Source organism: Coenobita brevimanus, chromosome 84, assembly GCF_032717465.1.
Source record: "Coenobita brevimanus isolate Jiangsu-jjx chromosome 84, ASM3271746v2, whole genome shotgun sequence".
Lineage (NCBI taxonomy): Eukaryota > Metazoa > Arthropoda > Malacostraca > Decapoda > Coenobitidae > Coenobita > Coenobita brevimanus.
In genome coordinates, this window is record NC_137037.1 from 49,930,454 (window position 1) to 50,002,542 (window position 72,089).

The 72,089-nt window shown below is 42.6% G+C and overlaps 2 protein-coding genes across 2 annotated transcripts; one reads left to right on the forward strand and one right to left on the reverse strand.

The window, feature by feature from the left end:
- Window positions 1–29,455: 29,455 nt before the first annotated feature.
- On the forward strand, window positions 29,456–39,747 carry LOC145410207 (coiled-coil domain-containing protein 25). The gene is made up of 7 exons (XM_080280419.1): window positions 29,456–29,546; window positions 30,928–30,975; window positions 31,327–31,418; window positions 32,044–32,118; window positions 32,990–33,094; window positions 33,849–34,051; window positions 34,586–39,747. Exons 1-7 carry the CDS (start codon window positions 29,522–29,524, stop codon window positions 34,665–34,667), a joined length of 630 nt encoding a protein of 209 aa, XP_080136545.1. The 5' UTR covers window positions 29,456–29,521; the 3' UTR covers window positions 34,668–39,747.
- A 1,616-nt stretch (window positions 39,748–41,363) lies between these two features.
- LOC145410006 (death-associated protein 1) lies at window positions 41,364–44,769 on the reverse strand. Its single transcript, XM_080280215.1, has 3 exons — window positions 44,647–44,769; window positions 43,345–43,459; window positions 41,364–41,957 (listed from the first exon to the last, which is right to left on the reverse strand). The coding sequence occupies exons 1-3, from the start codon at window positions 44,693–44,695 to the stop codon at window positions 41,795–41,797; spliced, it is 327 nt and encodes a 108-aa protein (XP_080136341.1). The 5' UTR covers window positions 44,696–44,769; the 3' UTR covers window positions 41,364–41,794.
- Between the last annotated feature and the right edge of the window lie 27,320 nt (window positions 44,770–72,089).

Below are 72,089 nucleotides of genomic sequence, written 5' to 3' on the forward strand. Positions count from 1 at the left end.
TAGGAGGAAGGAGGGAAGGTGGAGCGTAAATGAAGAACTGAAAGGTATGAGGAGAGGGGATTGGAAACGTAAGGAGGGGGAAGGGGAACGTGAGGGAGGAAGGAAGGAAGGTGGAACATGAAGGATGAGGTGAAGATAGAACGAGAAAAGAACAAACGAATGATCAACTGAGAGAAAGTAGAGCAAATCACCAGCCTTGTCACTCAGTGTAAAGCCACCTGAAATTATCACTGCATCTATTAAACTATCCCTAAAGTATCAAAAGATCAAAAGTAGCTACAGTTTAATTTATCTTTAGCAACATAACAACGATTTTCTTTACTTATATATTATTGTAAGTATACGAAACATCTCCTCCCTAATGTATCTCAAAGCTTTTTTCGATCTGTTAAGCAGTAGTTCACTTAATCTCACTTTACTACTCTTTACTACAACTTTCCTAAGCCTTCTTCAAGCTCAGATGTTTTCCTCTTCTCAGATGATCTTGGTTTAAAATTCTCAAGCTTCTCCCGACCTCCTTCCGGGTCTCAAAAGATGCAATCCACTCCTCTTCACCCCAACCCAACCTTATCTTGCTTTAACTCTACCCACCTCGCTAACCTTAGAGCATTTCCGCCTCTCTCTCTCTCTCTCTCTCTCTCTCTCTCTCTCTCTCTCTCTCTCTCTCTCTCTCTCTCTCTCTCTCTCTCTCCGAATGTGTGTGTGTGTGTGTGTGTGTGTGTGTGTGTGTGTGTGTGTGTGTGTGTGTGTGTGTGTGTGTGTGTGCGTGCTTGTGTATACCGATATATATAATGTTGTATGCATAAACATATAACATTATAATCAAACCTGCATTTTGTTATCCCAATTTTTCACCAACATTCTCAGACCACTGTTAAGTTTTCCCACCCTTTCCAACTCTCTTCCGCCTCCCTAATCTTGTGCATCTTTCGCCTCCCTAATCTCTTCCGCCTCCCTAATCTTGTGCATCTTCCTAGAGCATCACACCCTCCTCCCAGTCCTTAGTACTCTTCCCTACTTCCCCAGAGTTGTGGTAGGTAGTGGCGACCGTCATCCACTCACCTGGTGTAGTGTTGTATGTCTGCTTTTTCTTAAGTGACTCTACACTGAGTGACAAAACTAATTGTTTCTGTAACCCAGGAAACCATTTACAACCCTGGGTGGTAACCATATAACCAGAGAACGGGGTGGTGTAGAGCCTAATATGGTGCCTCCGTGACCTAGGTGGAGAGACGTAATTGCGGCGTCCATCCAGGAACCAAACCTCCACACTCTTCCCCATTCCTCGCCTTCATCCCCAAGTTTCCCCCAAATCTTCCCCACCTTCTCCACTTTTCCTCAGCCAACTCTCAAGGCCTCAGAGCTGCCTTGTCGCCTCGCTTTCGTCAGAGAAATGGATAAAGTCGGAGTGGGTCCCGTGGAGGCTGTGTAAGGAGATTAGGTGTGTGTGTGTGTGTGTGTGTGTGTGTGTGTGTGTGTGTGTGTGTGTGTGAGAGAGAGAGAGAGAGAGAGAGAGAGAGAGAGAGAGAGAGAGAGATGAGTAAGGGACAAAACACATTCAAACAAGAGAGGAGGCAGAGAAACAGACAGGCAAAAAAAAAAAAAAGAGACAGGAGGGGGCAAAAATATGACAAAAAAAGACAAGAGTAGGGGAGAGGGGAAGGAACAGAAAAAATGATATGGAGGGGAAGATATGAAAAAGGAAATATAATGAGGGTGGGGTTTGGAGAGAGAGAGAGAGAGAGAGAGAGAGAGAGAGAGAGAACAAAGAAGGAGGAGGGGCAATATGAACGGTGTTGAGGGAAGGAAAAAACTGGAGAGAAAGGAAGAAGGAAACATTGAGGTGGAGAGAATGGAGGGAAGACCTAGACGTGGAGAGAGGAAAAAGGCAGAGGTCTGTAGGGAAGAGACAAAGGCGAGACGTAGAGAGAGAGAGAGAGAGAGAGAGGGGGGGGGGCAGCTGGGACGGTAGGCAAATGGATGTGTTGTGTCCAATCTGTCTACCTTGTTATGCCCCCCCTATCTATCTATTAATCTATCTGTCTATCTGTCTGTCTATCTTTCTATCTATCTATGTCAATCAATCTGTCAGTATCTGTTCCTGTCCGTCTATCTATCTATCTATCTATCTATCTATTTGTGCCTGTCTATCTATCTATCTATCTATCTGGTTATCTATCTATCTGTCTATTTGTGCTCCTATCTTTCTCATTTAGCAGTGTTTACAAGCTTGTCTCTACCCAAATACATCCATCTGTCTGTCTGTGTCTGTCTGCATCTATCTATCTATGTATCTGTCTATCTGTTTATCTATTATATCTATCCCAATCGCCCCCTCTTTGTTTACACGCCCTTTGCTCCCCTTTCCCTCACCCTCTGTTAATTTTTTTTTACCTTAGTCTCCCCTTCGTCCTGTGTCTTCCATTTTCTATAAACCTTCATATTTTTCTTCTTTCACACGTTAAATGCTGAAACTCTCTCTCTCTCTCTCTCTCTCTCTCTCTCTCTCTCTCTCTCTCTCTCTCTCTCTCTCTCTCTCTCTCTCTCTCAATTATAGAATACGTCAGAGATAAACTGAGAGAGGCCCGGAGCTGTCACCACCAGCCCTATTGATATGCAGTACACACACACACACACACACACACACACACACACACACACACACACACACACACACACACACACACAGCAAGATACACGTACACAGAACTACACCTGCGCATCAGTACACCTACACAGGTATACAATCATTAGTCTCTCCACAACCGTACATTTTAGTCTAACCAGAATATATTTTAAACATTTACAATCAACCTTCGATACTGTTTGATTGTTTTCAGGGCAAACAAGAGGGACGTCAATTACGGTTGTCGGGAAAAAAAATCACTGGCGGAATATTTTAACGAGGTCAGTAAACAAATAAATAAATAAATGAATAAATAAATGAACTGGTACTTAAATGAATAAATAAGTTTCCATTATAGGCCTAATTATTTGAGTTGTTTTTTTTTTAATAAGTAAAGACTCGATTGAATGTTTTCGATCGTGTATCCGCCAAGCTGTCTGTCTGTCTGCATGTTTCTTTGCTCTCTCTCTCTCTCTCTCTCTCTCTCTCTCTCTCTCTCTCTCTCTCTCTCTCTCTCTCTCTCAAGGACACACATTCTCCCTGTAATTTAAGCTTTTACCTCTCTCCTCACGGTTTCCAGTGGTGGCCTCTTACCTGCCTATCTATCTATCACTCTCAGTCTATCCACCTATATATATCTACTTACCTACCTACCTGTCTATCTGTCTATCTATCTATCTATCAAACTAGCCATCTATCCTCACCTTCCCTCCTCCATCCTTCTCCCAATCTCGCTCATCCTTCCTCCCGTCTCAAGACCCCTTCAAGTCGTTCCACATATTGCCTCAAGTCCACTCACCATTTTCACAACTGTCCTGGGTGGGTGGTATGGCACGTGTGTGTGTGTGTGTGTGTGTGTGTGTGTGTGTGTGTGTGTGTGTGTGTGTGTGTGTGTGTGTATGTATGTATGTATGTGTGTGTGTGTGTGTGTGTGTGTGTGTGTGTGCTGCATCTGATATCTTCTCTCTCTCTCCCTACTGCCCTCAGAAGCATCGTATCCCATTCCCTCGTCCTATTAATCCTATTCCATAACCTTACATCTTTCTACGTGGGTCACCTTATCTCCCCTTCACGTTCTCTTCGTCTCCTTCTCCATCCCCTCCTCCAATTTCTTCTCTCTTAGCTACCATTTTATCATCATCATCATTTTCATTTAGGTCCTCCTCCTCCTCCTCTTCCTTATCTTCATTATCATCATCATCATAATCATCATCATCAACATCATTTCCATACTCCACCTTCTCCTCTTCCTCCTTCTTGGTCTGCTAATTTCCTCTCTCCTTTGTCCTCAACTTCCTGTGTCTTCTCTCTTTATGAACATTCTACCTTGTTCTTGGAGAGGCTTGGATTGTGAAACTACAGCCACGTTAAGTCCACAAGGCTGAAAATCAAGTCTTAATTATAGTCTTGGAGACGGACGCCTTCATGTGGTGGCACCGCTATAGCTGAGCCAGGTTAATGTCCCTCACCTCCCTCCCTATCCCCTGAAAGAGGGATGTTGGCTGAAAGATGAGGGCAACTTCAGCCTGCAGTCAACTGGGTTCACGTTTCAGATGAACTCGGGGTTACAACAAGAACAACTACTGCTACTGCTACTGCTGCTGCTACTACTACTACTACTACTACTACTACCACTACAACTAACCTTGGTGCTGCCAGACGATTTAATTTAGCCTCTATGGCGTCCCCTCTATCTTACGAGTTTCTTCCTACTTCGAAGAGTCTATATCTATCTGTCTATCTGTCTATCTATGTATCTGTCTATATATCTATCCATCTATATATATATTTATCTATCTCTCTGTCGCTATATACCTTAATCCTGACGGGGGTGGACGCGGATAAATCGCCCTCACATCGCCCTGTCCTCCGCCATATTGCTGCCCTCCCTCAAACTCACACTCCCCTCCCTCAACATACCTCTGCACTCCATCGCTCCATCTCATCCTTGGTCTCCCCCTCCTCCCCCACCTCACGCACATACACTCTTCTCATCAGTTCATCCGTAAAACCGCAAGAGATTTTTTCGTCACTAAAACTTCCAGGCAAGTGAAATTAATGTTATAACCAAACTTCGAAGAGATCCGCGGTGGGGCATTTTCCTGCCGCATCTGCCACTTCGCCTCTTTATTCCTCTTGCTTCTCCTCTTGCCATTTCCCCCCCCTCCTCTCTATCTCTTCCTCTTGTTCCTTCTCCTTCTTCCTTCTTCCCGTTACTATTCTCCTCCTCTCATTCTCATTCCTCTCCTTTCTCCCTTCTTATTCATATTTCTCTTCCTCTTCTCCCTCCTCTCTTTCACGTTTCTCTTCTTTCTCTCTTCTTCCTCTTGCTTCCCCCCCCCTCCTTCTCCTCCTGCTCCTCCTCCTCCTCTTTTCTTTCTCATGCCTCCCCTCCTCCTGTTTTTATCTGCCTACTTCTCCTAAACCTTGTGTATTTACAACTCCTATTCTCCCCCTCCTGCTGTTCGATGACATTAAGCGAGAGAGAGAGAGAGAGAGAGAGAGAACAGCAAGGTCACAGCCCTTACCTACTTCTCCCCTCTCCCTCACCCCCACCCTAGCCTGCACCCCCACCTCACCCCGTCACCCCCAGCCCATTAGCATCGTCTTGCACACCTGATCCTCCACAGTGCTGCGTAATGAAACACCAATCGCCTTTAGGTCCTCTTAGACCCCACATTAAGGGATTCAACTCTCTTCCTTTCTTGAGTCCTTCCGTTCTTGGCACTTATACTTTTCGTTCTTCTTTTTTTCTTTCGTTCCTTCCATCCTTCCTTCTATCCTTCCTTCCTTCCTTCTTTCCTTACTTTCTTCTTCGTTCCTTTGCTGCACTCATACCTTTTTCCTTCCTTCTTTCCCTCTCTTCTTCCCCCACTACCGTCCTCCTCCCTTATGTTTTCTCTCCCTTCCTTCCTTCCTTCCTTCATTCATTCATTCATGCATTTATTCATTTTTTCCTTCCTTCCTGCCTTTCCTTCCTTACACTCTTACTTAATTTGCCAGGATGTCTTAGCCTCCCAACACTATCTAAGATACTACAAGGAATCTATCTTATGTTTCAGTATACCACCCCATTTCTGCATTTTCTTCCCATTTTCTTCCCATTTCTTCCCATTTACTTCCCATTCTCTTCCCATTTACTTCCCATTTTCTTCCCATTTTCTTCCCATTTTCTTTCTATTTCTTCCCCATTGTCTTTCCATTTTCTTCCCAATTTCTTCCCATTTACTTCCCATTTCTTTCAATTTTCTTCCAGTTCTCTTCCAATTTTCTTCTCATTTTCTCTCCGTAATTGTCCTGTTATTCTCCTGCCCCTGAATCCGACCCACCTCGACCCTGAGAGAGAGAGAGAGAGAGAGCATTGAGGAGGAGTGGCGAAGGAGAAAGGGGATGAAGGTAGAGAAGAGAGAGGGACTGAGACGGAGAGGCTTGGGGGGTTGGAGAGGGAGGGGAGAAGAGGAGGGGGGAGAGGGGGAGGGGGGAATAGAGAGGGGGAGAGGGGAGGGTGGTGGTCCTTGCTCGTAAACACTTGAACACTTGTACGCCCTCCATCACATCTCCCAAGTACCCCTTCACCTCTCTCTCTCTCTCTCTCTCTCTCTCTCTCTCTCTCTCTCTCTCTCTCTCTCTCTCTCTCTCTCTCTCTCTCTCTCTCTCTCTCTCTCTCTCTCTCTCTCTCTCTCTCTCTCTCTCTCTCTCTCTCTCTCTCTCTCTCTCTCTCTCTCTCTCTCTCTCTCTCTCTCTCTCTCTCTCTCTCTCATTCCTCCATTGTAACCCTTCCTTTTAAAGACAGGCTTAAAAAATCCCTATCTCTTGTGTAGATGATGATGATGATGATGATGATAATGACGACGGTGACAATACTAATGAAAGCTAAGATAATGGTGATGTAATGATGATGATAATAATAATAATAATAATAATAATAATAATAATAATAATAATAATAATGATGATGACTATGATAACAAAGCAAGCCAACCACATTAATTCCCATCGTTACCTCTCCAACAGAACCACATTTTCCACCAGTCCACCTGCTGCTTCCACATAATCCACCAAACTTGTCGCTCTTCCCTCCCTCTACCCCCTCCACATCCCGTGTTATCTTGTCTCTCCACCCGGCAAATTAGTTCAGCATTTGTACCTTTTGTTCAGAGGCTAGAGAAGGGAAGGGAAATTCTGTGTTTGTGTGTGTGGAGTGGTGTGGGTGTGGGTGGGAGTGGGTGGGTGGGGGGAGTGTGTGTGTGTGTGTGTGTGTGTGTGTGTGTGTGTGTGTGTGTGTGTGTGTGTGTGTGAGAGAGAGGAGGGAAAGAGTGACAGAGAAAGGAGGTCTGTATCTGCGTGTGTCTTTATGATTGGGTAAGGGTGAGAGGGGTGAGCTAGCGAGATGGAACACGAGAAACTGTATCTTCGTTAAGGGGTTCCCATTAATCTGAAGTTCCCCCTCCCCATTTAGTACTCCCCCTCCCCCATTTAGGCCTCCCCCTCCCTCCTCCCCTCTCCCCCTCCCCCTCCCCCCTCCCCCTCCCCCATACCATAGAGGGATGCTAACTGAATCCCTTTTATCTGATGAGACTGAGAGGAGATTAAGTCCTTCACAAAATCGATTAGGCGATTTAGTTTCCAGCCTTGCCAGCAGTTTTGTGATCCGTGTGTGTGTGTGTGTGTGTGTGTGTGTGTGTGTGTGTGTGTGTGTGTGTGTGTGTGCTGAGATTATCAAACAACGTTACTACGTGTGTATTCAACGTAGGCGTGCCATAAAAATATTTGCAGCATAAATCGCTAAGAAGAAGTTGCTGAGCAGTGTTAGGCTTCGATTTAGCCGTCAGTAAGAACAGTACTAAGCAATTTTCAAACACTAGGAAAATATGGACGGTCCTCGGTAATGTACGTTATATGTTTTCGGCCCATTTCAAAAAACATTATCCAGTATGTTTTATGATATCATGTCAGGCCTGTTTTTTGCGCGATATTTTTCTATTTTAAACGCAATTTGTGTTACTACGAGAATGAAATTTATCGATATTTTCAACTCCCCCGTGGCCCAGAATTCGCAAGTGGCCAAAATATATATTAAAAATGACGCCCTCAGGTTGAAGAGGTTAAGAGGAAGCTTGGGTTTCTTCACTTCGACTTCCGGGAGGCTCCATCTCTTCAAGTGGGAACCGCCTGGGAGAAGTTGAGCGCTGATAAAGTCGAGGAAAAGGAAATCCCCAACATTCAGAGGCGGGAGAGCGAGATAGCCATGTTGGGGAGACTCGTTCCTCGCCCAGTGTTTATCTAGCGTCCCTGGCCAGCACTAGCGGGCCCTGGGAAGCGAGCCTCAGAAGATTTGGGCAGGAAAGGAGAAGGCTGGAGTGGCTATTGATGGGATTTTGAGAGGATGGGGGTGTGGGTTGATGTGTTTGGTGGTTGTGTGGTTGATTTGTGGTTAGAATGGGCTTGTGTGTGTGTGTGTGTGTGTGTGTGTGTGTGTGTGTACGGAAAGAAATGCATAAATAAACACAGTATGCCAAAAGAAGCTAGAGTCACGAAGCTGTGCCTTGGGAGTGAAATAAGGTTTTGAATGTACAGTGGGGACAAAAATGACTCCCTTTTTTTTTTATTCTTGCCTCCTCCACCCGTTTTGATTCAGCTCATGCAAACCTCTCGTAATGAAGGGGTTAATATGGATTATGTCTGAATCCAGCAACTCAAAAAATATATATATCTTCTGAATTAAAATCGTCTGAAGGTAGCAATAGTAAAAGTCTTGGTGGTAGTAGTGATAATAATAATAGTAGTAGTAGTAGTAGTAGTAGTAATAATAATAATAATAATAATAATAATAGTAGTAGTAATAGTAGTAGTAGTAGTAGTAGTAGTTGTAGTAGTATTAGTAGTAGTAATTTTAGTAGTAATAGTAGTAACAGTAGTACCATCCTCCTTTCGGGGCATAAAGAGGGGATATTGGACGTTTGTATAGCCTGGAAGTGAAGCCGCTCGGGCCTATCAGTGCCACCACACGAAGGCACCTCTCTTCACCGTCGTCGTAGTGAAAAGGTTAAATTAAGTCGGGTGGAAGACGAGGCGATACGTAAGGTACAGTGAAAGGTTGAGTGGAGAGCTTTGTAATGAGAGAAAGGAGCTTAGGGCAGAGGGAAATGTGAGAGAGAGAGAGAGAGAGAGAGAGAGGATAGGTGGCAAGGGGTAGCAGTGGAACAAACCAATAAGGAATAGGAAAGACTGGGAGATAGGGGGAGAGAGGATGCAGAGGAGAGGGAATAGAGGGAGGTGAGAGGGAAATGAACGAGGAGGAAGGTGAAGAGAGAGGGAGGAGAAAATTGAGGAGAGAGAGGAGGAGAGTTTGATGGTGAGGCTTGCAATAACAGACAGATGATTGACTGGAAGGAGAGTCTAGGGATTTTCTTCTCATCTTCCCTTCTCCTGTTTCTCCTTCCATTTCATCCTGTCTCTTTCTCCTTCCACCCTTCCTCCTTCAAACCTCCCCTCCGTCATTCTTCCCTTCCCTTCCTTCCTCCCTTCCTTCCGTTCTCCCTCTCTTCTCTTGCTTCTTCCTCCCCTCCTTCCTTCCTTTCTTTCTTTCCTTCCTTCCTTTCTTCTTTCCTTCCATCCATTCATCCTTCCTTCCTTTCTTCCTTCCTTCCTTCCTTTCTTTCTTCCTTCCTTCCTTCCTTTCTTTCTTCCTTCCTTTCTTTCTTTCCTTCCTTCCTTCGATCCATTCATCCTTCCTTCCTTCCTTCCATCCCTTATCAATTATGCTGGCCACAAGCGTCCTAACACACATGCTCTGTTAACACAAGAGATGCCAGTCTTTGATGTGTATTTGAGAGGCGGGCATTTGGAATAGGGGAGGAATACACACATTGAGAGAGAGAGAAATGTGTGTGTGTGTGTGTGTGTGTGTGTGTGTGTGTGTGTGTGTGTGTGTGTGTGTGTGTGTGTGTGTGTGTGTGTGTGTTCAGAATACTGTAAACATCAGCTTCCTCTTTGACTGATCTTACAGGCCACCCTTAATGTTATGTTTGATCTCTGTTTGTGCTGAGAGAGAGAGAGAGAGAGAGAGAGAGAGAGAGAGAGAGAGAGAGAGAGAATAACCAGCTGAGGGTCATTTACACAGTCCAGCTCTACTCTCCGACAGCCGGCACTAAGAGGACACAGCTGCTCCGTAACACCTCTTTCCTAGCGATTTATTCTTCACGGTACAGGGTGGTCATATCTAACACATCTCTTCCACCCTACCTTCCATGCGCAACACAATCTTCTCATCTACTTAACAACCATCCTCTTGCGGTTCCTTGTCGTCTTTACCTGTGCGCAGTTCGCAGACGTGTTCACCCATAACATCACTTCCGCCACCGTGTCAGCGCCAGGTAACGAGGTCATTGGCGCACCTGGGGAAGCAGTAACGAGCAGCATCATACCTGCGTTGGTGGAAGCGTTAGTGTTATGCTGCCTAACAACGAGCGGAAGGAAGGGGCTCTCACAGCATGCCCCAGTCTGCGATAGATAGATAGATAGATAGGTGGGTAGGTAGATAGGTAGGTAGGTAAGTAGGGAAGTAGGTAGGTAGGAAGGTAGGTAGGTAGGTAGGTAAGTAGGGAGGTAGGTTGGTAGGGAGGTAGGTAGGTAAGTAGGGAGGTAGGGAGGTAGGGAGGTAAGTAGGGAGGTAGGTAGGTAAGTAGGTAGGTAGGGAGGTAGGTAGGCATTGCGTGCGTGTCTGTCTGTATGCGTGAAATTTAATCTCATGCAACAACCCGCTTAAATTTGACCCAAAGCCCGAGAGCCGTTTCATGGTGGTGACTGTTCTTGCATCTGTCTTTGCGTGCGTTACCAATCCCATCACACACACACACACACACACACACACACACGTTCCCCGGTGTCTCCTGATGACGTAAACCTAGTGGAAGATTTTTTTTTTTCATTTTATTTTTGCTGCTGCCAGACGATTTTTCTCGATTAATGGAGGACCTGTAGCCGTGAAGGGGTAGATTAAGTCTTTATCTACCCCCTCCAGGTGGAGAAGCATCTGAAGCTGAAGAAAATCGTCTGAAGGAAGCAGGAATGAAGTGAAAAAATACTGATGAGCTTAATCGGATTGAAAGCGTTGAAAGATATAGATTTTTTTGTCATACAGATAGATAAATAGATAGATAGATATAAGGAAATTCTCAGGTCAAGAAAGAGTAGGCTTAAGGTACTGAGGGGCAGACCAGGCGGCTTAGTCTTATAGATTTTGAAAACTCAAAAAAAAAAAAAATCGGATATTTATTATGCACATTACACATTATTATTCTGTTTTGTTTTATCTATAACTTTTCTATTTAACTTTGGAGTACACATATAACAGGAGAAAATTTTAACCTGTAGGAATAAACACGTACGTAAAAAATTCTCGTGAGCTCCTTAGTCGTAGAGAAAGCGGACCCGGGTGATTTATGGGGCATGTTGATGAGGGCGAATTTGCATCTAAAATATTTTCTCATCTTTCTTGTTCATGGCTCTTTTTTGTTTTTCCCTGTGTTTTTTGTGGTTTGGATTGTTAATATTGTCGGGTGATTTACCAACTGATACAACTGAATTATTCCTGGCAGCCTAATGAAGTTCAGCTGTCAAATTTAAACCGAAACTCGAACGCCCTCTCAGGTTCGTTTGAAAATGTAAACAAACGTAGATTGTGTGTGTGTGTGTGTGTGTGTGTGTGTGTGTGTGTGTGTGTGTGTGTGTGTGTGTGTGTGTGTGTGTGTGGACTATTAATATTACCACCAGTTTTATTTGGCCTATCAAAAAAAATTATATTCCTGGTATTAAATGGAAACTCGAGAGCGCTCTCATTCCTAATTTGAAAATGTAAATATACGGGGATTTTGTTCGTTCTTTATTTATTTATTTATTTTTGTGTGTGGGCTGCTAATTTTAACATCTAACTCACTGACAGCTCAAACAAACTCATTTCGGATACCCTGATTCAGTTCACAGGCCAAATTAAATGGAAACTCGAATGCTCGCACAGGGCTCGTTTGAAAATGTAAACAAAGAGAGATGGAGTGGACTGACCCGCGCGGACGCAGCACATTTTAACAACCTGATTTTCTCTTTTCTTTCCGTCACTCCCGCTTACATGAGTACGCGGGAATTTGGGAGCGAGCGCGAAAATGATTTACAGCTGCTCTTTTGAAAGCCTGGGAGGGTACGACACATTTTCTCTCGTGTAGGTAAAATCTGAAGTGTCGTTTTTGCAGAGATCCATTTACGAGATTTTGCAGAGGCGATAGGTGCGAGTTGGTATTTCACTGAGTGGGTAATTAAATCGATGTTTGATGTTATTAAAGCCTGAGAGGCCGGTAATTACTAGTACTGTCGCCAAATACAACTAATGAACTGGAGTGAAGTAGAAAGTGCGAATCCTGATTTCAAAACGTGATTTAGCATGCTGGGTAAATACGCTTAGTGACGCTTCCCGCACAGTGACGTCTTTCATTCCCCTGCCTTCCTGCCTTAGCTTCTTCTTTCCTTCCTTCCTTCCTGAGAGTGACTGCCTGAGTGTCTTCCCTCCCTCCCATCCTTCCTTTCTCCATTCATTCATTAATGCGAGTGGCTGCCTACCTGCCTTCCTTGCCCTTCCCTTCCCTCCCCTTCCTTTCCCTCCCCTTCGTTTCCCTCTTTCCTCCCTTCCTTATTGCGAGTGACTTCTTGTTTGCCGCCTGCCTTCCTTACCTCCCTGTCCTTCCAGCCCAATTACCTATTCTCCCTCGAATCCCTTCCTACCATTCTGTTGGCCTTCCTGTATTGCTGCTTGCCTTTGTGCCTTCTATGTGGCTGTCTGCTTATGTGCTTGCCTGCCTGCTTACCTACCTGCTTTGTACTTAACCCCTCCAAACCATCCACGTCATTATTCCTGCTGCCAGACGATTTTATTCAGCTTAGGGGAGGCTTTCCGAATTAAAGCGATAAGATTTAGCCTTCAGTAACCCCTTCACAACGAGATCCTAAATGGCAGTTTGATTGAAATGGAGAACGCGTCATTGGAATGAATGGGTTAAATTTCTGCCTTTCTGTGTTTCTGTCTGTCTGTCTGCCTGTCTGCTTTCTTCCTTGGCTCTCATGTTCTTCCTTATGTTCCTCCTTGCTCTTGTGTCTGCTTTTTTTATCACTTTTTTTTCTGCCTCCCAGACTTCCTATTTTGCCTTGTTGTTCCTGCTTACATTACAGCCTTCCCCTCCTCCCTTCTTCTCCGCCTGCTGCCGTCTTTATCTCTCTGCTTTCCTGTCTCCCCCCTTCCCTTCGTCTTCGTCTGGTTTCCTTCCCTCTTTGATCCTCTGTCTGTCTGTCTCCCTCCCTTCGTCTTCTACTCCTTCCTTCCTTGTTAGCTTTCCTCCCTGCCTCCCTTCCCATCTGCCTATCACCCTGTCTGCTTCCCCGTCACCCTCCCTACCTCCCTGTCACCCTGCCTGCCTCCCTGTCACTCTGCCTACCTCCCTGTCACCCTGCCTGCCTCCCTGTCACCCTGTCTACCTCCCTGTCACCCTGTCTGCCTCCCTGCCACCCTGCCGACAAACCGGTCACCCTGCTTACCTCCTAGCCACCCTGCCTACCTCCCTGCCTACCCCTCACCGCCCTCATTACAGGCAGCCACGGTATTGCTCCTCACGTAATTGGTTTGTATTGAACATGACGCTGCTGTCTCGCCCTCGTTAACACTCTCTCGTTGAGCAGGCGAGTGTGTAAATTTAGAACCCTTGCGTGTCGTTAATTTTCCTGTCTCTTTTCAGCGTATCTCTCGTCAATCTTCCTTCATTGAACAGACGGGGATGTTAGTTCTGGCTCATGTGTCTCGTTATTTTATTTTTCTCTTTCCTTAACATCTTTCTCGTTAACACTCTCTCGTTGACCTTGACTGTGTATCGTTAATTTTCTTGTCCCTCTCGTCCTTCCATAGAGGCATAAGTTCTTGGTGTTCTTCCTCGTTAATCCTCTCGTTAACCCCTACACCCAAAGGACGTCATCTTTACTGTACTCTTGCTTCCTTCAGACGATTTTATTCAGCTGAGGAGACAATTTTACAAAGGGAGAGGTTTGATATAACCTTCATTATCGCTTTTGCTACTAGAAATCCTCAGTTCTGGCTGGTGTTCCTCGATTATCCTCGTTATACATTACGCTGTTTGGGTATGCGGCCGGAACACGTGTCCGGCTCAGGGAAGATGGACGCCCCTGCCCTGCATAGTCCTGGGTCACCCTTGGGCAAGGTGTAGCACCCGTTAGCCCATCAAAAAGGTAGTAGGTGTGTGGTTACCAACGTCCCGGGAGGTACTGTCATGGTAGTGACGTGGTAGCTGGCCTTGCACAACACTCCCAGGAGGGGAACTCAGCCACATTTACCAAGTGCCAGGGGAGGCGGTGGCCCAGTCGTAGAGAGGTGGCCTGCAGTCCTACCGGACCCAGGTTCAAATCCCTGCTGGGGCAGGGAACAGTTTGAGGATTTGAATGTCATGAAATCAGACTTTACTGATCTACCAGAAGACCCGCCGACATGTCGTAAAAATACCCCCGCTAATACCAATACACCAGTCCTGTATGAGACAGCCCTAGCATGTATTTAATATGGACGGCGGGTGTTAGCGCCGAAGTGGTGACATGTAGAGATGTGTATGGTATGAAGGAGAACTACTGGCCTTGACAGCAGGCTGAGAAGTCTATGCCCAGAGTCGAACACATAAAAAAAAAAAAAAATAGTCAAAGTCCGGGCTGAGACAACTACTCCAACATATCCCCTATACACAGCTCGCAGCAATGAGGATGCTTGCCTGTGGTCGATGGGTTTGTTCGGTCAGACACACACACTCTCTCTCTCTCTCTCTCTCTCTCTCTCTCTCTCTCTCTCTCTCTCTCTCTCTCTCTCGGTTTGCGCATTTGCTGTCAGAGGGAATTGCTCACTTTCTCGCACGCACACCCACACTTACACACGCACTTTCTCACTCAAGCACACACGTACATCCAGGAGCAATCAAATTAAGTCAGACACGCACACGCACACACATACACACACGTCCCGAAACACACACATCCACCTCTTCCCCCGCCTCTCTCTCTCTCTCTGAATTTGTGTGTGTATGTGTATGCATATGTTTGTGTATGTGCAATACTGTATATATAGATGAATGTATGTGTGTGTGTGTGTGCATGTGGCTTGGTGCGAGTGTGTGTGTGTGTGTGTGTGTGTGTGTGTGTGTGTGTGTGTGTGTGTGTGTGTGTGTGTGTGTGTGTGTGTTTGTATGATTGATTGTACGTGTATTTATTGTGCTGGTGGCTGGTGTGAGGTGTGGTGGTGTTATGATGAAGTTAGGATGATTGGATGACCACCATAACGACGCTGGATGCTGATGTCACTCCCACGACTATGCCAAAGGGAAAGGGAGACAGAAGCAGAGGAGGCGATAGAAAAGGGGGGGACAGAAAGCAAAGGGGTGACAGAAGGGAAAGAGAGAGAGAGAGAGAAAACGGAGGAAGAGACAAAGAGGGAAAGATAGACAGAAAGGGAAGGAGAGATAGAAAATGAAGGGAAGACAGAAAGGGAGAGATGGGTAAAAGGGGAAGGGGAATAGGAAGGGAGAGATAGGTAGCAATTCTAAAGGGAGTGAGGCCAGGAAAAGGGAGGCAGAAATTGAACAGGAAGGCCTGATATGGATGAACACACACACACACACACACACACACACACACACACACACACACACACACACACACACACACACACACACACACACACACACACACATTTAAATTAATCCTCCTTGTTTAGTATCTCAAGACAATGCAGGTGCGTTATGGTACTGCTCAGGTATCAGAGAAGATTTGAGGCGCTTTAACTTTTTCCCCGCCTCCCCCGCCTTAACTGGAGCTCTGCCTTAAGGTCATTACAACTCCGGTATTCCGCGCACGAAGCTGAGGCGGCGGTGGACGTGATTTACCGAGGAAGAACAGCTTGTGCAGAAAGTGAACCGGGGAAATGAAGGTGATGACCCAAGGAAATGAAAGTGAACGAGGAAAATGAAGGTGAACCAGGGAAATGAAAGTGAACCCCTGCAGAACGATGACCTACGATATCATTCTTCTTACCAGACGATTTTATTCAGACTGGGAGCGCCATGGAAGTGTGGAAATTAATGAAGTGTTTTTATCTCTCCCCTCCAGTTCGAGACGTCTCCCCTAAGCTGAGTAAAATTCCACGGTAGTAACACTCCACTCCTTTTCTGCCTCCCACCCCTTTTCTCTCACTCCTTTTCTGCCTAACTCCATTTCTGCCTCACCCTTCTTCTCTCTCGCCGCTTCTCTGTCTCTCACTCCCGTTCTGTCTTTCACTCCCTTTCTGTCTCTTACTCCCTTTCTGTCCAGCCGTCTAATGTAAGAGTTAAACGATATTCCGTCATTCATAAATCCATCAGGTCAACTCTGGAACTGTCTATTTAGTCTGTACTTCCCTCTGCCTATGACCTCCAAATTTTTCAATGCAGGGTATCCAGGTATCTCGAACGGGTTTTTATTTGGGCTTTTTCTTTTTTGGGGGGAGGGGGGAACTTTGCATACTTTAAGCCTTTGGTTCCTTTTTCATGACACAAAAAAAATAATACCATTTTCTCTGGTGTATTGGCCACTGATTATATTGAATTACCTGGCGCTATTTTGATCAGAGTGACGTAAAGATTTTCGATGGTAAAGGTAACACGAGAGACAGTGAGAATTCTGGAAGGCACTCAAACACAACACAGACGCGTAAACCACATCGTTCTCGGTCAGTCTCTGCTGCTGCCTCACATTCCTGCGTACCTGTGTGTGTGTGTGTGTGTGTGTGTGTGTGTGTGTGTGTGTGTGTGTGTGTGTGTGTGTGTGTGTGAAAAGTTTGGCTTTGCAACCTTGCCCTCTGGTGTCAACTCCCGGAACTATCACCGTTAAATCATTTCCTCTCGCACTGCAGAATGACCTCGATTGGCTTGAGACAGACAGACAGACAGACAGACAGACAGAGACAGAAACAGAGAAATGCAAAACTTCCCTCCGTCGCCCACTCACTACAACTCGACGTGAGGAATGATGTGGAATGAGCAGCTGTATTAGGCAATGGGATGACTTTGTTGAGCCACCGGACTAACAAGCTATCTATCTGTCCATCTATCTATCCATCAGTCAATCTATCTATCTATCTATCTATCTACCTGTCTATCTGTCCGTCTATGCATTTTTTATTATTAATTTTTCAACGATAATGGAAGTTCAGTGGTTTTCCAAAAGGCCGTTCACATGGCTTCTTACCCTCACTCAAACACCAATAATCGTGTGTGTGTGTGTGTGTGTGTGTGTGTGTGTGTGTGTGTGTGTGTGTGTGTGTGTGTGTGTGTGTGTGTGAGACTCCCCTTGAGCACTGAGCTTTGAAGGCTGTGTTGACAAGATTGCGTGAGCCTGATTGCGTGCTTTTGTTGCGTGTGGGGCCGGAGGTGATCGCGTGTGTGTGTGTGTGTGTGTGTGTGTGTGTGTGTGTGTGTGTGTGTGTGTGTGTGTGTGTGTGTGTGTGTGTGTGTGTGTGTGTGTGTGTGTGTGTGTGTGTGTGTGTGTGTGTGTGTAATAATAATAGTCCTGTTTATTTACTGATTTCAGCACACCTGCCCACACGTAACCTCAAATTACCCACCAGAGTCACACCAACGACTGACTTAAAAACGGGCGACCAAATCCTTCTCATACACTCCTCCTTGCAAAATATATCCAACCAGCTCGATCTCTAGCCTCACCAACCTCCACACCTCTCTTTCTCAGACATTCACCAGATCTATCCACTTTCTTGGCCTAGCACAATTCTACCCACCTTCGTACCCACTGACTTCCTTGCTCCACAATTTTCACGAATCGCGTTATCTCTTCTCCGCATGCCACACTCGTTCTTAAGAGTCCCATATCCTCTGCAGGGAATACGTGGCTCATATTTTTTCTTCTATTACAGGGATGCATCATATATATTTAAACTTTTCATATAAATTCCACAGCACGCTTCTGTCTGCATGTCTGGGTGGTTCAACGTGTGGGGGATTTGATGTTCTTTTAGGGGCATGAACCTTAGAGCGGTGCAGTAAACATCCATATAACCATGCGAGAGAGAGAGAGAGAGAGAGGGAGAGAGAGAGAGAGAGAGAGAGAGAGAGTTTTGAAAATAGCTACAGTAAGTGAAGTGAAAAATATAACTACTGAAATGTGTAGTCTTAGTGATGGAGGGAATGTCCTCAGTCACCTTTACCCTTACCCCTTTCTCCCCCTCCCTCTTTCCCCCTCCCCATCTCCCCCTCCTCCATCCATCTCCTCTCTCCCCCCTCCCCCTCCCCACTCTCGCCTTCTCCCCCCACCTCCTCCCTCTTCCGTCTCACCACTCCCCTTTCCCCTCTCCTCTTTTCTCCCCCTTCCCTCTTCCCCCTCCCACCACCCCTATGTTGACATCAGAGAGAGAGAGAGAGAGAGAGAGAGTGAGGGAGGGAGAGAGAGGGAGGGGTATTATTGGACAGGGGGAGTGACACCTGCTGCCGCCCACACACACACACACACACACACACACACACACACACACACACACACACACACACACACACACGCAACACATGCACGTATTCCCAAACTAGGTACACATGAGGCAGGGTACACGCACACACACACATCCAGTCACGTAGAAGCTCAGGTACACTCACATCAGGGTACACACACACACACACACACACACACACACACACACACACACACACACACACACACACACACACACACACACACACACGTCCTTCCATTTACTGAAGGATACGGCGAAATCACCTATTGTATTCTAGTGACCATTGAGATTCCCTTAACACTTCCCCCTAAGCGACTTATCCTACACATTTCACCTCAGTATCCGCTTATACATTATTGATCCAAACAAAACGTAATATAAGATGTAATGTGGAAAATAAATCACCACGGAAGAGGTGTTAGGGAGCTACCTGGGTCACCTAGGATACGGATGTTATAAGGTTGATTTTTTTTACTTTCGCCGTCTGTAGCGGTTGGGTAATTCTCTCTCTCTCTCTCTCTCTCTCTCTCTCTCTCTCTCTCTCTCTCTCTCTCTCTCTCTCTCTCTCTCTCTCTCTCTGTCTATCTATCTATCTATCTATCTATCTCTGTTAAATCTGATATGACTCAATTTCACGTCACAGTATTTCCACATATGAGTCAATTTTCTTTCTATTCCATTGACCTTTGACTCTGACTTTCACAATACAGCATGAACTAGATATTGCCAACAGATATAGATGAGAGAGAGAGAAAGAGAGAGAGAGCGAGAGAGAGAGAGAGAGAGGGAGAGAGAGAGAGAGAGGGGAGGAGTAAAGAAGGGAATGGAAGAGAAGGATGTAGAAGGGCAGAAGAGGGAGACCAAGGAGAAGGGAGAAGAGAGGGAATGAGAAGTGAGAGACAGACAGACAGACAGAGAGAAGACAAAACCAGAAAAATCCGCACCTACACCCCAAAGAAAATAACCCCTTCACCTCGATGACCTTTTTTTAAATCTTATAGCTTCCAGACGATTTTATTCATCTTAAGAAAACCACCGAATTTTTAAAGAGGGTTAATGAAGGCTTTGTCTAACTTCTCCTTTTCGAAAATTATCTCCAAAATCTGAATAAAAACAGAAAAAAAAAAAACGGAGCTCTGAGGTGTATGTGTGTGTGTCTGTTCCTCTCTCTCTCTCTCTCTCTCTCTCTCTCTCTCTCTCTCTTCGTCGTTCACAAATTTACTCCCTTATTTTAGCGTTTTTCTTTCTTTTTTTTTTTCTTTTTCCCTTCACATATTTTCATTATTGATATTTCATCGTTCCTTTGACGCTGACTCACTTCCTGGTTCAGAATATTGGCCACTTCGCAACAGTGGAGAGAGAGAGAGAGAGAGAGAGAGGATAGATAGCTAGATAAAGGAGGAGACGAAGAGAGAGAACTGGGGGGAGGGAAAGAGAGGAAAGAGAGCGAAAAGAGAGAGGGGGGAGAGAAAAAGATATGGGGATAGAAGAGGCACGAAGAGAGAAAGAACGAAGAGAGGAGAGAGAACGATGCGGGAGGGGGGGGGGGACAGAGTGAGGCGGGGAAGAGAAACAAAGAGAGAGAGAGAGAGAGAGAGAATAACTTACTTAAGCGACTACGTTAAGAATCTTAATTTCACTTCGAAGTTCAGGTAAAGATTTCTGAGTTGAAGGTGAGAATCCAAACTGAGAATGAGTCCAAAATCAGTGAATTCAAACAGAGTCCTAGCTAAGAATCCATGTTAAAAGTCCAGGTTTAGAGTCCAAGCTGAGAATGAGTCCAAATTGAGAGTCCAAGGGTCCAAGCTGAGAATGAGTTCAAATTGGGAGTCCAGATTGAGTCCAAACTGAGAATGAGTCCAAACTGAGAGTCCAAGTTATGAGTCCAAACTGAGAATGAGACCAAACTGAGAATCCAAGTTATGAGTCGAAACTGAGTCTAGATTCACAGTCCTACTTAAGACTCCAAACTGCGAATCCAAGTCCATAGATTTTATTAGGTAAGAATCCAAGCTGTGAATACAAAGTGAGAGTGAGTTCAATCTGTGTGAACCACTTAGGAATCCAAGTTAGTGGTCGTAGTTAGAGTTCAAACTAAGAATCCAAACTTAGAATCCAAGAAGAGACTGCGAGTAATTATTAAGTTTCTTAGGCCGATTCCAAGAACACTCTTAACGAGGTATTGTGTTTCCAAGTGGTAATTCTCTCTCTCTCTCTCTCTCTCTCTCTCTCTCTCTCTCTCTCTCTCTCTCTCTCTCTCACACACACACACACACACACACACACACACACACAGGCTATCCCGCAAAGCCTTCCATGTCCATACACACACATATTTGCAAACTTTCATTCCCTGTTACGTAGGATGGATGAGTGGCCGTGGTGTGGTGGAGAGAGAGAGAGAGAGAGAGAGAGAGAGAGAGAGAGAGAGAGAGAGTAAGAGAGAGATTCATTTATTTGTTTGTTTGTGTTTATGTTGTTCTCTTGAGCAATACATGTGTACCTTGTGTCTGTGTGTGTTGTGTATGTAAGGATGTGTATGAATGTTTTGTGTGTACGTCAGTGTATGTGATGGATGTGTATGTGTAGGGAGGTGTTGTGTGTAGGGGTGTATGTGGTGGAATGATCGTGTGTGTGGTGTGTGTTTTGTGTATGTGTGTACATGGTTGAATGGTTATGTATGGGTATGTTTCTGTACACACACTTGCGGGAATCTGTGTGTGTGTGTGTGTGTGTGTGTGTGTGTGTGTGTGTGTGTGTGTGTGTGTGTGTGTGTAGATTAATACGATGGTAGATGTGTCTATCGCCTTATCTAATGCATTGTACTAACTTTTTCATGTTTTCTTCCCCCTCATTGCCTTTCCTCCTCCTCCTCTTCCTCCTCCTCCTCCTCCTTCTCCTCCTCCTCCTCCTCCTCCTCCTCCTCCTCCTCCTCCTCTTCCTCCATCATCATCAATCTCATTCCTCACCAGCACTCGTCTCTTTTCCCTACCCCATCACTCTTCCTCCTGACTGTGATTCCTCATTTCCATTTCTTTGCATCATCTTCAATATTCCTCCACTCCTTTCTTATCTACATTCATTTCCTAACCCTCCTTCATCATCATTTCTTCTCTACATTCTCACTTCTTTTTCATCCTCTTCATTATTCCTTCACTGCTTTCTTATTCACCTTTCATTTCTTCATCATTCATCATCACCTTTTTTCTTTACATTTCTCAGTCCAATTTTATTTTTTTTTCAACATTCCTGTCTTCACCACCTCCCTCATCACCATCAGTGCCTGTTTTTGTCTTGCTCTCTTTTTCTTTTTTCTTTTTTTTTTTTTTTTGAAGACGTTGGTAGTGAGAATTAAGTTGGTTTCAAACATTTTTCGTACTGGTGACTTTTGGAAATTCTTATACATTCATTTTTTTTTGTTTTTTGATGGAGTGTCCTAGTTAGAAGTGAAAGATTTATTTGTGTGTGTGTGTGTGTGTGTGTTTGTGAAAAGGGAAATATTCAAGAAATGTTTAAGAAGCCTTGATGTTACTTCGTATCCCCTGAATTTCGAGTATTCTCCCCCCCCCCTCCACCTCCATCATTCTTCCATCATCATATCCCTGCCCATCATCACACTCCATCACCCTGTTATCATCATCATCACACTCATTCTTCCCCCTCGCTTCATTTCCCCCCCTCCTCATCACCTTCCCTCTCCCCTCACTCCCATTTTTCTCCCCATCCTGATATGTCACCGAATCATCTCTCCCCCTTAATCTCCCCCCTCCCCCTCCCCTTCCCTCCCCCTTGCTCTCTCTCCTCTCCCCTCTTCAGTTTCCCTTCCCCCATTCCTTCTCCCTTCCTCCCCTCCACCACCCATTCTTTCTCCCCTTCCCCCACCCCCTTCCTCCACTACCACCCACATTGTCTACCCTTCCCTCGCCCATTTTTCCCTTGTCTCCCCCTCCCACCCCCTCCCCTCCCCCTCTCCCTCCCCCTCCCCCCGAGGGAATAAGGGACACAGCCAGTAATAAAACCGTCACCTTCCCTGCCTCTTCATCCCTCATACCTCTCTCACAGGGGACTCTCTCTCTCTCTCTCTCTCTCTCTCTCACACACACACACACACACACACACACACACACACACACACACACACACACACACGAGTACATTTTTTTCACTTGTCACTCTAGATGTAATGAAGGGTACTGTATTACCTCCCCCTCCCCTCCCCTCCCCTCCTCTCTTCTCCCCTCCCCTCTCCCATTTCCTTCCTTCTCTCCTCATAATGAATCCAAAGGTCTACCCTCATTTCTCCTTCCCTCTCCCCTCTTCCCTCTCCCCTCCCTCTTCCCTTGTCCTCTCCCTCTCCCTCTCCCTCTATCCCGTTCTATCTCTTTCCTCCCTCTTCCTCCTTCCCTCCTTCTTTCCCCTTCCCCTTCCCCTCTTTCTCCCTCTTTCCTTCCCCTCCTGTTCTTCCTCTCCTCCCTCTTTCCCTCCCCTTCCTCTCATCTCCTCCCTCTTCCCCTCCCCTTCCTCTCATCTCCTCCCTCTTCCCCTCCCTTTTTCCCTCCTTCTCCCTCTTTCCCTCCCTTTTTCCTCCTTCCCTCCCTTTTTCCCCTCCTGCTCCATTTTTCCCTCCCTTTCTTCCCTCATTCTCCCTCTTTCCCTCCCTTTCCCTCTTTCCCTCCCTTTCCCTCTTTCCCTCCCTTTCCTTCCTTTTCCCACCCCCCTCCTTCCCTCCCTTTCCCTCTTTCCCTCTCTCTCCCGCTCCCCCTCCCTCTCATTGCAAAAAGTTTCCAGTCAACTGAAGCAGAGTATTTCCTCATCATTAAGACTGCAAGCATATGAGACAAAATCCCAGGTATGTGGTAAATTGCAACACAGAAAGAGCATAAAAAAATCCCTTCAATAAATCCTTTTGCTTTTAATCCCCATCTAGGCACATTCACGGCTGAAAAATGAATAATCCTGACTAATTGCTTTCCTCTCCTTCAAACCACTGAAAATACACCCACACCTACACCTCATTATCCAGTGAATGACGCCTTTCCTTCATAGATTGAGTGTAGAGTCATTTATCCATTCATTATTTTCTGTGTAATTTTGGGTGGAAGTTGGTATATACAGTATATTTTTTTTGGTGGTCCTTCTCACTTTTTCCTGCCGGTCTTAGTTGTAGGGATCGGTGGCTGTGGGTGATTTTATTATTTTTTCCTGTTTTTTTTTATTTTTTATTTTTTATTTTACTGCCGCTGTCTTGAGGTTTTAGAAAGTTACCGGAGAGAGAGAGAGAGGGAGAGAGAGAGAGAGAGAGAGAGAGAGAGAGAGAGAGAGAGAGGTTGACAGCTAACGACGAGGAAAGAGGGGAGATAATGCGAAGAGGAAGAAGAGGGGAAGAAGAAGAGAAGAACGAGCACGAGCAGGTGAGGGGGGGTGAAAGAGGGTGAGGGGAGACGAGGGGACAGTGGATGAAGGATGGGTGAGAGGGATATGGGGTGAGAGGGGTGAGGAATACAAAGGAGTACAAAGGAAAGCAAACAGCAGCAGACCCGTTTGTCCTTTCGTGGCTATTTGGTATAGGGAAGGTTGTAACTAGCAAGGTGAGGGGTTAGAGGGGTGAGGGGTGAGGGGGTGAGGGGTGACATACTTAGCAACCCTACCCACACCTTCCCCCTCATCATCAAGGGGTAAGGGAAATAAATTCTTGTGGGGCGTCTGGAATAGGTATATATAGGCTCTGGAAGATGGGGGAGAGGAGGGGCAGGGAAGAAGGGAGAGGGAGGGAGGAAGAGAGGAGAGGGGAGAGGGAATGAGAGCTGGGAAAGTAAGGGGAAGGAGGGAGGGGAGTAGGGTGACTTCTTGTGGGGATAGGACTGGTGCTGGGTGTGGGTGTAAGTGTGGGTGTGTAAGTGTGGTTGTAGGTCTGTAGGTGTGGGTACTTAAGTGTGGGTGTACGGGAAAATATAAAGTATGAACAATTACAGCATGGAGAAGGAAAGTGTTGGGGAGGTGGGGGATGGAGTTAGTTGTGGGTGATTGTCAGGGTGTGGGTGTGGGTGTAGGGGAAGAGTAGTAGTAGTAGTAGTAGTAGTAGCAGTAGTAGTAGTAGTAGCAGCAGCAGCAGTAGTAGTAACTGTTGTTATGTCCGATACTTTTTAATATAAAATAGGATTCCCTAATTTTTCTGACAGCTGGTAAAAGAAAATGTTGCAGGCATTGTAAATTGTTTTCAAATTCAGTGAGAAAGAGAGAGAGAGGGAGAGAGAGAGAGAGAGAGAGAGAGAGAGAGAGAGAGAGAGAGAGAGAGAGAGAGAGAGCGTTGGGGGGGAAGCAATAAAATGGGTGGGTATGAGGATATATGAGCTTTCGTATTGAGACCTGTGATGAAGGGTAAGTGGTTGTGGTGTGGTGTGGTGTGGTGTGGTGTGATGTGGCGTGATTATGTGGTGGTTGGGATGGTTGTGGTGTGTGGTTCTGTGTGGTTGTGGTAGTTGTGGTTATAAACTGGCACTAGAAGATCAGGGATTAGGGATTTGACACTGAGACTACCTCCCCCTAATCCACGCCCCCCAGCAGGAAGAAAGAAAGAAAGAAAGAGAGAGAGAGAGAGAGAGAGAGGGGGGGGAGAGAAATTGCGACAGTTTTTCCCTAAGGAGTACAAAGGGGAAGACAAGAGGGGATAGCAAATAAAAAATCAAGAGAGAAAAAGAGAGAAAAGAGAAAGAAAGGAAAGAAACCTCAGGGTGAAGCAGTCCAGTTGTGTAATAATAGCCAGACATAGAAATAAATAGCTAGACATACGAAAACTAGCCCAAGGAAGACTTACAGGAAAGACACAGACACAAATCAAACACAGCCTAACAATGGCCAGGCACAAAAAAGAAAAAGAAAAAAGAAAACGGAACTAGGGGTCACTGTCCTTACTATAAGCAGAGAGACTTTTTTTTTTAATTCATTTTTTCCCCTGCCTACCTGTTGCGTGCCCCTCCATATATAGGTGTAGCTAATGCCCCCCTTTCCCCTCACCCTCTCCACCTCTCTCTGTCTCTCTGTGTATATATATCTCACCTCCCATACGTATACCTTTCCTCTCTTCAGCACTGCTCCCTCTCTTCCGTCCGCCAACCCCTGTCTCTCTCTCACCCAGTCCTCTCATCCTCACCGCCCTTTGAGGCATCAGTGAAGCCGTGTGAATTCAGACCTCCACACTGTTCCCGCCAGAATTCGCAAATTGATCTCGCGTCCTTGTGTTCAGCCGCCCATTGTTCAACCACCACTGTACTGCTGTCTCTCCAATGTGCATGTACTGTATGTGCAGATGAAACAGTAAGCGATATGTGCGCGCATAGACCCATCACACACACACACACACACACACACACACACACACACACACACACACACACACACCTGACCTATGTGCGTGGGGGCGTGTGCGTCCCAATTAGTGACCTGAGAGGAGCCCTCCCTACTATTCCCCGGACGAGAAAGAGAGAGAGAGAGAGAGAGAGAGAGAGAGAGAGAGAGAGAGCGGGGAGGAAAATATCAACATAATTACCAATACACAAAAAAATGCACAGAAAAATGTTCACGAATTTTTGGCACCAAGTTGAAGAGCCAACGAATCATCAAAAGTACATAATGAAGCACAAATGTAATAAAAGTACAGTATCATTATTACAAAAAAGAAAGAAAAATATAGAACACTAATTTCACCAAAGCGCAGTTCCATTATTCAAAAAAGTTATAAAAAAAGAAGGTTAACGTTTAAAAATTCAAAAAATCAAAATATCAGCGAGTCAGGAAAACGTTAAGCAATTGAGCGTTAATTATACTCGCCGCTCTGTGTATTTTTCAAGTCATTAGTGTTTTTATGGGCACTAATGAGAGGGGAGGAGTCATTAGTAATCAGGGGGGTCATTGTCTTAACCCCTGGACACCAACAGAAACCGTAATCAAAGCAATTATAGGTCATTAAGTGAGAAGAGGTCAATTTGTCCCAGTTTACAATGTCGGCAGATCATATTGTGGATTTTGTCGAACGTAATTTCATCACCTATACTCCTTTCACGTTACCTGACACATTAATTATCGTATATTCATCTAGAGAACCAACACTGGACGTAATCATAGCAATTTTAGGTCATTAAGTGAGGAGAGGTCAGTAGGTCTCACTTTACGATGCCGGAAGTTCACGTCGAAGGTGTTATGACCGTCGTAAACTCATCACCCATACTCCTTTCACCTTAACTTGGCACACAAATTCCAGTTTCTTGACAATTGAGTTATAACAAAAGATTAATACTAATATATGCTGCTATTCTCTTTTTACGCGAACTAACCAAACCGGAACGAGGAAAAATTGGGGGGGAATATTTTTTACTTTTGTCCCCTTAAAAAAAAAAATAAATAAATAAAAAAAAAAAAAAAAAATCGCGAAAGTAGGACAGGAAATTTTCCAGCGGAAACCCTCCATTTTTTCCTTTCATGGTGATGTGGGGAAATGAAGCGTCTCTCTCTCTCTCTCTCTCTCTCTCTCTCTCTCTCTACTGTATGGTGGTCGTCTCACTTTTCCAGCCGGTTTTATCTAGAGGAATTGGTGAATTGAGGAAGCCATCTTGATTTGCTATCGTTGCCTACGATGATTTAAATTATAGCATTCCATATATATATATATATATATATATATATATATATATATATATATATATATATATATTTAACCCATTGGATCCCAGGGGTACTGGGTGAGGCACTGCACTGGGAGGGTACTTAGCGTACCGCCCTCCGCTTATCGGCTCATAGTCGCGAAGCTCATAGGTCCCTACCCGGGGGTTCCCTACTTTATAAAGACTTGAAAAATCCCAGTTGTGTCCAGTACTCGGGACACTGGACTCCAATGGGATATATATGATTTTTAATTTTGAAAAATGGCATGCCCGTTCCCTAGATCATTCATTGCGCAGACGTCTGATATGCAGTGACGATTCTTCGTTTTCTTCCTCTTCCTCTTACTCTTCTTACCGGTAACTTGGAAGCTCAAAAATTATCTGAGTTTGGACAGAGAAGATAAGAAAAAAAAAAAAATACCGGAGATAAGACTGCCATTGATGGACGACGTTATGACTACTGACGCGAAAAGCTAAATTAATTTTTTTCCTACCCATAAATTCAGTTAACATCGCAGACGAAATATGGACACCGCATTCCTGAAACCGATGGGACATATCTCGATTGCCGAAGTTACGTGCGGAGACGAAAGTTTGGAGGAAAAAAGAAAAAGTCCTTTGTGAGCTGCTTATCAGTTTCACGAGCAGACGAGATCAAACAAACCGCTTAAGCAAGACGTGGAAAATGGTTGATTGTGGGGAGACGGAGTGTAAGGACGAGGAGAGGAGAGGTGACGACGAGAGGAGTAAAAATACGGCAGAAAAAAAAGATCAGGAACCTTTGAGTTAGGAGATGGAGTTTGAGGGTGAGACGACGAAGAACAGGGTAAGTGAAGAGAAGAGTAAGTGGGATGAGTGAGAGGATGAGAGAAGAGATACGGGGGAGACAAGGAGAGAGATTAGGAGACAGAGTGAGAGAATGAGAAGGTGGAATACGAGAGGTGAACAGGTGTGAGGAAAATGAGGTGAGATGACGAGGTGTGAGGTGTATGAGAGAGAGAGAGAGAGAGAGAGAGAGAGAGAGAGAGATCCCAAAAGCCTTTACATTCATGATTTCCCAATTATACTTTGATCTACAAGTACTCTATATTTGAAAACAGACTTTACAGCCTATCGGTAATGCACAAACATTTCTCAGTATTTTTGGTACAAGATACCTGTTCCTTCATGTGTAGCTCATGTCATGTCTATTTACAGCCTTATTTTCGCCTCGTTTCCTCCATTCATCCCAATTGGCTTCGTTTCAGCGCCAATCAATCGCTTTTATTCAGTTCATTTCTTTCTTATTCGGGTCATCTCCATCCAGTTATCTCCTCCTGTACCTCTCTCTCTCTCTCTCCCTCTCTCTCTCTCTCTCTCTCTCTCTCTCTCTCTCTCTCTCTCTCTGTCTTAGTAGCACCGGAAGCATTCCAAGATTGGGGAGGGGAAGGGGGCAGTACAGGCAGTGTTGACTAAAGTACAGATCGTATAGATAGGCTACACACCATATATATATATATATATATATATATATATATATATATATATATATATATATATATATATATATATATATTCAGTATTCATGTATGATAATGAGTATTTAACTGACTTGAGTAGTCTTTGGTCTTGCCTAATCTCATATGTATACCCAGACATATCGGTAGATAATTTCCACGACAGTGGAAAAATAAGATAAATAACAAAAGTCACAACTGGAATTCAAGTTGTACGGTTATTCTGTCTCTGTCGCACTATTTGCTGACACTTTTCATCTGTGACACTACCGTCGCCGATGAACTCTTTACACCCCTTGATGTCATTAAACTCTCCCCTGGGGGTCATTAGTAACCCCAGGGGACATTGACGACAGAGGTGTCATAAGAGAAAATGTTAGCAATTGTTGATATGTAAATAGAATGCGCTTCAAAATGCTTGAATTCCAGTTGTGGGTTCTGCTAAGTATCTTCCAAGTAAAATGCAGAGAAAATACGCAGAAAATTGTTACCCTTTTACTCGAGGGTGAATCACCCAAGCTAGAACCACTGAACCATATAGCTCTGAAGGGCAAGGAGAGATGCATGGAGAAGCGGCTACATCTCTCACCAAAAATACGCCACCCTGGTGTGTGCTTGAACTGCCAAACCCTACGGTCGTGAAGTGCGAGCGCTACCTCTCAGCTATTTTGGCTCCGATTCTTCTTTACTCGAGTTATCCTTAAAGTCACAGTTTCTTTAAAACTATCCCGGACTATTGACGAAAACGGTACATTTTTTTTTTTTCTTTATCAATCCAAAGCGTTATAACTCGTTAAAGAATGGTAACCCAGAAATAAATAATATTATATATCATTATTTTACCCGTAAATGGTCGATTTACCTTTGACGGATTTTTGTGCTCACTGATGTCATTGGGGTCAGATGTCACTTCATGTTATACTCATTTATAATTCTCGTATAGAGTTGATGCTCATATTTTCGTTCACATTATCTTAATCTTTATTATCAATACCTACACATCATCAATGGGGTCTGCATAGAGATTATGAGAATGTAAATAATACACACTCATTTGTTTACATGCGTCAGCTGTGCGCTCGTCGCATGGTGGCTTGGATGTTCGTCTGGTCCGCCGTGCAGAAAATTGTTCAGTAATTGTCCAGTCAGTATGGTATTTTATTTTACTAGTAAAGGTAAGGCTTATTCGATTTTGTCAGCAGTTATATAATATTGTATGAGCTTAACTAGCAATTTTTTGTTGCAGAAATGGTTTTGGTCTTTCATCATTACAGATTGACACAAGGCTATGTTGCAATAAGTTAATAATGTGAATGAAACCAAGTGGTAATTCTTTAAAATTACTTTTGCATGCATTAGGCAGGCTCGTACATGTCATATACCTTGTTTCTTGTAAAAGAAACAATTATGTTGACATGGGAAACCTTTAATTTCCATCAAAATTGCCCCCTATAAAGTGGTAGGCCTTTAGCGATTTGAGGAAATGTGGGGTTAAAGGACCAATTATCACAGTGATAGACCATAAAAGTTGCAGAAATGCTTAATTTGAAGATATGAGGGTGTTTTCACTCGATCCAGGAAATCTGACTACCATATTGTAGACCACATTATTTTAAATCTTTTTCACCATAAACTTGTTTTTGGAAATGTATATTTAATGCGAAAATTCCGTATATAATTAACGCAGATCTCCGTTGACGTCTACCAGTACTCGGCCATATTTAATGTTCCTAATGCACACTTTTTGAATTTGAAAGCTGGCCGTCAAATGCAAGTGAGATTAGATTGGATTAAATTAGGTTAGGTTTGGTCAAATAATTAAGTTTTCCATTGCTTTAACACGAGATACATTGGCACATTCAGCCGGAGTGATGGTTGGTAAACAGTGTGGCCAGTTGGAGAGACTGTCAGTAAACATTGCCATGGATGACCTGGTCATTTCCTTAACAACCCAAAAATAGGTATATTTTGCCTTGGGTAGGCCTATTCTCCAAATGGAGTGATTTGCAAAAAAAAAAGAATCAAATTCGTTCAACTCATACTAAAATCGACCAAAAAATGTATTTTTTTTTGTTTCGAAATCAAGTTATTTGAACTACCAAAAATTGACCAATATCAGATGTACAGCTTTATCAGTTTCACATACAAACTGTGGCAAATGGCAGCCAGTGTGCCAAGCTTTCAGGTTGGTTTGGCTTTGTGGTCAGTCATTGTGTTGTTGATAGGAAATTATAGGTTGACGTAGCATGTATAATCCTTCCTTTGTAAATTGATGCAGCCCAGAGCAATTTGGTAGGATGAAGAATAAATCTATGAAAGTAAATAAAAAAAAATACCAGTACTGTACTATTTGTATGCCCCTGTGATGTCATGCAGGGGATTGTCAGTTTTGTTATAAAAAAAAAAAAAAAAAAGTAGAATAGTGATATATGCAGACTTTCAGTATCCAGTTCCCTATTTCTTTGTGTCAGATTAGGACATCAGGCAACTGGTTGGTAGATAAAGCTAAATATTAATTTATTTAATAATATATGCTGCTGTTTGTGCTTTTTGCAGTGGTAGAGCCACCAGTCACGCTGTTTATGGGCATCGATAAATATGAAAGTAAGTAAATGTAACAGTGTATTTTTTTACAGATTTGTCGTAATCTCTACCAGTCACACTGTTGCCAGTATATATTGCTGTATTTGTTATTGCAGCTCCAGGCTTGTATGGACATGAACTGTTACTGTAGTTGTTGCCTTTATTTGCAGCTGCTGTTATGATAGTATAATATATAAAATCTGAATGCTTCATACTCAGTCAGGATAGCACTGTAGAGTAGCTTTCTTGGATATTACCTGCATTAAAGTATCGTGGAAAATGGTTGCTTAATGTAATACATTCTTGCCACACAAAAATAAATTAAACCAGTGCATTTTGACTAACTACCAATAATGGTGTTTACCTTTTTAGATGAAGATTTGATAAAGTGGGGTTGGCCAGAGGATGTGTGGTTCCACGTGGACAAGGTCTCGTCGGCCCACGTGTATCTCAGACTAAACCCAGTAAGACTGTAATGTACTGTTATTCCCGGTAAAGTTAGCTGATTTCCATGGCTGGAGGGAAATTGTAGTGAGAGTTTCATACTGAATAAAAAACTACCATACAACTTTGCCTCAGCTAGGGGTACAGGGTCAGCTTAAAGTACAGTGTGGCTTACAACTGAACAATGCAAAGAAACAGGTGGGGTGGATGCAAGATAGGGAATGAGATAAATGAAAAAGAAAATGCTTTATAATGAACAACCTCTCTTCTCTGATTTATACTCCCAAGCAGCTTTACAGTGGACTTCCCACCTCATATGAATGGGAAACTGGATATTGATGATTGTATCTACTGTAGTTGTATAATAGTTTCCAGATTAGGCAAACCTATTTTGTGTTGGATTTAAGAAAATACCAGTTACGTATTTGCTGTCAGTATATTGACCCTTTCAGTCAAGTTGTTCATCTACTTTTCGTTTCATCCCTGCTGTTACAGATGGTTTAAGATACAGTCTCAGTAGTGGTTCCTGAGTTGATGAAAATTGAAAGAAGGTTGCAACAAGCCATAAGCTAAATAATACATCTTTTAAGTGCAAAGGTTAAAATGGTTTTTAAGCTATATTGTTGACAAGTTTCCTTTCTCCAGGGCCAGACCATTGATGACATACCCATGTCGGTGATAGAAGATGCTGCCCAGCTATGCAAGGCAAACAGTATCCAGGTATGTTGCACACCCTGTATCACCAGACCTCTGTGTTTTCTTTAATAATACAGCCATGATCCACAGTGTCTTTGAGTATCCAAGTATGTTGCTTCCCCTGATCATCAGCCAAATTTATTATCTTTGCTTAATAGCACACCCATGGCTGCACTGTCTTTTGCCCTCAGTTGTTCAGTGGGAGCAGTTAGAGTGGGTATCATAGTCAAATTGGAAAGCAGTATAGGCTAAGTTGGTAAGGATTGAGTTTCATATATGCCAACTCTACCAAGGATTTCATATGTAGCTGTTTGTTAGGATTAAGCTGTGAATGCTATGTTGATACCTGCCAGATTATCAATTGATTTTTTAGTGTGAGTACACATCATTTAACACTTAATTCCAGGTGATATCCCAATTTCTTTACTCTTACTGATTCAATACATATTACCAGTATTAAAATTAGAAAAGGCCTTTTCTGTTGTAGGGTAGGCTTGGTTCTGGAGAGGGATGCCTTTACATGGTGGCATCAGTATGACCAGGTGCTGAAGTTGCCTAATTACTGTATACAAAAATGTCCCTCAATCTCCTCCCTACTCCCCAAAAGACGTGGATGGTGGACTACATTTTGTCCTACAGTCTGCCTGGGATTGCAGCAGTGCCTCATCTAAATCTTGCAGCTTAAAAGTCTCTCCTTAGCTGTGTAAGTCATTGGAAGATGGCAAGAAAAAAGAGGTTGCCATGTAGGTTCAAGGGGTTTATCCATGGGGTTACCAGTCCAGTCTGCCTGTTTTCACAAGTAGACCAGTTTCAGTTAATTGTTGTCTCACTGTGTAATGGGTCATTCATTTTGATGTATCTGAATATGTTTATTATAAAGTGGCAATAATTCCAGGGCAACAAGATGAACAACGTTGATGTAGTGTACACATTGTGGTCAAACCTTCGCAAGACTCCGGGCATGGATGTCGGCCAAGTTGGATTCCACAGTGAAAAGGAGGCAAGTAATAAGTACTGAGGTTGTATACACTAGACCCTCAATATGTGCGACTGATATATTTGGGAATTTTACAGAACAAATCAAAGGGAGGAAAGTGATGGACATACTCTAAGTGTGAAGTTGACTTGATGGAATAGTAGGCAGACTTTTACCCCAGACTATAAGTTTCTCGTAACAGTTTTTCTTTCTTCCAGTTAATATTCCTTCATAAAATGGCATCCAATCTCAGTGGCAGAATATTTCACCTTTTATTCATTTACAGTGTGGGAGTTACCATGTTACTAGTACAGCACTGTATATAAAATTTGAAATTGCCAGTTAGGTCATGTATCACCACCGGATACTGATGATCACTAAAGAACTACGGTACAGAAATAGAGTGCTTCAGGATTTTTCTCTGGGTACCAGGAAGTTATTTTATTCAGCTGTGGGAAATACCCTGTGTTTAAATGGTGAATTATTTGCCGTTTACGGTATTCATAATTAATTGGAAGTACAGTATTGTGTAACAAATTACTCACTATATGGCAGTTTGAGGAAAGCAGTAACAAGAACAATTATACATACTTAATGTTACCTAGTGAGATATTTATGGTATTCAAGCCAAAATTTTTAAAACTGAAATTAGTATTGTGTCATAACCTGCTCCGGCTTTCTTGAAAATTGACTAAACAAGATCAAGATGGTACCACCTTTTTAGATGTCATATCCCATCTCATCACAGAATTTTGCTTACCTGAGTCATCTTCTGCAGGTGCGTAAAATCCGTCTGGAAAAGCGAATTAATGAGACTGTCAACAGATTAAACAAAACCAAGGTGGAGGCTCACCCAGATTTTAGACAAGAACGAGAAGAACGGGATAGGAAAGAGCGAAATCAAGCTAAGAAAGAACTGAAGGAAAAGCAGCAAAAAGAAAAAGAAGAGCTAGAGAGAAGAAAAAAGGAGCAAGAACTCAAGTAAGTTCATTATTATTATTATTATTATTATTATTACATTAGACCCATCAATCAGCGCAGATGATGTATCTGCGAATTTTACCGTGCGAATTAAAACTCTCAACTCATGCCCGGTGTTATATGGCTAATTGATATGGTGGAATCCCAAAATTTTCCAAAAATCCCCCCTGTGGCCCTCTTGAAAAATGTTTACACCATCCTACTCATACCCAACATTAATTGTAATACATATACATGCTACCACAGTCCCCAGGTCAGTTGCCAGTGGATGGGGCTTAATTTGCCTCTATGGAGTGAATGAGGAGTGCACGTCACACATTGCTGTCACGTTTCATTTTTCCTCTTTGAATTCATGACTTTTATCCCAATTCAGGAATAGTTTTTGCTTCTCATTTTTCTCTTTGAATTCGTAACCTTCACCCATTTTCGAGATCACTGACACTCCACACATTCCACCTAGTTACATTACTAACTTCCCATATTTCTGTTCACTTATTGTAGAGGATATCACACTAACCATTTTCTTCTTTCCAGGAGCTACAGTTCCTTATTTTCATCAGAGAACATGAAGACCAACAAGCAAGCAGCTGATGAAGATTCTGATGATTTTATGTGATACCATACATCAGTGTATAAATGTCAGATGCAACATAAACCAGTTCAGGTGTTCAGCATACTTAGGTCACGGATTGCAGGTACTAAGTTTTTCATCATCGTAGTTTAACATCTCAGTTATAACTGAAATCGCTGCGTTAACTTCCTTTTTTATTACAGATGATATCCATTGTAGTTTTTCTTTTGAATCTAGATTTTTTCAACTTGGGGAAAGGCCTCTTACATTAGTACCAGTAGTAGTAGTAGTAGTGGTTGTTGTAGCCCCAGGTTCATTGGAAATGTGTACCCAGTGGACTGCAGGCTGTAGTTGCCCTCCTTCAGCAGTTCCTCCTCCTTTTTTGGGGAGTTTGCGAGGAAATTGAGGAACGTTTGTATAACCAGGCAGTTCTGCCATCCGGTTTTATCAGTGCCACCTCGTGAAGGCATCCCTCTCCAGCTCCTGGCTTCATGTATTAAAAGGATTTATTAGTGATACACTTCCATTTTGAAATCCCTGTCCTAAGCTCAGTAAAATCATAAGGAGATTACAAGAATGAGATAAAAAAGATGTCCTCAGGCTCAGTGGATTTGCAGTGCACTGAGGGCTGTATTTTTAAAACAGTGTGTGAAGGTTTAAGCAGACCTATTTTGTTTTTGACGGCAATTTACAGAACACCTCTTGTTGTTCAGAAACCCATCTTTCTGGCCAACCAGATCCATGAACCATAGGCAGGCAGCCACTCCAGTAGTGCCATGCTGTGCAGTGAACAGACATTCCTTGCTGTATGGTACACAGCACCTTGCCACAGCAAAGTGCAGGGAGAAGGGTGGAAGTTTGGTTCGTGGATGAACACTGCATGTCTCTCTCCACCCAGTTAACAGGGGCACCATAGTATGTGCCACATTACCCCATTACTTGGTTATTTGGTTAACACCCACCACTGTATATGATTTCCTGGGTTACTGGAACCCATTAGGCTTGTCACCAAGTGCAGGGCCACCTAAAATGAAAAGAAAAAATGATAAAGCAACAGGAAGGATGGGAGAAATAGGGAAAGGAGGCAGACAAAACAAAACAATGATAAAGGTGAAGGAGACCACCACATTTTGAGTGGATGATGGTCACCACCACCTACCACCAATGGAACACCTGCAATTTTTAGATGGGTTAAGCCTGCACCTCACATACAGAGTGCAGTAAGCAATGATACAGATAGGTCAGACATGTTCTATCATCACGTGCATCGGAAGTTTTCGCAGTATTTCCAGAGCTTCTCCAGACTTTAGCTCACCCAGGTTTTAAATAAGTCCCGAAATACCTTGCTAAGGGTCATATTCTGATGGAAGTAGGTTTTCTTACATCTCTATATCAGCATTAGGTGCATAAATAACTACTTTCATGTTATTTATGCCTGATGGTCTAGTGGATTAAGGCACTTCAGTTGGATGTGGCTCTTAGGGGTATCTGTAATTAAAGATGTGGGTGGGGTTTTTTGTTCACATGCCACACAGGCGAGCAACTGGTCACTCATCTTTCAATATCTGGACTGAATAGCTTAGCCCCTATACTCCTGATAAACAGTAAAGGTTTGGATGAATTTATGTTATTTAATTGTACAGTAAAAGTCTTCTCATTCGGCATCTTTGGGACCAAGGAGGTGCTGAAAGAGCAGAAACTGCAGAATGACTAGGAAAACCTGCCAAAAAGTTTCTAGCAATCATGGTCGGTCACTCCAATGCAATCACAGTGTCTAGCAAAGATTATTGGTCAACCCAAAGCACTAAATCGGCCTTCTATTTCTTAAGGTCATATATAGTGGAAGAGCTCACACCTCAATCTTCCATTATCTTCTTCCTAGGAACACCCGCCTCCAATTTTTTCAATAATTCAATCTTTTTGTTGATAGTCAGCACCTTATTGGTGTGTTTTTTCACAACACCAGTAGGCTTTCCACTAGCAGAGGCCATATCGCAACACGAGAATGAAAGGATGTCTGTGAAATAGCACGACAAAGTTTCCAAACTTTTGAAAGGTCCCACTCACAAAGCCAGACACTCAGGAGTTGTGATGGCTGACGATGCATGCAGTGTTGACAAACAGAAATCATCAAAAGCCCTAAGCTCAACGTCAGAATGCTAAGCTGTAGGTGAACTGTTCACTCTTTCGTGCTAATTTGGACTTCAAAATGCACTAGATAGAAGAAAGTCTAATATTTATTTGTGCTAATTATTATGATAAGCGCTAAATTATTATGAAAAGCGCTAGATCTAGTGCCAACCATGCCAAATTGGCCGATCGGCTCAGCATAGGCGCCGGAAAAGGAGAGAGCATTCATAGTAACACTTAATGAAAACCTTCGAAGACCAGAAATACTGTAAGACCAGATGCTGAATGAGAGGACTTTTACTGTATTCATACTGCAAGGACATGGAAAACATCAGGCAAGATTAGTAATGTGTAATGAACAAAATTTATTGCTACGAAGTTAGTGCTACAAAGCCTGTAAGCTCGTGAGCATGCAAAAAGACATATTAAAACTCAAAGCTTGAAAGTTTTAAAAATAATCGTTACTACTTGCTCATTTTTTCTTTGATATAGATTAGTTCCACATTGTGTCTTGAAGTCTGACCATGATATGTTCAACAACATCCTTATAAAATCTAAATAATATGGTATATATACACCACTATTTAAATATATTCTGTATTTTTATTTGGTTTTCTTGACTATACAAATAAAATTCTAAAAATCCCATATAAAAACTGCAAGGTTTGATGTTATCCAATAACTACTGTATGTAGGTAAATACAGCTTTAAGGTAACAAATGTTATAACTGTATACACAGTGATATAAGAAAGAAAAGCTCAGTAATGATGACAAATAAAAAATACTGAAGCTTGTGGAATGTTTGGCAGTCAGAATGTAGCAATTTTGTATAAAGACGTAAATGACTAGCTATTTAAAAATGAAGGTATAGTAAGTAAATTGCACACTAGACACTGAAACATCCAATATAAATCACGTTATTCTGCATTATAGAATTAGGAGAAAACACCAAAACCAATCATCCCTTACAAAAATCTAAACTAAACCTTTTCCTTACTGCATTTGGCGACATTAGAAAATATATATTTATCATAAGAGTTTCATAATAGATTTTGCAACAGTTATAATAAATACTGTAATTAATCAAACATGCACCATGTACAGCTAACTTACCAGAAATAACCCAAATAGACTACAGTATATTGTGTCCCAAAGTACCCATTCAGTATAACCAATACACCACAGTTTAACTCAGTACCCTGAAAACAAAGATGAACTGCAAGAATAAGAATGCAGTTAACAAAACTACAGCAGGGGGGGGAAAAAAAAATGCCATAGGCCTGGCATGAACACTAGTTTACACATGTGATTTCATTTAATACAAAATATAGTTCTCTATTACACAGAACTTTCTAAGCAGGCTTATCATAGAAACAAAAGAAAAGAACAACCATTTCATAAATGAAGCACGTAAGATCTTAATATATAGTCCTCTGACTTATTACAGTCATGATTAGTCAGTTAACCTTGTACTTTACTATCATCTTTGCATCCTTGGGATGAAATTTTAACATGCATTTTACTTCAAGTACCTGAATCAGTACATAATTTAATTTAGAAACTCATGCCATAGCATTGCTTTACAACAATTTATGTAAAAAGAATATATCTTATACATTCTGGTTAACCTAGGCTATACAAATTCTTTGTTAAATACCACATTAAATGGGACTGGAAAAAAAGGAACTAAAATAGCTTCCTGTATTACTTTTTTGCTGTAGGCATAATTATCCCAGTTGGTTTTGCCAGTAAAACTTATTTATGCACTTCCAAATACTTGAACACTGTTAAACCTGCTGCTTAGTTCTGTATACTAGGGTTACAATTGAAGGCTGGTTGTTCACAGGCGAGCTACTGGGCACTACACATCCTGATCCACCATTATCACACGTATCCACAAACTGGTTTAGATTACAATATTTCCACAGCCAGGCAAATTGTTAATAGCACACTTTTAGTTTTTACTGCAAGAATGGCATGCAACCTTCAATACACATTATTACCTAATATTTTTGCATGTCAACTTCAGTTACAAAATTAACAGTTAAAAATGTTAATTTCAATTACTACAAACCTTATCTCTAGCATAAAATACAGTAACAAAATAACTTTTAGTTCCAACTGTATACAAAAACCACATTTTTAATTGGATGTTCCAATTGTATTAAACTAACTCCGACAGAACCCTTCTTCCCATCTTATCTGTGCCACTGGTAGTCGATAACCTTACTTCTAAACACCGGATAAATTATCATTTGAACCACAGGTTCTTTACTGTATACCCTGGCAGTGTTTTATGCCTCAATGACTTAGTTCCTACAGCTGACAGGGTGGCAGGAGATATGGATGACTAATTTCCCTTTCCTGTAGCTAATGTACAGTAATAGGCACCATGTAACATTGTGCACCTGATCATTTATAAAGAAAAAAAACATAATTTTAAGCACAAACTGTAATGCTCTGCAAAACAGTTGCTGTCTTTGTACTTAACTAAATTACTCTATCCACTAATTAAGTACGGTACATTTTACAACCTGCATCCGCTCAACTTACTAAAAGCAAATAGGTGTAAAGGACTCAAGTACAGAACACGTGCAAAAACTGAACTTCAACAGTGCCAGTTTATAAAACAAAATTTGTATGCAAGGACTAGTTTCTCTATTATACTGAAGCAATCACTTCAAAAATCTTCCTTCAGGAGTACAGGACTAAGCACAGCTTTGCTACCCTGATTATTTGAGCACAAGATGGAATGAACCATGACATACTCGATGGTCAAGTCGAGTGCAAAGAGCAGACCAAAATGGATTGGAAGGCTAACTCATAATTTTTCATATAAATTCCAGTGTTTCACTTCTCAGTATATGTTAAGAACCTATGTTCCACTACTTTCACATTGCACATGCAACCTTTACAGCAACTGTTCATTTATTAGATCAATTTGGCTATGTCCCTGCTTTGAAGTACTCTCAATACAGTACTGTGTATTTTATCCCTGATAAGCCTCATGGACAACTAAGTTACAGATGAGTAGTATTCTAATGGGTCAACAGCATTTCCTTGAGAAAAGGCTATAGGGCTGCATTCTCATTGCATGAAGAGGCTCTCCAACACCTATTTCTTACCAGTTAATTTCTACTTACATCGCATTAGTAATTTCCATACGTTATTTACCCAATCTACTCTGGTGATGTCATTTTATATTTATATTTTTTATTTTATATTTATATTTTTTCTTACCATCTCCAGATCATCAGATATACCTTAGGCTAGACTTTCAAACTTGTTGGGTTTGATACAACTTTCATCTGTCTGTTCAGTTAAAGAAATTTTTTCAGGAGTTTAATACAAGCGGGTCCGGTTATGTGAACATCCGTTACACAAAAAAACGATAATACGAGAATGGGCAATTTAGACCCAAATTTGGTGATATGAGCACGATAACCCGATGTTGCCATGGGGGTCAGTTAACCTAACCCTATATTCCCCACAAGTTGTGCAGTCCTCCATTAACGTATTCCACTCATGTGATGAGACCCACTAGTAAAATCATCAGAAGATAGCAAGGATAATGAATAAGTATTACCATGTTCAAGGGTTAAGTCATGAATAACAGTTGTAAGGTGTAGCAAACAAAACAGCTAAGGAAGAGGTGTTACAAAGCCTTTAAGTCAGCACGAATACAACCAGTAGCTAAACCGTTACATCTGATGATGTATATATTTGGTTTACTTTTATCTCTTGAATTTTATACCTTTGGAGAAACCATCTGTGATGATGGTGTCGGAACACTATCTCCAAGAGATTTTGTTACTGTTGGGAGAAACCATTTAGTGACAGTTAGAGACAATCTCTTTTTAACCCCTTCACAACTTGATTTCTCCCTACTCTGAATAACATCACCTGAATGTAGCGAGATGAAAATTTTACGTCACCAGACTGAAGGGTTTCTAAGGTCATTGCACTGCTACTGATTTCACAGCCAAGCAAGACCAGCATAAACCCATTTTAATTTTGTTGAAGCATAATTTGCCCGAATTAGTATTCTGATGTGTCCAAACTACTTATGTCCTTGCTTGTGTATATTTTTTTCTGAACACCAATTTTCTTGCCCAGAATCAAAAGACGAAACTAAATTCTACTTCCTTCATTTGGTAGTACATGTATTTCACAATTCATATACCAATTAATGCATAAAAAGCTTCATACAAACATATTTATCAAACTGTACTGTACTACTTTAGCCTTTGATTTGTGATAAACACTGACCAATGAAACACAATTATTTGTTTGATCAAATTCACGTGTAGCTATTAATGATATGGTTCTGCACTGGTTACAGGGAAGAGTGAAGGGAAAAGGACCCAAAAGTTCAGTATTCTAAAGGCAGGAGAGGTTACCATAGTACTGAACAAATCACAACTTAGCTACTATTCATTCAATAACTTGTATGAATATGATTTCATACATTTTGATACTGTATGAATACTGTACATTTAAAAATGAGGATGGCGAGGGAAAGGCTATCGATATCATCCTTGGATGCAATGCTTGGCGTTAAAAAAAAATAAATCTTTCCATACACACCAGATTCCTAGGGAGTTAAATAAAAATCATATCACATTCTTTTCATACACATTTCTTGGACTGAGATGGAATGGTAAGTTACTCAGATGAAGATGCAGGTGGCAATGGTGTTTAAACAGCCCATCCGGATAAATTCCAGATTAAAGGTCATATTCGTAGTGTCATAAGAAATTTCTGGCACCATTTCCACGGAGACTTATTTTGCATATTACACCTTGGTATCAATTTAATATTCATATAGTCTGCATCATCATCATCTAGTCTGCATTAATAATATATAAAAAGATACTGAGATGTGTCAGTAACCATACTGTTTGCATCAATAATACACCATCATATGATTCTGAGGTGTAATGTACAGAATAAAATCAGTAGAGGAGGAGGTGCTGCAGAGCCTCTTATACCACTCAGAATATGTCCCTATGCTGCATTTGGCCTCTGTTGCTGGTCTGGTCTATTTCCTGGGCTGCTGGATAACCATGGGCTTGCTTGTGGCGGCTGGTCGGACGTCGTGGGTGGGAACAGGCTTTTCATGGGTGTGCTTCACTGCTGCTGTGGGGAAATCTTTGTCCACTCGTGCGATTGTCCCGGATACCACAATTGGGGGTTTGGGAGCACTGCAGGAGCAAAAGATCGAACAGTAATACCTGTAATCTTACAAGCAGGCAAATATACCATCCCATCCCATCCCACCCCCATCATGATCATCCTGACACCATTCCTGGGAATCTGGAAGCACTGTGCAGGAACATGACTGAAACTATCCGTTACCAGGAGGGAAATATTATACTGTATCGTCATCCTACACCTTTTTTTTTTTCCCCTTACCAAATAATGGGGTACAGCAGGAAAAACTAATAAAAATAAAAGAGGAAACCAACAGCATGCCCATTGAATACTACACATTCACAAATCACTTGAACCTCCACTTTACACAAAATACCACTATGGTGTATATTACAGTATGGCCTTTCGCTGGCTCAATTACAATTCTAAACATTCAGTAACAAGGATTCTCCCAACAAAGCAGCTACTAAAGATTCTCTATTGCAGTGAAAATAGTACACTGAAGCAGGGCTCAAAAATCACCATAAAGTTGTAGCCTATGATCACCACCTTTGGAGAGGGTGAAGAAGAGCCCTAAAACGAGGAAACACATCACAATTGATGCATTTAATGAAAAGGACAATTGAGACGCTAGGGCTAAAACTAATCAAATTAAAGAACATATTACAGTATTAACTTTTCCCTGACATTAGATGGAACACATGCTGGCTCAGTGGAAAATCATGATTTCATAATCTAAGACAGCCTTCATTCTCCACAAATGGCTACTACAATACACCATATTTTTAAGCTACACACACATGATGAATGTACTTACAAATAACAACCTCTGAATGCACGAAAAGCAGCAAAATACAATAAACTACATCATCAAACTTCTGATAAGAGTACTTCATAACTAATTCATTTGTAAAACCACAGTATATGAACTAGAATTAATAAATACTGCTACATATACTGTATAACAGTCTGTAAGCCGTACCACAGTATTACTCGATACAGAAACTATACCTTTCTGAGAGCTAACAGACATACCAACTTACATTACGAATACCAGCAAATGTAAATAAAAGGTTACGGTAACAAGTAACACTTCAGACAGAAAACTTTCCACTTCGTATTACATAAACAGATCACTTGATCTGTAAAATTACCTGGAAATAGCCTTTGGCAAATTGGGCTCACAGCAACTTTAATGTTTTTCACAATGACACTATTTCAACACTGATGTTTTTAAAAAATGGCAACACACTGAGCCCAATTATTGTCTTCCTTTTTGCCAAAAATGCAACAAATGTGAAAATGCTTACAAGAAATAAAGAATAGCCCCATAACAGGTGTGTAAAGAGGTACAGTACTGCAGCAAGCTTAAACAGAGAGAAGCGATGGAAAAATTAAAACAAACTCCTTTTTGTAACCTATATATGGTATACATACCTCTTCACCACAATCTCCTCATCCTTGTCACTCTCACTGTCCCGGTGTGAGCTCCCGCCTTCCTTCTCATCTGTACTCCTCCTGCGGTTCGGAACCCTAACGCCCCCAACTTTCACTGAAATCATTTTAACATGTTAGAGAAAAGACAGTTAATGAAGTACAGTAACAAGTTTCATCACTCAAAATTACATTTGCTGTGACTACTATTTCAGTACAGTTCACTACTGTAGACTAAAAAGCCTAATATAGAGGTATACCATTAACGCTGCCATACTGAGAGTTCTGAGGCACTTATAATTCTGTATGGAAAAACAAACTTGGCCCAGGAAGGGCCTATGCTACACAAACAGTTTTAATCCCCGAATCCAGGTGACTTTGTTACTATGCTGTGTACAGGACTGGTAGTTCATTTTTGCTACAACATGATTTTATTATGAAGTCTCATACTGAAGAGGTTTAGTAAGGCTGTACCAACTCCTCTAGTCTAAGCTGAATGAAATCATTTGGAAATCGTAAGACTAAATAGTTTAAGCAACATTGGCATTCACTGATCAGTGTGATACTGCTTCACACATTTCTCAGTACAATGCCAAAGTCGAGGAGGAAATTAGTAAAATAACTGCAAATGTATTATACGGTATGTTTTTGCTATTACACCTGTCATACAATATCATAAACCAAAGTTTCTGAAGCAATGAAAATAAGAGAAATCTTATTCTAACAACCTCCACTCATGCCATCACTGACAAACAATTGTCTGAGTCAAGTTTATTGTTATCAACTGTTGCTACAGCTGGTCTGGGCTGGGCTTGTCATAATGTTTGATACCACGTTTATCAACCAGGCTGAAACTCAATAGGCCTAAGGTACAGTGTTGCTAACCGTGCTACAAACTTTATTTTTAACAGTACAGTATACTGTATATGTCCATTGGCTCATACAACCTCAAGCTCCTGTCACTAGGGGCATACGTCCATAACAATTAAACCGTGGGTACATTCATGTCTTGCTACCAGTTTTTGGAATGTAATTCTGGCTTTGCCAGCTGTAACCCCGTCATTCCTGTATGCGATCCCCAAACTTCCTATTTGGTCGTTCCCCTAAATGTATCACGTTTGCCACTCACGAATAATTCCTTTTTCAGCATGAAAATAATTACAACAAGTAAAGATGGTTGTAATGAAAAGTAGTGCAGCGTGATGATGGAGCGGATGGGTGGATGTGGGAGATGACAAGTGACCACGTTTTCACTTCACTGCTCCTTATCACAACTCTATTTCATGTTCTTTTCCCTCTACTTACTCGCAGGGGCGTGCCCAGTTTTCGCCTCGATGTCCTCGGTGGATGACATGCTGTGGAAAGACGTGAAAATCAACCAAATGCTAGCTGCGTCACAGTGCTTACTCCACCACCTCAGCTGACACAAGCAAGAGTTGGCTCTGCTGCTGCTGCCACCTGCTGGGCGGTGTTGGCGGACCTCAAGTTAACACCTGCCACCCAGCTCACACCCGCGATATTTAATTGGTGAGTTTGCTTCAGACATCAAGTAACAGTGAACCATCTCTTATTGACCGGATTTTCATAGTACCTCTTCCTTGATGACGTATTTTATATATACCTTTCATGTCTGCTGGGTGAACCTCACTGACACCTACTACCTAGCACACACCAGCGATTTTTTATTTCGTGGTGAGGAGCTTCAGACGTCACACAAATTATTAGCTTTATGAAATATCTCTAATGAACTTCTGAGCTAGCACCTCTTCCTCAGCTATTTATTTTTCCATATTACACTCATGTTGTCTTGTGTTGCCTACATCTACGAGTATTTGTCTTTTTACCTTTGTTGATTTAGACATCACGATGTAACAAAAAAGTATTGGATTTGCAGCCGCTACTGTTATGATATTTTGGCTTATTTTAATGTTTTCAGTAGTAGTTATACAGGTAGTAGTAGTAGTAGTAGTAAAGGTAGCAACAGCAGCAGCAGTAGTAGTAATTGTCGTAGTAATGCGGCAGCAGTAGCAGCAGCAACAGCGGCAGTAATAGTAGTAGTAGTTGTAGTAGTAGTAGTAGCAGCAGCAGCAGCAGCAGCAGCAGCAGCAGCAGCAGCAGTAGTAGCAGTAGTAGTAGTACAGTAGTAGTAGTTGTTGTATTTATATTCCTCTGAATGTAAACCCAGTTAACTGCAGGAGGAAGTTGTCATCACCATGCAGTCCAGCATCCTTATTCTGGAGTGATAGGGAGGGAACTGAGGGACGTTTGTGTAATTAGGCAGAGGAGCCACCCTGTCATATTGTTCGTGTAATTAGGCAGCAGAGGTACCCTGTCATACTGGTGCCACCATGTGAAGGCGTCTCCCTCTTTCACTCCTTGTCGTGGTCGTGTTTATCATTATTAATGGTGGTGGTAGTAGTAGTAGTAGTAGCAGTAGTTGCAGCAGCAGGAGCAAGTTAATACTGTATTTTATTTCATTTGTTGACTGTTCCTCAATGTTTGTTAATCTTGTCTCTATTCTGTAACACCTCTTCCTCATGATTTATTTTGCTTATTAAACCTCCATGTTATCTTCTATGCCACATCTGTCTTTTTAATGTCGATATGAATTGAATCAGTAACAAGAAAGATAAAATAAATCTGAGGACGAGGTGTTACGAACAATACAAAACCCTCTGAGGTGGAGTCAGGATTCCAGAGGTTTGAATAATGAATGAATGAGTGTGTGACCCATTTCACTAGGGATGTTGTTGATTATTTCTCCTGCTTTCATATTTTCTTTTCATAGCTTTCTGTACCCTACCTCACCTCACCTGTAAGTAGGAAAAAGGAGCGGAAAGATGATAAATGAAAAAATTACTGTTCGTAAAAGATGCAGAATGTCGTGTGATGTTAACCCATTTGCATGAAGGGGAAAACAAAATCACATGTACAGAACGATTATCTTTTGACATCACGACGAATACATAGCGGAAAAGTCAAACCATCTGAAACTCGCATTATTAGTGACAGTATTTTCGCTGTGTTTCGCCAGATGTAAATTTTCCTCAGGCAGAAAAGAGAAGCCAGTTGTTCCTTTGTGTGGTATTAAAAAATTATGTATCAGTGATTCTCTCTCTCTCTGTCTCTCTCTCTCTCTCTCTCTCTCTCTCTCTCTCTCTCTCTCTCTCTCTCTCTCACTGAAGCATCACAGGTAAACATCCGGAGTAAACACAAGCTCGTGGAGGTTTTATTTTTCTTCATATAAACTTCCATGCAGTGAAGATTCGAGGCTTACAATATCAAATTAAATCAGTCATTAGTTAGTGGTAGGTGGTGGCGACCATCATCCACTCACTTGAAGTAGTGCTGCCTACTTCTTCCTTAGCCTTTATCATTCTTTTTCTGTGCTTGCCCTCCTCTCTTCCTATTTCTCCCATCTTTCCTGTCACTACTTATTGCTTTTCTTTCCGTTATAGGTGGCTTTACATTGAGTGACAAGCCAAATGGTTTCCTGTAAGCCAAGAAACCATTTACAACGCTGGGTGGTAACCATATAACCAAACCATACGTGCTCCCTACGTGTCAAGTGGGTTGGTGGAGGGTTAGTGCCCCTCCCTGTAAAACAAATAACTCAGTCAAATGGCCACCCCGTACGGGATTATGGCGTCTGGCAATAGATAGATAGATAGATAGATAGATTTTACTCTGAAGCTGTTACATCATTACTAATATGCTTTTTAAATCACAGGGAGTAAAAAGCAAGCAAGTTGGACAAGTACTGTGTGTCGTCTTGGTCCTGCTCTCCATCGCCACTGCGTATGACGGAGACACCAGTCTTTGCCGTAAGTTGTCAGAGTAATTTATATTTTACTTTATACTTTGATGCAGTGGTACTCAGTTTAGTCATGGATTGTCAGGAATGCACAGGAAGAATATTAGGGATGCGCGGGGGGCAGTAAAATAAATGAAAGCCTTGACACAGTTTACGTCAAGAAATACCAGTTTTATAATTGATTTGAATGTCTACCTAATTAACCATTGCCATTTAATGATTTTAGTTGTAATACCAGCTTAATTGACGAGAGGAATTAATCACAAAAGAAATAGTTTGGTCATTAACATAAACAGCTTGATTATTATATGTACTGAAGATTATTGGTTGATTACGTTACTTAAACTGAAGCTAGCTGTTAAAACTTGATACGTTGGGAAGTAGGCCTCGTCTTCATCTTATAAGAGTAGTTAGATTAAAGTCCTTATATTTATCGGTAACAATTATTATGGATTTTGAAGGGAACCCACGAGTGTTTTTTGTTTCCCAAAGAATGATGGAGGTTGAAAAGGTTGAGCATTTTTATTTTTTTGTGGGTTGTTGATTCTCTCTCTCTCTCTCTCTCTCTCTCACACACACACACACACACACACACACACACACACACACACACACACACACACATCATCCCTCTTTTAACTGCATCTCCCCTCCCTCTTATCCCTTTTCCTCCCTTCCACTCCTCTCCCTTCATCCACCTCCCTTCCTTTCCCCCTTTTTTACTCCCTCCTCCTAACCACAGTAGTAAAACACCCAACCCACCTAATCAGCATCATAATAAATCGCCAACTGAAGAGAATCACGAAGCAATATATAAAAGAAAAAGCCCTCTAAATTGCCCATAAAGATAAGAGTGTGATAAAAGATTTCCCTATCCTCCCACCACACCTCACCCCACCCCAGCCCCTCTGCGACCCCTCTTCCGACACCTGTTGATTAGTTAAGACCAGGTGTGTAGGCCTCGTGCAGGTGCCTCTGAAGGGATTTGGCACAGCTGAAAAATCGTCTGGTATTTTCTTGAAGGGTTGATTGAGATGGTCATTTTATGTATGTATTTATTTATTTATTTGTTTATTTATATTTTTACATTTCCCAGGATTTTTCAGGTGCCGTATCTCTTCCTGTGTTGGTATATGAGTACAGGTTATACATTTTGACATTCTCTCTCTCTCTCTCTCTCTCTCTCTCTCTCTCTCTCTCTCTCTCTCTCTCTCTCTCTCTCTCTCTCTCTCTCTCTCTCTCTCTCATATTTAAGATCTGAAAAACGTGTACGTGACGGATCCAATAATTCCCTCTTTTAATGGTACAAATAGTTTGCTTTTTATTTTATTCAGCATAGAAACAGCCAGATAAAAAGCCCTGAAGACCGTAAAATAGCGAGGAAGAGACAGGGACAGCGACAGAGACAGGGGAGATAACGAGAGATAAGGAAATGTTACAGCCTTTTGAATATGCTAACGATTTTTTTTTTTAGTTTTTTTTTTTTTTTACTTGCGTGTTTGTGAATGTAGGGAAGAGTAAAGTTATGGTCTTCGAGAGATATGAAGTTCACTGAAAGTACGTACAGTGAGGTTGGATGAGGAAGAAATGGAAAATGTGAATGCATTTACAAGTACTTGGGTGGTGTGATGAGTAAGGATGGGAGTTCGGAGGATGAAGTACTTGAAAGGGTGCATCAAGGAAGAGAGGTTGCTGGTTATTTGAAAGCAGTGATAAGAAACAGGGGTGTGATCATGGAAGTAAAAAAGTCGCTGCATGATAGTGTTGTGATACCAACTCTAACGTATGTAAGTGAAGCTTGGACCTTGTTGGAGGGACACAAGTCAAGAGTGAAATAATTGGAAATGAGTTATTTGAGAGGAGTCTGTGGACTTACATGGAGAGGCAGACTGACAAATGAGGAAGTGAAGGAGCGTTGCGGTGTTAATGTGGATGTGATAGGAAGCATTAGGAGAAACACATTGCGGTGGTTTGGCCATGTGGAGAGAATGGAGAGCGAGAAACAGACAAGGAGAGTATAAGTGAGTGAGGTGGAGAGGGGGAGAAGGAGGAGGAGGCCAAGGATGAGATGGAGGGATGGAGTGGAAAGGTATATGAGAAAAAGGGAGGTGAGCTGGGGGGCGGGCAGTGAAATGGCCGGGGACAGGGCGACATGGAGGCGATTTGTTTGTGGCCACCCCTCACGGGATTGGGGCGTCTGACAATACTGTAGATATTTTTTCAAGTTGGGAAAGGCCTCTCGTATAGAAGGGGTTTGTAAGGACTATATTTAACTTTTCATATGTTGGAGAGAGAGAGAGAGAGAGAGAGAGAGAGAGAGAGGCCGGAAGATGTGGGAAATGTCATGGCATCTCCCCTTCCCTCACGCTACACAAGGACTGCCCAGGGTGTGTAGGTGTAGCCGTGGGTGTAGGCAACAAGGCGAACCAAAACACTGAACCTTGACCACCATATACCACCGCCCGACCGTGATTTTGACCTCCGCTGCGTTTCATTGTCTTCACCTTCATATACTCGTTTTAAGACGGAATTTTGTATGTTGTGGCACCTTGTCTTTTTCTTCTTCTCATCTTCTTATTCTTATTCTTCCTTCTTCTTTCATTATGTTGATTTTGGCCTTCGCTGTGTTTCATATCGCCTCCCTCCACCCACGCAATCTACTGTCTGTATTTAGTACACATTTGCAACTTCATTTAATTATTGGTGTGTGTGTGTGTGTGTGTGTGTGTTACTTTTTTGCAACTTCATTTTTATTTAGACCATTTATGTGTGTGTGTGTGTGTGTGTGTGTGTGTGTGTGTGTGTGTGTGTGTGTGTGTGTGTGTGTGTGTGTGTGTGTGTGTGTGTGTGTGTGTGTGTGTGTCAGCAAGAACGAAAATTTAAGACCTTGACCACTACCACTAGGCCATAAAACTGGACCTCCCCTGGAAGCCATATTATTTCCTTCTTTTTTTTTTTCTTTTTTTTTTCCGTTTCCAAAGTTTCCTTCACTTACCTGGCCCTCTTTTTTTTTTTTTTTTTTGGGGGGGGACAGCAGTACCGGGACCGACCACGACGTGTGTGTGTGTGTGTGTGTGTGTGTGTGTGTGTGTGTGTGTGTGTGTGCGCGCGCCTACCCCTAACTTATTCCCATCGAGAACTGAAATAGAGAAGGGCATTGTAAAATTATCATCTTAGTTGTAGTAGTCGTAGCAGCAGTTATAGTAGTAGTAGTAGTAGTAGTAATGGTATTGGTAGAAGTAGTAGTAGGAGTAGTAGAAGTTGCAACCCCAGGCTCATCTTAGCGTGATCCCGGTGGACTGCAGGTTGACGTTGACCCCCTATTGCATCTCACCATCCTCCTTTTGGGGGATAGGGAGGGAGCTGAGGGACGCTTGTATAGCCGGGCAGTGGAGCAGCTCGGTTATATTGGTGCTGCCACGTGAAGGCGTCCCTTTTCGGTATATCGTGATCTTTGGAGGCATTTGGGGATTTTCTTATCGATCACTCACCCCGCATTTTTTTTGTTTCTTTCATTTCTTTCTTTATTTTTTCTTTATTTCGTGTTTTGTCATTTTCTCGGCCCCTTCTTCTAAGTTTTCTGTCTCCAAGAGCCAGAAACGCTGTTCTTAAGACAACAGTATTTTCATTCATTCATTCATTCATTCATTGCCAGACGCCATGTATCCCAAACGGGGTGGCCAAGGCTTAGAGTTAATTGTTTTACAGGGAGTCACTAAAACATTGCCGCATATTTTCTTTTGCGGACTATGACAGACGAGAGACCAGCGGGTTTGTTTCCTGGGGGGTCGCTGGTTATCATCAATTTTGGTCTCCCTTCACGTACCTGGTCCCTTCCCCCTCCTGCCACCCCACAGTGGGTCTCCTTCTCCCTCCCTCCATCCCTCATCTCGTTCCTCCCACCCCCTCTGCCCACACTGCGTCTCCCGCCCCCCTCCCACCCTCCCAAGCCCCCCTTTCCCCTCCCCCAGGGTCCCGTGGGCGGCGGTCGGGGCCTTGCGACAAAAACTGGGTATGGCTGCCCTCGCCCCCGTCCTTTTTACCGCCCACGGCCACGGGGGTGGGGGGGGAGACGGGGGCGGGGGTAGGGAGGGGACGGGGAGAGGTAGGGAAGGGAGTGGGGTCGCTTAATTGCCGAGGTATTGTGTTAATGTGTAATGGCGAACGTGCTAAGTTACACAGACCTTAACTCTCTCTCTCTCTCTCTCTCTCTCTCTCTCTCTCTCTCTCTCTCTCTCTCTCTTCTGGTCTTTATTATCCCTCTCCTGCAGTGCCATATAGCCCTATCATGGCTTGGTGCTAATTCTTCAAGATTCCAGCTTCCCCTGTCTCGAGAAAAGAGTGGGAGAAAACAGTACCCAGGGCGGCGTCATGCGAGAGAGAGAGAGAGAGAGAGAGAGAGTTTACGGTATTTCCAACACTCGAATTGATTTTGGCCTAAAAGAACGGACTGACTAATCTATACCTCTGATCCCAGATAAATAAATATAGATGGGCAGATACATAGATGGAAGTGTGTGTGTGTGTGTGTGTGTGTGTGTGTGTGTGTGTGTGTGTGTGTGGCGGGAGATGGAGACGAGAACTGTCCCTATGCATTGGCGTACACGGGACGACCCTTACACCCACCACCTCTAGGGCAAACAGCCTTGTAACTCCCACGACATTGGAGAAAGGAGACGGAATTTCTCTCTCGTCAGATTATGTCCCAAGGGAGAACAGTCCTCCTCTGCGTCTCTCCATTCCCTCCAAACATATAGGCAAATTTATTAATGTGAATATGTATATGTATGTATGTGTGTATTTTTGTATGTTTATGTGTATGCATTTATGTGTATTTTGTATGTGTGTATGTATTTATGGATGGATGAAGGGAGGGATGTATGGATGTGCGTGTGTTTGTATTTATGTGTATGTATGTATGTGTTTGTATGTATGTTTGTGTGTGTTTATGGATGGATGGGTGGATGGGTTTATGTGCGTCTGTCTGCCTGTGTATGTGTATGTATTTACCCTGTGTATTTGTGTATGTATGTGTGTGTATTTATATATGTATGACTAAAATCCTGGTAATCCCAGGGCCGCGTTAAATCCCGTACCTTGAACCTCCTGTTATCAGATAAAATCCCTTCCGGTATAGTATAGTTAAATGCTTCTTGGGGGTCACTGATAAGAGGAGGGGGTAGGGGAGGAGGAGGGGGAAGATGTGGGTGAGGGAGAAGAAGGGGGGTTGGATGGAGTGAGGGGGGGACAAGGGAAGTTGGATGGGGGTGAGGGGGAATTATAGGGTTGGATAAGGGTCGGAGCGGTGCGAGGAGAATTAGAGGATTGGAGTGAGCGAGCAGATGGGGGTTTGAAGGGGGGTCGAGGGTGAGGGAGCAGTTGTAGGAGGGTCAGGGAGTGAGGGAGCACTAGTAGGAGGGGTCAGGGGGTGAGGGGACATTGGTAGGGGGTCAGAGGATGAGGGAGAATTATGGGATTTGGATGGGGGGTCGAGGTGTGAGAGGTATAAGGTGGATGGGTGAGGGGATAAGGCAGGAGGGGGGGCAGTGGGACGTAAATATAGAGATGATGGGGGGGGAGGGGGACCAGAGCACCACCTCCACACTGCCAGGCGGCCATGACACCGTAAATCCAGAGTCACTTCATAGGTGTGCTTGATTTCCGTCTCCTTGGTTGTGAGTGGGGGAGGGGAGAATGAGAGAGAAGAGAGATTGGGAAGGGGGGAGGTTGGGAGGGGGGCTGGGTGTTGTGTTTTTTTTTTTTCTGTACTGTTGATAGGGGAAAAAGCAGGGTGTTTTTTTTGTTCCCTTTTCTCTCTTTTCCCTCCTCTTTTTAGTCACGAGTTTAGTGGAAAGAGAAAAGAGGCTTGAGAGGGAAGGGCCAGAAATGGAGAAAGAGAGAGTGGACTTCCTGCGGTATTAAATAACTTGGTGCCGCAATAACTGGATCATATGGCGCCGAAAAAGGTGATTGAGTGTAGTTTAAGTGTAGGGTGTAAGTTATTTGTATTTATTTTTTTTATTCAGGTGTTACACTGCCCTTCTCCCCACCTGTTCACTCTGATCCTCCGCACCTACTCTCATTATCTCCATGGATACTCTTCATTAACACTCTCAGGCTCATATGATAGTCTCAGCTGAATACAATCTTGTGGCAATTACCGGAACTGAATACTAGAGTTGCGTCGACAGTGAGAGGGTTAATGGTGTCAGTATTAACATTCAGGTTCCTATGACTCACTCAGTTGTGTAAAATATCGTAAAGTTAAGTGAAAATGAAGACTAGATTTGCCTCCTATACTCGACGCCATGTAAGCTGTCTCTTTAGCCCCGCCCCCCTCCCCACCCACAGTCCGGAGGGTGGGTGGGGAGGGGGCGGGGCCACGACTTCTTAATAAAAAACATATTATTTTCGTTTCGTCTTATTATTTCAAACGTGTTTCGCCTTCTGCCCACTCTCTCTTTCTCTTGCATTAATATTTACCACTCCTACTGCACTGTAACGCTCTCTCTCTCTCTCTCTCTCTCTCTCTCTCTCTCTCTCTCTCTCTCTCTCTCTCTCTCTCTCTCTCTCTCTCTCTCTCTCTCTCTCTCTCTCTCATTAAAGCACCACTGTTTATGTCCCCACTTTCATCTTTATAAGGCAGCCACCATCAGATAACAATAACCTCCCCTCCTCCTCACAACCCCATTGAAGGACATAGAAAGACACTGTTTTAGTTTAAGGAAGAATTACTTGATTTCCTTAAGAGAATTGAACCCCTTTTCTTTAGTTTTATTTATTTATCTATATATTTATTGTTAGTAGTAGTAGTAGTAGTAGTAGTTCATGTTACCTCAAGACAAAGACAGATTATCCAAGAGATGGCCACTTATTGTAATTCATGCATTAGAGAGTTAGACAGAAAGTAATGAAAGATAAATCGATTAGGAAGAGGTGTTTGGGAGCTTCCTTAACCGACGAGAATACGGGCCATAGACACGTATTCCGGATTGCATAGGTTTCGTGGGATCTCTTCTTTAGCGACTTATTTTCTATATGACACCAAAGTATTTCCTTCTACGTTACTCATATCGTTTACATATCGATATAGTTTTCATAAGTAATATATGAGGATAGTGAAGTGCGGAATAAATCGCTAAGGAAGAAGTGTAACGATATATCACCAAGGCTAGTTTGAATTCATTCCATAAGCTCTCCAAAAATCATGAATAATTAAATCAGATCCGCCCCAAAAATTATTATAATTTTAAATTCCAATATGATTAATTGAAAGCCATATAAATTTTTTGATAATCTTACCCATATATGTGCTTGAATTTCCGAAAAAAAAAAATGGCTTTATATTAAAAAAATCTTTGGCCTCATAATTTCCTGGCTTTATCAGTGTATTGTAAGGTTTTGGTTCAGGTTAATCGGTGATAATGGGGATTTTTTGTGAGATTAATGGATTTCATTTGCCGTCTTTTCCTCTTTCTGGCTTACTTCCTGTCTCTTGCTTGGTTCTTCTCTCTCTCTCTCTCTCTCTCTCTCTCTCTCTCTCTCTCTCTCTCTCTCTCTGATAGTGCGTAATGCTTAAGATCCCTGTAGGGTTACGCAAGGCAGGAAGAGGAATTAAGCCTTCCTTGTCACCTGAAGATTGACATTCTTCTGATTACAAGAACCCACTCAGGTAGAAGAAAGGGGGGGTTCAGAGGAGAAGGAGGGCTCAGTTCTAAGGGCTTAACCATCCACATTTAGGCGCTTAACGTGGCCTATCCGCTAGGGTCAACCCACCATCCCCTCATCGAATGTAGTACACTCGAATGTTTGCAGTGTTTCGTGTCTTAACCATCCATACTTTCGCGCTTAACATTGCCTATCTAGTAGAGTCAACCCACCATCCCCTCATCGAATGTAGTACACTCGAATGTTTGCAATGTTTCGTGTCAACCATCCATACTTACGCGCTTAACATTGCCAATCCAGTAGAATCAGCCTACCATCCCCTCATCGGATGTAGTACAGTCGAATGTTTGCAATGTTTCGTGTCGTCAGTGAGTGAATCATGTTTTTATCATTGTACCCTATTGACACGTGGTTAGTTTGGCCTTATCATACAGACGCATACTATTTGACTTGAGATTTCCAAACACCTCTTCCTAAGCGATTTGTTTTTCCTGTTGCACTGTGAAATCATCTAGCTTGTAATATTCCTCAACAATTTATTATACGTGGTTAATTAGAGGTATTTGACCTGAGAATTCGCAACATCTTTTCCACTTTGATTTATTTTCCGTTGCCGTTTAAAATCATCTCGTTTGTAGTCCTTCCTTAACGATTTATTTTTTCATATTGTACTCTTATATTCTCATGTTTTTAATTATTTCAACCCATGTCGATATTAAAGAGATAAAAGTAACATAGAAGTCAGTTAAAAGGTATAATATGTAAAATAAATCGCCAAAGACAGGATTTAAGTTTGTCCTCTTGCTGAACATCTAGAAACAAAAGTCGAGAGTACAATGGAGTTAAAAAATATCCTACTGCCTCACCTCTTCTGCTTCTTATTCTCCTCTGCTGGCTAATATTCCTAAGCTGAGAGAGGATTTATTTGTCTCTCTGTCTGATATTTCACTTCTGCTTCTCACTGTCCTCTGCTGGCTAATATTTCTAAGCTGAGAGAGGCGTGGTACGTTTCTCTGCCTAATATTTCACCATTTCTGCTCCTTACTTTCCTTTGTTAATATTCCTAAGCTTAGAGAGGCTTGGTACGTTTCTCAGCCTAACATTTCACCTCCTCTGCTTCTCACTCTCCTTTGCTGGCTAATATTCCCAAGCTTTGAGAGGCTTGGTATGTTTCTCTACCTAATATTTTACCTCCTCTCTCTCTCTCTCTCTCTCTCTCTCTCTCTCTCTCTCTCTCTCTCTCTCTCTCTCCTGTTTAATATTCCTGAGCTGAGGGAGGCTAGGTATATTTCTTTGGCCATAGATGATACTCTTTGATATGATGCGTCAGGGAGGAAAGTGACGGACATACCCTAAGTGTGAAGTAGGCGCAGTGGAGTAGATTGTCAAAATAAATAGATATACTAATGAGAAATATGCTGTCGAAATAGATAGATAGAAAAATGAAGAGTATGTTGTCGAAATAGATAAAACTGAGAAATATGCGCGCGACCAACCACTGTAGAGATTCATCACATATATAGATCACATATTCATCACTTATATACATCACATCTACATCACACATACAGTACATCACATCTACATCACATACACATCACATACATACGTCACATATGCATCACACACATCACATCTACATCACATACATACGCCACATATGCATCACACACATCACATACACATCACATATATGCATCACACTTATCACTGATGTTTGAAGAGGTGATATATTTGCGAGCTTCTGATAGGTAATACAAACATCAGTTTTCCTACCTCATGTATCATCCCCGACAGGTATCTCTGACTCAATGTGGGTTTGCGACAGAGCGGTGTGTATCGTGTTTGTTTTATGACACAGGCACGCACACATACACACATACACATGGGAATACGCACACACTTACACATAGAGACATATAACACACGCACACAAACACATGTACATACAGGGACATATGACGTACACACATACAGGCACATATCACACACACACACACACACACACACACACACACACACACACACACACACACACACACGCACACACACACACACACACACACACACCTTATCTCGTGACTCTTACCAACACAACGAAGCGCTCCATCAATCACAAAAAATCTTTACATCAAAAAATACTTAATCTCTCAAGGAAGTGGGTGATAAGGACGTAGAGATGAAGATCCTGTCACTCTCACCCTATGCATGAAAGTGACATTGGTATCTTAAATAACAGATTGATCGTAGTTTTGTACATATGTATTTTTTTTCTTTACCTCGGTGATGGAGACGCCTTCATGTGGTGGCACTGATATAGCTGGGCGGCTCCACTGCCCGGTTATACAAACGTCGCTCACTTCCCTCCCCCTCCCCCAAAAGGAGGATGGTCGACTGTGGGATTAGGGCAACTTCAGCCTGCAGTTTAGGGTTGCAACTACTTCTGTTACTGCTACTACTACTACTACTACTACTACTACTACTGCTACAGCTACTACTACTTCCGCTACTGTTACTACTACTACTACTACTACTACTACTACTGCTACTACTACTTCCGCTACTGTTACTACTACTACTACTGCTACTATTACTACTACTACTGCCTAGTGGGATTTTAGGCTCCGTAGCACCTTTTACTCGGCGATTTCTTCTGCATCTTACACCCTGCTATCCAGTCGTATGTCACTGATGCAAAGTATATCGATATGAAAATAATATAAAGAGCACGGAAGAGACTGTCCAGGTGTAAGAGGCAAAATAAGTCGCTTAGGAAGAGGTGTTACGAAGCCTCCTGCGCGATCCGTCTCTCTAGAAGTCAATCAATGTATATTCCGCCGTATTATTATTATTATTATTATTATTATTATTATTATTATTATTATTATTATTATTGGCATTCCTGTTAAGACATTCATCGATCTTTCGTTTTCATTTATTTATATATATTTTTTCCTTTTATTTACGTCGCATCCAGGGAAGGGGTTATTTATTTATTTTTTAATGCAAGGAAGAAGGAACCTAAGGCCAGGAGCCCGCAAGATTGTTCCCTGCAAGAAAAAAAAAAAAAAAAAAGATAACTGAGAGCCAGATTCAAGATCCGAAAAGTTAAGAGATCATCATTTATCTAATTTATCGTTTATATTACGCCGTTTTTTTTTTTTATAATTTGTTTTTGTTAATCTTATACTAGCCTTTACCTTTTTTTTTATTTTTTTTCACTTTTCCGTTTAAGATAAGTGAGTCAGTGATCCAACTTTTTCACCTCCCTGTTAAAGACAAGTGTAGCGCTATTTTTGGACTACCCTGTATTGGTCTCATGAGTTTATATAGCACTCTAATTTGTTTCCTCCCCCCCCCCCGTTAAAGATGAATGAGTCAGAAATCCACCTTTTTGGCATCAGTTTCTTAACACCTGACACTGATTAACTCATTCTATTGCCTCACGGATCAGAGCACCGCCGGATTTTTGAGCACCGGTGTAAAGGCCACATTCTACCCGCTTGTGACTCCCTTCCGATAAGCGTAATGCGGATATTGAATTTATGACATCAGGTGGCCTTATCAGTGGGCCGTGGCAGGTAGATAAAGGCAGAGGGGTTGGCCTGGGGTTGGCAGTATCAGGGAAGAAGTCCGTGGAGCATCACACACTCTACTCTGCACTATACCTTATCTACTGTGCTCCTATATATCTACCGTTTGCCCATATATCTCTACTATACACCGTAAGGCAAGTAAGAAGTGTAGTTTATATAAGGACGATACTACACCCACCCGCCAAAATTTTACCTCCACTTTACACCTTAAGGCAAGTGAGATGAATTGTTCCTCTTTATACACGACTATGTTGCGTTATAGGAAAGACTTCTACAACTTCACACTCCCCGGCAGGTAAAAATAAATTGTGTTAAACCGTACATTGTTTTAAGTGTTCAAGAAATTCAGAGTCTTCTAAGCCTTCATGCTCTTAAGGGACACATACATGCTCAGGTTGGCTTGTCCCGTCTCCTTTACATATACCCTGTTCATGGAAAATTGAGCGTCTGTGGAGCTTCCATGCGTCGACCTTGATCATCTACTGGCGGCTCTCCATGCTGCTTGATCTCTGGCAGCCTCCCTATTCAGTCCTTTATCCCTGAATTCACACTCTATGACCTCGTCCCAGGCCTTTTTCGGTCTGCCTCTCTCAACTGTACCCCCGAAAGTTCACACTTCTCACCTTCCGCACCCAGTTGACATCCTCCATCCTCTCCACATGCCCAAACCATCTCAATCTATCCCTCCTCATCACAACATCAATTCACCCCAGCCCCATCCTTCCTCGCAACTCTTCAGTCGTAATCCTAGCCCCACCCCCCACCCCCAGGCCGCGCATTCAAGGACGCACTAGACATACATGTAAAGAAGTTCTGGTGAAGTTTCCCCTTAAAAAGGTGCCTCCTTTGATCTGTGTACATCATTTGAAAGTCTTCTCAAGCTTTTATATGTTTCGCCATTTGGGAAGGAGTTGTTTCACTGGCTTCTGGGGCCGATCAGAGTAGTAGTCTTGTTTCCCTCTCGTCCCTGTTCACCCCAGCTCTATAATTAGGGACTTGGATGTAAACCGTGTAGTGAGGATCGTATTCTAGGAGAAGATCATGACTCAGTAAAAATTGATTGCCTCAGTGACCCTTGGTGCCTCGTGTGGTTAATAGGCAAAGCATGATGCAAGTCTTACACACACACACACACACACACATTTGTAGGTCGTATTCTGAGGGAAACAAACTTATAAGAGGTTGTACGTAAATATTGCCCCAGGATGAGCGAAGAAAAAAAGTTGACTCAAGGCTGCAACGTTCGCTATGTTGTATAATCACGATGCATGCAGGATGAGAATGTGGTGTTGCAACGTCGGAGGAAGCCTAATAGAGGTGTTTCCGTCGGGAGCAACAACAACAACAAAAGCGTTCGTTACCGAGGCGACAGGATTCCCTTTGAAGTTGGCTCAGTAGCGCAGCCAGACGCGAGTTTTCCCGCCTCGTTGCCGCTAATACTTTCACTTGTCCTCACCAAACATTAAATTTCGCTGTCTTATTATGTGTGCTAGATGCCTTAGAGTAATATAGCTTGCGGTTTAGCCTGCTTGTTAGTTTGTGAGAGAGTTTGATAGAATAATGAGCGGAGTGTGGGGTCAGTGGGCAACAAGCATGAATCATCGCCACATAAACACAGCCCGTAGCCTCACCGCGTCCGAATCCTCCACTCTCACCTAACCGTATTTAACCGAAAGCTCTCTCCTTGTAACACAGAATTATTTATTGTAGAGTGAAATGTAGAGATTGTAGGATATTTTTTGTATACACCCACCTGTTTCCGAGAGTAAGCCAAGGTGGAAGGAAAGAACGGGAAAAGTAAAACCGACAAAGAACATCCGCTCTCTGTTGCTTGCCCGAATTAACTATGGCTTCATAAAAGGAAATTTGTTTTGTCATTTCTCTGAAGACGAGGGAGATTTCTTAAAGATGTCAGGGCTCTAGGGGCTTATTTACTCTCTTGAGATTAAGTTTTGTTGTAAGACAATTTTCTTATACTTTTGACTTCACTTTGTCCACTTACCAGATACGAGAGAGAGAGTGAAAATACGAAAGACGAAACCTCTCCTGATAATTTTTAACTACCATTAAGATTTGTTTATGATTTAATTAAGATCCCCGATAAACGCTATGCCTTGAGGGAGTGTAAATGAATGGGCGTCTGTCTGCTCCCTCCCTCCCTCGCTGGCTGGTTGGAGGAGGAGGTGGAGTGGAGGGAGGGGGGGCAGGACAGTCAAACCTCCTCCTCAGTAGTACCAAGACTGAGGTTGTGGCGGTAAAGACAGCGTTAAGTGACTCTCCAAACTTGTAAGGAAGATCTCGATTGATTGATTGATATATTCTTGAGGAAGTGCATTGAGACTGACGTATTGTACAAGTATGACACCTGTGTTTACATATCTCCAACTTTGTAAATCTCCACTTTCATCTGTTTAAAGAACAGTTTCGACTGATTTACATATTACTGAGGGAGTGCATTGAGACACGAATATATTTTACAAGTATTATACGTATATTTACAGTGTTTACATGTCTCCAGTCCTTTAACTCGTAACTTATATGTGTAAAAAGAACGATTTTCATCAGTTAATTGAAATGTTTATTATTATTGTAAAGATATACAAAGGACGTGATTATACAGCAAAAGGTGGTGGGTTATCAAAAGGACTAGTTTTTCTATTTATTTATTTATTATTATTATTATTATTATTATTATTATTATTATTATTATTTTTTGAGTGCATGAGTCGACTAGATATTATTTTTGACGAGTTTTTTGTTAGAGTTTAGTGAAGATGAAGTTTTATTTTTTATATTTATTTTTATTTTTTATTGTAGCTAGATTATTTATCATTCAGTACAAGCCCCACCACTGAAGGAACGATTTGTGACGATTTATTCTTTATGGGTTTAGACAAGATGGATTTTCTTTTTTTTTGTTTTTTCTTTTTTTTTAACTGTCTCCCAAAAACACTGAGGGACAGTTTTGCTATAAGATCAAGGAGGAATGAGTATAATGAGGCAAAAAAAGAAAGAAAGAGAAATATTGGTGTGATGTGGAGTGGAAGGATGTGTGGCGTGGGTGGGAAAGTTTGTTTGGGTAATTTTGTAGCGATATATGCTTCGTGGCTAGCAGTGATGAGAGATGTTTAGCAGGGAAAGGAGTGTGGGTGAAGGGTGCTCTCTCTCTCTCTCTCTCTCTCTCTCTCTCTCTCGTTAAAAGCTAGTTAATATTCTTTTTGGTGCCATTCCGCTAAATTTTCATGAGTGTCTTGTTATGCTTGTTGTAGTGGCACTGTTACTTGGCACTGTTTGATTATGGCACTTGAGGTTCGTTAGGCATGTTTGGGGGTGTAATTAGGAGGGTTTGTGTCATGCGTGAGTCACAATTATAATGATGAGGATGAGGAAGATGAAGATAATAATGATGATGATGATGATGGTGATAATGATAATACCGATGATAATGATGATGGTAGTAAAGATGATGGTGGTAATAATGGTGATGATGATGATGATGATGATGATAATGATGATGATATTGATAATGATGATGATGATGAAGCGGGTAAAAAATCGTCTGGAAATGGGAAGAATAAAGGGAAAAAAATAACTTGAGATGAACTGTTACCTGCCTCGGTGTTTCCCTTCGGCTGCATAAAGTGGCCTTCGGGTAACTTGAAGAAAATCTGAAGTATGTCCGGCGTCTTGGAAGGTGGTGTTAGGGTCTTGTGTATTCCGTGACGTGTGTGTGTGTGTGTGTGTGTGTGTGTGTGTGTGTGTGTGTGTGTGTGTGTGTGTGTGTGTGTGTGTGTTAGTCATTTGTGGTGACACTTGTGAGTATGAAAGTCTGTGTGTGTGTGTGTGTGTGTGTGTGTGTGTGTGTGTGTGTGTGTGTGTGTGTTAGTCATTTGTGTATCCGGTGATTTTTTTTTTTTTTTTTTTGCTTTTTCATTTTTTTTTTTTTCCTTTTTGGGAGGCTTTTCTGGCAACGGGGTTTTGATATCACTTTAAAAATCCATTGTGCAAAAAATTCCCTCCTAATTCCAATGATTTTTTTTTTTTAGGTAGCAAGAATAAGAAACAGACAGACAGATAGATAGACAGACAGACAGACAGGTAGACAGACATAGACAGATAGATAGATATATAGATAGATAAATAGATAAATAGATAGACAGACAGAAGGGAGACAGAAATATACGTAGAGAAAGAGAGAGAGTTAAAGAGGGAGGCAGAAAATATAGAGAAAGAGAGGCGGGTTAATAGAGAGAGAAACAGAGAGTAGATAAAGAGAAGGGGAAACAGGCGACTGTATAAAAAGAAAGGAAGACAGACATACGAAAAGAGGAATGAGAGACAGACAAACGGAGGAAGAGACATTAATACAAAATGAGAAAGAGAGACAGAGAGATACAAGGAGAGGATGTGAGACAGACATGAAGAGAAAGAGAAACAGACATGCAAAAAGAGGAAGAGAGGCAGACAGACAGACAGACCATATTTCGTGCAAGGTTGCTAGGGTTATCAGCGTAATTTTGGGAGTCGTCAGTGACCCACCCACCAGACAGTGACTTTATCGAGGTCATAGGTTGAGGTCACTGTTGATAGGGGTCAGTTGGATGCGGCGACACCCATCATTATCCCTCACCCCCCTACCTATCCCCCATCACAATCCCTCACCCCCATCCCGACCCCTATCCTTATCAGTCACTCCACTCCTCACCATCCTATCTGCTTTCTCTCCTGTCTTCTCTCTCCTTAAATAGGTATAGGAAGTAAGGGGGTATAAGGGTAGGTATAAGGCACAGACGGTGAAACAGAGGATAGTAGTAGTAGGTAATGGCCCTATCCTCGTCAGCTTCTCCTTCCTCCTCCCTTCCTTTTCCTCCTCCTCTCCTCCTCCTTCTCCTCCCCTCCCCTTGTCCTCATCTTCTCCACCCCTCACGTCAGCTCCCCTCTATGCTCCCCCCTCCTCCCCCTCTCCCCTTATCATCTTCACCCTTTCCTATCTTCCCTACTTCGACCTCCTCCCCATCCCATAATTCTTTCTTTTTTTATATATATATTCGTTAGTCTTCTTAGTTTCCCCTCCCTCACTCCCCTCAACTCCCTGCTCTTCTATCCTCTTCAAGCCTCTTCCTTCCTATCCATTCCCCCTCCATCATTTCAACCCTTCCTCCCCCCTACCCTCATCATCCCCTCCTATCCCTCCCCATCCCACACACTTCCCCCTTGTTAAACATTACTCCCCCTGTCACAATTGCCACCTATCTATGACACATCCGTCCTAGTTTGCTCACTCAGTCAAGGTCAGTATCTCGGCTTGTTAGTGGCCAGGCGTGGGGGTCATGTGGATTGGTGTGATTGTGTGTGTGTGTGTGTGTGTGTGTGGCTGCTCGTTCCTGTTTGCTGAAAGATGGTTGAGGACGAAATGGATGTGTGAAGTTTACATATCAAGGAGTCTCTCTCTCTCTCTCTCTCTCTCTCTCTCTCTCTCTCTCTCTCTCTCTCTAATATGAGTCAGGACAAAAAAATGTGAAATCTAACAACTGTGTGTAATTCGGTGCGTTCCTTCCGCCGCTCCTTCCTGTTTACTGAAAGATGTTGAGGACAGAACAGGCGTGAAATTTAATAACCAAGGAGATCTGTGTGTGTGTGTGTTTGTGTGTGTGTGTGTGTGTGTGTGTGTGTGTGTGTGTGTGTGTGTGTCCTGAAAGATGGTTGAGAAAAAAAGCCAAATATAATCTTTTTTTTTTCTTTTTTGATCCATTTACTTCCTAAAAAAAAATACCCCCAGAAATAGGGGGGGAAAGAATTTGTATTGATTCATATGAGGTTAATTTGCAAGTTGGGACTTTTCGCAGAGTAGCCAGAATTTACCTGTCCTCATGCTGGTCAGGTACGAATCAGAAAGGTGTGTGTGTGTGTGTGTGTGTGTGTGTGAAGAGTGATGTACAGTATGTGGGTGTAGAAGTGGTGTAGTGGGTGTAGAAGTGGTGTAGTGGGTGTAGTAATCTTAATCTGTGTTTTTGTATGTCATCAGTAAGAAGGGAAGGCGCCTAGAATTTGGTGTATGGAATTTTTTTTTATGTATTTTCCTTCTGTTCGTCTTTGTAAAAAAAAAAAAAAAAAAGAAAGAAAAAAAAGAAAGCTAACGGTGCAGATATTTGCTAGCATATGAAAAGACAAAAAAAAAAAAAGACAAGAAGTACATACAAAAGACAAAAACATTAAAAAAAAAAAAAGCACTAGCGTATTAGCATTTGAACATTATTACTGCCATTACCTGTGACGCAAGGACGGAGATGAAATCGTAGAAGACCAGAGAACCTTGTTGTAGACCTCAATCTGTGTTTAGAAATATTATAAACGAAAATAACGGTAGAAATAACAACAGAACCCCTACAGCGTTCTTTCATCTAACTTTCAAATCCAGGAATTCTGGCGGACATTCAGAGTAGTCCTTGTCGCGTGGGAATTTACATAAACAAGGCCACGGAAGTTGTTTTTTAGGCGGAGTGATGTACTGTATTGTTCCGCGTCGTTTGCGAGGGAAGAAGGCGAGCGGTGACAGCGTAATTATGGCGAACCCTTGCCCTTCCTACGAAAAGAAACCACAGTTACGAAGGAAATTGGTCGTAAGTTCGTTCTTGAAGGCCTCCCCGGAGCTGTTTTCCTCGCGGCGTACTGTGTTGTTCCGCGTTGTGAAAAGGGGAGCAAGGGGAACGGTGACAGTAGATAATAATAATAGTGTACCCTCAGTGGCAAGGCCGTTTTCTGTTTGTTTACGTTTTGCTGGAGGACGGATGTGGGCGGGAAATGACGAAGAAATGTGTGATGGACTGAGAAAGTGAAGTGAGTGGGAATATGGCGAAAGAAATGATGTGACGGACAGAGAATATGAAGTGGGTGAGGATGTGAAGTGATGTGATTAGGGCAAGTGTTTAGAATTTTAACTAAGAATTATTCCTTTCGACTACATAAAATTAAAGCAGATAACCAATAAGGGTCTTCAAGATTTAATGATAGGAGGTTGAGCCATCTTCACCTCCTTGTGTCTCTCTCCTAAGAATAATTGACGCTGAAATGAGTGAAGATGTGAAATGAGTGAGGCTAGGAAAGTGAAATGAACGGGTGTAAATGAACTGATGGAGATGGTTAGGTGATGAAATGATTTTGGATATGTTAGACTGATTTCTTTATAGGAAGTTAATTTGACGGTATATGAAAATTGGAAATGTAAAGTAAATAATTCTCTCACTCTCTCTCTCTCTCTCTCTCTCTCTCTCTCTCTCTCTCTCTCTCTCTCTCTGTGTGTGTGTGTGACAGCCTGCGAGGACGAAATGGTTTGGTTTAATCTGTATGTGAAGGAAGAATGAGGGATGTGATGTAGGGGTGGGAGAAGGGGGTGAGGGTCGACTAATAATGGATGATGACATGGAGGGGTGAGGGGGTGGGGTGAGGGTGAGGTAGGAGTGAGGGTGAGGGTAGGACGAGGGGATGAGGTGGGGTGAGGGTGAAAGGACTGGGGTGAGGGTGAGATGTATGGAATGAGGGTGAGAGACTTCCTGGGGTGCGGGTAGGGTGAGGGAGAAATGTAGGTAGGGTGAGGGTGAGGGGGTGGTGCGGAGAGGAGAGATGGAGGTAGATCACGTGATGGTAGATGAAAATGAAGTAGAGTGTAGTTAGGGTAGGGTGAGGGAGGTAGTACCCGGGGTAGATGGGGGTAGGGTAGGGTGACAATGCAGCCGACTATAGTGAGGGTGAGATGAGGGTGAGACAGGTGTAAATGTGGTAAGGGAGGATGGGGGTGTTGGAAGGGTGAGATAAGGGTGTAGTGAGGATGAATGAGTGTACTGTGGGTGTGGTGAGGGTGGAGTGAGGGTGCAGTCAGGGTGTGGGGTGAGAGGGAAGTGGAGGGAGAGTCAGACTGAAGTGAAAATTTAGTGAGTGAAGATGTAGAGAAAGTGTAATGAAGGTGATGTAAAACTGAAGTGAAGGTGATGTGTGGATGAAGTGAAAGTGAGATGAGATTGTTGTGTGGATGTAGCGAAAGTGAGAGTGTGAGCGAGGGCATGGTGTGGGTGTGGTGAGAGTGAGGTGAGTGTAGTGTGTGGGGTGTGGGGGCGGGGTGACCATCATAGCCCTAAACTGGGGTGAAGATGAACTGATCACCTTCACCCGTGCGAGGTCACTTTCACCCATCATGTCACCCGTCACTGCACAACATAAATATCCTGACACGCCGCACCCCTCATCCATCACACAACCTTGATTATTATTATTATTATTATTATTATTATTATTTATTATTATTATTATTGCTGTCATTTTGGTTGTAGAGTAACTAGATAAGATGATAAGGTAACACAACAGCAAATACCTAACCTAACTTAACCTAACCTAACGCTGAGCCATGCCACGCCAACTCATGACCTAAGTAAACGACACAATAATGATCTTTCCTAATTAGGGCCAGGGGTAATTAAGAGCTTATTAGAGGGAGTATAATTGCTTTGTTTTGTGCTGTGTTGTTACTTAGGAAGCGAATTTCTCTCTCTCTCTCTCTCTCTCTCTCTCTTTCTCTCTCTCTAATATCTATCTATCTATCTATCTATCTATTTTTTGTGTGTTATTCCTATATGCATTTTTCTTTTATGACTAACCAAGAAACCAAATTAACTTGACCTTTTCCAAATATATGTCTTTTGCCTGACGCCGCCTCCAAGGTGTGGCCTCGACAATAAGATCCCCGAATATTTCCGACCATTTTCTCGCCGTACTCTGAAAGGACTCCCCCTCCTACGATCCTACTCTGTCCCTTGTACCTCTCGCTCCACTCGTCCCTATCACCTTACTTTAGAGGGATATTCGTGAAAGTTTAAGGCTTGCATTGTCGTCGGTAAAGGAAGCTCCCTAACACCTCTTCCTTAGCTATTTATTTTTTGTTGTGGCTGGTTAATACCCTTTTGCACGTTATTCATGCAGAGTATGGCGACATTAGAAGGATTTATGTAAGACGAGAGGACAGTCAGGTGTAATGTGGAAAGTGAATCGCTTGGGAAAAGGTGTTAGGGAGCTTCCTCAGCTGGCGACAGTACGAACCCTGGACCCCATTTTAAAAGTCCAAAGTGGCTGGGTTTTCGAACGTAGTGGCCCCTCAAAAGAGATAGATAGATAGATAGATAGATAGAGAGAGAGAGAGAGAGAGAGAGAGAGAGAGAGAGAGAGAGAGCAAGAAGGACAAAATAATTGAATAAAGACACACCGCCAAGGCCTTCGTCAGCAAGTAATTATTTTGTACTAAAGGCGAGAGAAACTACAGCCGCAGCGTGACCGACCCTCCTGGTGTGGTGTGGTGTGGTGTAGTGTAGTGTGGTGTAGTGTGGTGTAGTGTGGTGTAGTGTAGTGTAGTGTAGATGTAGTGTAGCCCCTTTAGACCGAGGATGTCATTTAGTTATATATATTTTTTTCTGTCAAGCGATTTTATTCAGCTTATTAATTTGGGGGTTGGAAAATCGGTTCTATCTATCTGTATATTTATCTACCTATATATATATCTATCCTATCTACCCCTATCTATATCTGATAATGGCTGTCTAACCCCTCATGATCGAAAAAAAAAAGTCTATCCTATCTATTTAAATCTATTTGTGTATTTCTCTCTATAGCCAGAAGCCTTAATCCCAGGAAAGAAAAAAAAATTAAGTTAGGTTCGAAAAATGTGCCTTATCTATCTATATCTATCGCTATATATATCTATTTATTTATCTATCTATAGCCAGACGCCTTATTCCCAGAGGAGAGCCACGAATAAAATTGGTGATGATGATTGTGGTGGTGGTGGTGATGGTGATGGTGGTGATGTGATGGTGGTGATGATGGTGGTGGTAGTGGTGGTCCCGCAAGGCTGTTTCCGGTACAGGGGGGGGGAACGGGGGGGAGGGGAGTGTACGGGGCGGGGGCGAGGCGGAATCATGGCGGCCTCAGTTTCCCGCCGTGGGTCGCGCTGATCGCCTGTCCTGCACCACCCCTCTCGCTCCACCTCGCTCCACGACTCGCTCCACACACACACACACACACCTATCTCCACCTTATAAAGATCTCGTGTTTCACCTCGTTTCATACGCCCATATCCACCTTAGGCTCGTGTCTCGTCTCGTGCCACACTCCTATCTCGCATCATACGGTCTCGCACCACTGTCTCGCACCCCATACTGTCTCGCACCACAGTCTCGCACCCCATACTGTCTCGCACCACAGTCTCGAACCCTATACTGTCTCACACCACAGTCTCGCACCCTAGAGAGTTCTGTGTTTTATCTCGCTCCACGCGCCAGTTTCACACCGAACGGATTCTTGCAATATATCCTCCCGTTTCATCTCGTTTCACATCTCGCTCCACAAGCCTATCTCGCACCCTATAGATTCTCACATTTGAAGGATTCTCGTGGATAATCTCGCTCCATTACTCGCTCCACACGCCAGTCTCGCACCATATCAAGTTTCGTGTTTCGTCTCCCACGTATCAGTTCCTCACGTTTCATCTCGTCAAATTTTTCTCGATCCATTTCTCACTCCCAGGCGTCGTCCATCTCTCTCCATCTCGCTCCTCTCCGCCTCGCTTCTTCTCGCTCCACACTCTGTTCCACTACCCGATCTCGCACCAGTCTAGTTTCACACGTATTATCTCATGTTTCCTTCACCCGTCTCGCTCCACCTCGCTCCACCCTTCTCCCCACTAAGCCATCTCGCACCGTTTGGTCTTCCGTGTTTCAGCTTGAGACAAACAGTTATCCCTAAGTTCAGTTTCATTTTGCCTTATGTTTCACCATCTTGTATCGTCTAAGTTTCCCGATCGCCGTCTTAAAACATTCACTTTCTCCTGTTTCATTTCTAAGCTTAGTTTCACCTTACCCCATGTTTCTCCATTCACCCATCTCGCTTCACCTCGCTCCACCTCCCGCTCCACGTACCGGAGGCACCCGTTCAGCGCCATTCATCCACTCGCTCCATTCACTCCACCTCGCTCCATTTCCTCACACTCACTGATCTAGTCCCAAAATTTTTCGTCCAGTTCCGTCCACTCACTCGATGTGTTTATCTCTCTTCTCAAAATCTCTCGTTCGTCTTGATCCGTCCAGTTTTTCAACACGCTTATCTCTTTTTCGTCTCAAAATCATTCGTTCAGATCCATAATTCTTCGGTCAACAAGTGAAGTAGAAAATAAATGCCGACTAAAAGGAAAAGAGTGAGAGTACTTACCGTAGAAGCATGATATAAATAAAGTATTGTTTGTAGAGTTAGTGTGAAATAAAGGTATCTCACTCTTCATTAAAATCTGTCGCGTGAGAGTGAGCATGTTGACCTAGGAAAAAGTTTTAAAGATAGTGTGTCGCATTTAGAGTGAGGTCATACCAGCTCACTCTAAATTAAAGACAGGTGTGAGAGTGTGAGTGTGTTTATAAGTGTTACCGATAGCGTGTTGTTACTAGAGTGCGGTCTAACTAGCTCACTCTAAATTAAAGACAGGTGTGAGACAGTAGATGCGTGTTTTTAAGTGCTAGAGTGTTAATTATAGAGTGAGGTCATTCTAGCTCACTCTAAATTAAAGACAGGTGTGAGAGAGTAGGCGTGTGTTTACCTTTCCGTGTGTGCCGAGTTGGTCAGCGCCGAAGTGATGTATGTCAAGGTAGGTCATATGGTGTAGGGGATTACCAGGATAAAGCTCCTTCCTCCTCCTCTTCCTCCTTCCCCCCCTTCTCCTCCTCCTCCTCCTCCTTCCCTTCTTCCTCCTCCTCTTCCTCCTTCCCTTCTACCTCCTCCTCATTTTCCTATTCCTTTTTTTTCCTTTCTTCTTTTTCCTTTCCCCTCTTTTCTTAGTTTCCTACCTTCTCTTCCTTTCCTTCCTTTTTTTTTTCTTCCTTGTCTTCCTTCTTCATCCTCTTTCCTTCGCTTTTCTCCTCCTTTGTTTCCTTGCTTCTTCCTCTTCCTTTCTTTCTTCTCCATCCTTTTCTTCCTTCTTCATCTTCCTTTTCTTCTGTCTTCTTCTTTATCTTCGTTTTTGCCTCCTTTCTTCTTCCTCTTACTTTTCTTCCTTTTTCCTCTTCCTTCCTTGCTTCTTCCATTCCTTCCTTCTTCCTCATCCTTTCCTTCCACGATCCTCTTCCTAGCCTTCCATTTTCCTCTTCCTTTCCTTCTTTCTTTCTCTTCCTTTCCTTCCCCCTTCCTTTTCTTTCCTTCCGTCTCCCTCCTCCTTTCCTTCTTCCTCCTTCTTCCTTCTTTCTTTCCTTCCTCCTTCCTCTTCCTTCTTTCTTCGGTATAGAGATGTGTGATAATTGATCCGAAAAGGTTGAATTTCTCTGGGGTTATTAAAGACTCCTCCAGTAATGTATTTAGCGATTAATTGCCTTTGAGAAGAATCCATTAAGCCCTATTGATTATCCTTTGTGTAATTAACAGATCTATTGTCGGTGTTGGTCATTGGGTATTGGTGTCGTGTGTACGTGAGAGAGAGAGAGAGAGAGAGAGAGAGAGGTGTAAGCTACTGTAAAACCGTCTGTTGACGTTGGCTGGAATAAAAATGGCTTCCCACGTTTACCCTCCGACTTCTACGTATTCAGCAGGCTTGCATCGCACCCATATACCCTCCGTTCTGCGACGCATGTAAAAAAGGGCCATTATATTTAAAAACAAAGCTATTTATGGGAAAGCAGGTGAGAGCGTTCCGCATGGGTTTGATGATGATGATGATGATGATGATGATGGTGATGATGATGTTGATGGTGGTGGTGGTGATGATGATGATGGTGGTGGTGATGATGATGGTGATGATGAGGAGGAGGATAAGGATGATGGTGATGATGATTATTATTATTGTTATTATGATGATGATGATGAAGAGGAGGAGGAGGAGGAAAAAGAAGAAGAAGGAGGAAGAGGATAAGAAGAAGGAGGAAGAGGAGAAGGCTAATGAGGATGAGGATGATTTCTTCCGTGATAAAATCGACAGAGAAGAAATGGATGAAAATTTCTTTGGCATTTCCTTTATGTGGCGTCTTCTTCTTCATCTCGTAATCTTAAATAATTAAATAAGGTGTGCTGTTTGTGTGTGTGTGTGTGTGTGTGTGTGTGTGTGTGTGTGTGTGTGTGTGTGTGTGAAAGTGTATGTATATGTGGGTGTCCATGTGTCTGTGTGCTCCTGTTTCTCAGTATTTGCATGTGTTTGTGTTTGTGAATACGTGGAAGTGTATGTGTGTGTGGGGGGGGGTATGTGGGTGTGGGGAGTGTGGGTGTGGGTGTGGGTGTATGTGCTTTTTCTCCCTTCAGCCACTTGATTTTGACACTTGGCCTAAATTTTTACGACCTCTTAGCGTTTCACCACACGGAAGACTGTCACAAAGGGCCGCCATTTTATGTTGCACAGCCTCGAACATGGGTGAGAAAAAAGAAAGAAAAAAGAAAAAGAGAAGAGAAAAAGGAAATGGAAAGAAAAGAAGAAAAAGGAGAGGAAAGGAAAAGGAATTAAAAAGAAAAATAAAGAGAGACAAGAAAAAGGAAAAGGGAAGAAAGAAGAATGCATTGTTTTTCCAGACTTTTTAGGCTTTGTTGATAAATGTACTGAACGAAGGAAAGTGAAGCACTGAGAAAAACGATTGAAGCATTAAAGAAACTGCTATTTGAAACGT

What these genes read in the sequence shown, in the direction of transcription:
- LOC145410207 (XM_080280419.1), top strand. Translation starts at nt 29,522, where the DNA reads ATGGTATTTTATTTTACTAGTAAAG. An exon ending in ATTTTATTTTACTAGTAAAG is followed by an intron (nt 29,547 to 30,927) that starts GTAAGGCTTATT and finishes TGCTTTTTGCAG; the next exon opens with TGGTAGAGCCACCAGTCACG. An exon ending in GGGCATCGATAAATATGAAA is followed by an intron (nt 30,976 to 31,326) that starts GTAAGTAAATGT and finishes TTACCTTTTTAG; the next exon opens with ATGAAGATTTGATAAAGTGG.
- LOC145410006 (XM_080280215.1), bottom strand. Translation starts at nt 44,695, where the DNA reads ATGTCATCCACCGAGGACATCGAGGCGAAAACTGGGCACGCCCCTGCG. An exon ending in AACTGGGCACGCCCCTGCGA is followed by an intron (nt 43,460 to 44,646) that starts GTAAGTAGAGGG and finishes AAATGATTTCAG; the next exon opens with TGAAAGTTGGGGGCGTTAGG. An exon ending in GAGGAGATTGTGGTGAAGAG is followed by an intron (nt 41,958 to 43,344) that starts GTATGTATACCA and finishes TTGCTCCTGCAG; the next exon opens with TGCTCCCAAACCCCCAATTG.